Source organism: Ictidomys tridecemlineatus, chromosome 10 (assembly GCF_052094955.1).
Source record: "Ictidomys tridecemlineatus isolate mIctTri1 chromosome 10, mIctTri1.hap1, whole genome shotgun sequence".
NCBI lineage: Eukaryota > Metazoa > Chordata > Mammalia > Rodentia > Sciuridae > Ictidomys > Ictidomys tridecemlineatus.
The window spans coordinates 106,371,283-106,443,371 of NC_135486.1; the positions used below are offsets into that span (position 1 = coordinate 106,371,283).

Sequence of the window (72,089 nt, forward strand, 5' to 3'; positions counted from 1 at the left end):
TGAATCAGGAGGATCTGTGAGTTCAAAGCCAGCTTCAGCAAAAGCAAGGTATTAAGCAACTCAGTGAGACCCTGTCTCTAAATAAAATACAAAAAATAGGGCTGGGGGTGTAGCTCAGTGGTCGAGTGCCCCTGAGTTCAATTCCTGGTACTACCCCTCGCCAAAAGTAATTTGATACACCCAACGTCAGGCCCAGAGATCTGCTTTATAGTAAGGACTTGAGGTGATTCTGTAGGTGGAGTAGAGCACCCCACCGCAAATGGGATTTGGATTTAACTCACACTATGGTCCTTGCCAATTACTTCACACCTAACTAACATATCAACACCATGAACCAGGTACCCAATCCCTACCTAACCCATAATGTTTCCCCATAATGCCTGTTCCTAACTTGGCTGCTTATATATATTTTAAACAAATTCTTGCTTCATCCTCTGCCACAATCCATAACTCCAATGAGACAATTTAAAGAAGCTACCCTGAAGCTAGTTTTTGTTGTTGTTGTTGTTGTTTGGTATGAGGAATTGAACCCCATACCTCTGTGCCACATCATCCCTTTTTATGTTTTCTTATTAGTGAGACAGGGTCTCGAAAAGTTGCTGAGGCTGGCCTTGAACTTGTGATCCTCCTGTCTCAGCCTCCCAAGTCACTAGGATGTGTGCCACCATGCCCAGCCTGAAGTTAGTATTTTTTAAACTGTTATTGTGCTGACAAATTTCCTTGATCATGAAACTGAAGGAGAATGATATCTTTTTCAGAGAGGAGAGCTTCATGCAAAAGTGGTAAGTCGGTGGACAGCAGATATTCACAAGTGAGTTCTGGCCATAAGCCATTTGTTTGAAAGCAAAATGAGATGAAAAGTGAGTTAAGGATAATTATCTTTTATTGTCACATATATGAACTGTTGCATGGAACATCCTATTGTGACACATTTACTTTGGTTTAAATAGATCTTGATACTTGGTACCATTAAAGGATGCATGGACCAAAATTAATTAAAAGAAGAGGGTAAAAAGGCAATTAATTCATAGGGGGAGAAGGAAATTCATGGCTAAAGGATATTCACTTTGGACAGAGATCAACCTTTCATGAAAGCTGATATTTGAAAAAAAATAAAAGAAAAAAAAGAAAGCTGATATTTGGACCCAATTGTTTTGGGTTAAGGATTTTTAGCACATTTGTGTCTGCATGACAAACTCTTTTTCTAATATCTGAATGAACAAACGTATAGTACCAGTACATCTCTAAGAGGTCATCTGTGTGGTTTTGAGGCTGAGAAGCTGACTGGGAGATTCAGGCTGTGTGTGCAGGGCTATATTTCATAGTGTTCAGAGGGAGACTGTGGGTGAGAGGTGGACAGGAGTGGGTTCTCCAGTTGGGTCCTTTAATTCTCCTAAATAAACAATAAATGACCTTGTCTGCAGAATTGTGTATCTCCCCTCAGTCCATGACCTCGGGCCTCCATTGGTCACAGGACTTCCAGGGAATGAAAGTTTGATCTTGACTCCACACCCAGAGCTCCAAATTGTAAACTTGAATCTGGAGAGAAAAGGATCTCTTGCAAAAGCTAATGGCTGCCCAGGAAGACCCTCCCGCCTTGTGCAGCTCCAGCCTTCCCAGTCCCACCAGTAACCATGAACTTCCCCATGTCTCTCCAATCAGCCCATCCCTCTCCCCCCCACAAGCACACATGGTCCCACCCACTTCCCCACACTCCTCCCTGGAAACCAAGGGGTTCCAGCCCAGGGAACAGATGAATTGGTAGCGCAGTTTGTAGAACAAAGGACTCTTCCCATAGAGGAAACTAAAGATGCCTTGTTTAGGAGCCTGGTTGTCCTCCTCCATGTCATCGGCCAGGTAGCTGGGGAAATAAATCAGGTTGTTCCACAGGGGCTTCCCCAAAAGGAGGCCATAGCTGGGTGTGGTGGCACATGCCTGTAATCCCAGCAGCTCAGGAGGCTGAGGCAGGAGAATCGCATGTTCGAAGCCAGCCTCAGCAACTTAGCAAGACCCTGTCTCTAAATAAAATATAAAAAAGGGCTGGGGATGTGGCTCAGTGGTAAAGTGCCCCTGGGTTCAATCCTCAGTACAAAAAAAAGGCCAGGTGAAATATCTTCAGGGAGGACTTCACCAGCCCTATTAAGTGTTATGGGGGACTATCCCTTTGTCCAGAGGCCCCTGTTGAACAGACACAACCTGATGCTAAAGACAAACGCCTTTGGAATGCCTAAGGCTGCCTCCTGCCACCCTCTCCCACTGCAGTTGACATCACCGTTTCCCAAACTCCATCCTCACCCCTTTCCCTTCAGCTTCTTCCACGTGCTCACACTCTTCTGAGGGAGGGTATTTAGATCAGCTGTGTCAGGAGGGTCTTTGATGATCTGGAGCAAAGGGGGTTCCAGAGAGAGAGAGAGCTGAGAGAAGAGGAGCCCAGAACCTCGGGTGGTAACAAGCAAAGAGAGGATGGGCATGTAAGACTGTGGTCTTGGGCTTGGAGCCCAAAGCACCCCAAGCAGAGGCAATGCCTGCAAGAAGCTGCTGAGCCCTGAAGGGTGGTGTTTACAGGTCACTAAGAGGCCGGGACCTTGAGAGCATCCCTCTGGAGCTAAGCGGAGGCAAAGAGAAGGACTGTGGGGTTAGAAAGCCCTTGCTACTCCAGGCTGGGCTGGAGCAGGAACACAGCCGAGTGGAGAATGACCTCACCTTATCCAACAGCCTCGGATTCTTGTCCCAGGCCAGGAAACTTTTGACAACAGGATCCTCTGTGTACAGAGCCCCGGCATTAGGTTGTGTACCAGAGTGAGTTTCAATGGGAACTAGATAGCAGGGTAGAGAGCCAGATCTCCCTTAGAGAAGGTTCTGGATGGGAGTCCAGGGTAAGGCAGATGGAAAGAGGACAGAAACATTCACTGGGCAAGACTCCACTCTTTGACCTGAGACTTGACAGAGAAGTGACTGAAATAAATGAGAAGTTGGGTGGCAGCTGGAGATCTCTGTGATTATGAACTTTGAATAACCCATGAGTGCACAGCACTATGTACAAACGTACAGATCAGAATCAGAGACTTACTCAGGTTGTTTTCTCACTTGATAGTCACATCAGGGTGTGACTATGTCCAGGATGAGGACGTTTTGAGCCATATTATCTGCAAAAGCTCAGTTTTACAGGGGGACAGTTGGAACCAAGTTCTGTGATCCCAAGTGGGGACCTTTTTAAAGTATTGTGTAAGCCTCTGACATCTAAGAGTCTCTGAGGGGAGCTGGGTCCTGAGTTCTCCAGGCACCGGAGCTCAGAGCTAGCAGGGCATCTTTGCCATTGGAAAAGTGTAGGAATTGGAAGTTTCTTCTTTGTATATATATATAAAACGGGACTGGAGGGCATTAACTAGGGTCTCTCCCTACATGGTAGCCTGAGAAAGACCTCATGGTGCTCTGGTCACAACAAGTATAGGTACGGTCTCTTCTGCTTCATCTGAGCCCACACAGTGTCTCCACATCCCAGGGTGCTTAGGCTCAGGGTCCAGCTCCTCCAGCTCCTCCTCTGAATCAGATGAGCACTCCCTCTTCCTCTTTCAGCCAGAGGACTTAGTCTGGGGACTGAGTCCAAAAAAACAGACTTCCTCCAGCTCCTCCTTTGAACCTGATGACAACTCTCTCTTCTTTTTCTGCCTGGGGAATTGAGGTAGGAGGCTGGGGTCTACCCATGGGACTCAGTAAAGAAACTTGAGTAGAACCATCTAAGCTCAATTCACCTCCCAAACCCCAATTTGGGGTTTGTTCCATCTCCCTGTACCTCAAAACTCTTGCTCATTATGAACACTCACTTTCATGGGGGGAGTGACCCCGCTTACATCCCCTTTACCCCCTTTCTTCTGTGTGGTTCACATCTCCCAACCTAACTCCTTTCTTTGTAGGTTTTCCATCCATGTGGACTTCCTTATCCCACGTCCTGTCGCTCCTCTAAAACCAAGTTTCCTGAGTCCATCTTTCTGATTTTTCTACCCTTTTCTTTCTTTTTTTTTTTCTAGTCATCTCAAATCTCTTGTTGTTCCGGCTCCTTTGCCTGATGGTCCTGGGACTTTATCATCCACCACCACCTTCAGGCTGTACCTTGAGGTGCTAAGCTGGGAACTCTGGTCCTCAGACTGGGAGAATGATTGACAAGTAGCTATGAGTTCTCCCAAACTCTCTTCCTTTCCAAACAAAGTATACTCTGATCTGCCCAAACACTTTTTCCAGAATCTGGTTGAACTCAAACCCATTTGTGCTTCTCCAGACGGGGGGAGAAATCAGTGGTGGAGAACAACCCTGAGAAGAAACTGTTGACCACTGTGCTACCAAGGACCCATGGAGTCGGACCCTTTCAATCAGGAAGGTTGGAAGCCTCTGATGTCATTGCTCATTCCAACCTGGTACCCAGTTTGAAGGAAAACACCTGTAACTGACAGACTGGTGTGTGCACCTGTCTGGAATTCCAGGGCAGGAGGTATCTACTGCCACTGACCCTAAGTCTGTCCATCATGTCTAACTGTCCTCCAGGTCTTCAGCTCCCTCTTTCACTTCTCCCCAAAACATGCCTCCTTCTCTCAACTCTCCACTCAAAACATGCTCTATTCTCATTCTCCCGTGCACTCCCACTTCAGAATTCAGTCTGGTGTGAGAATAAAGAGAATGGCAAGGAAATGTAGGGAGAGAGGAAATGACAAGACATCTCAAGAGAGAAATGACTATGTAAGAAAGATCTCAGGTACACTGAATTTTCTGCTGAAAACATTAAATAAAATCACTTTATTTTTCAAGTTATTCTAAGTGTTCTGACCTTCATTCAATTTAGGAATCTGCACTGGTGATACATCCTAAAGCATCTTTAAGTTCAGGAGATATTTTGTGGACCTAAACCATTGAAATCTCTACATATGCTCACACACTCTTCAAACAGTGTCTAAAATTTCAGGGAGTCGATGGAACACCTCAAGCCTGCCTCTCTACTCCAATTAATCTCTAACCTACTTAGCAATTTGGGAGCACAGCTATTGCTCTTGACCTAGATAGTTCACTACCACTTAAGTACCCTAAGGAAAATGTCGCATGTACAAAAAAGAACAAATGGAAAAATCCACTATTCTAGAGAGATGATTTTTTTTCCCTAGGAAGGTGGAAAGCATGTGGCATGTGACACAGCACTCAATGGAAATGGGGATCTCATTTCAAACTTCCTTAGGCCTCTGCTGTCCACCTAAGTAGCTGAGTTGTGCTTTGTCTTTCTCAATAAAAGTTGTTGTTGAAAATACACAAAACTTAATATTTTAACCTTTGTAAAGTGTAGAGTTCAGTGGCATTAAGTACAACCATGTATCACTCAGAGTAGAAGGTACATTCCCAGAAATGTGTTGTTGGTCGGTTTCATTGCTGTGCAAACATTGTACAGTGCTCTTAGGCCAAACTGAGATCATTATGGCATCATTATAATAGGATATCAAATTTTGGAACCAATTCATAGATGTGGTGCATTGATTGGTCCATTATTTGCCAAAATGTCATCATGTGAAGCCTGACTTTACATTTTCCTTGTGCAACAATCATGATTCATCTCCAGAGCTTTTCATCACTCTAACCAGAGACTCTGCACCCAGAAACAGCAACTCCCCACTTCTCCTCCCACAGTGCCCACTGAGCACCATTCTACTTTCTGTCTCTATGAATTTAACAACCCTTGGTGCCTTATCTGTCTTGTGGACTCACACAAGTACTTATTTTTGTGTGTCTGGCTTATTTAATTTATGCATTGTCCTCAAGGTCCTATATTGTTGAGGATGTGTCAGATTTTTCTTTTTTTTTTTTTTGGTCCAAATTAATGGTTTTATTTACATCTTTAACACTAGTAGAGGAGTCCAAAACAGACTGATGTCCATTGATACAGTTTCAATGTAACAAAGAAAGAGCTGAACTATGTACAGTGAGGAAAGGGACTTTTCCCCCACACCAGTCTTTTCCTAATTAGCAGTTTCTCATTGGTAGAAACTAAAGACACTTTTTTCTGCAATTTAATTTAGGATGAAGTAATGCAACTTTTATAATTCATCATATAAGTTGTCTTGTAAGGATAAAATACTAAGAAAATTTTAAATGCGTGTTACCACCTCTATGGGTTGACAGCTTCGCAGTCACCTTGGCCCTTGAAGTCTGGTGTCATTACAATCTAACAAGAGCACTTCCGTGAGGCCCAGAGGGGACTTCATGGCCATGATGTCCAGCGGAAGGCAGGCATGCAGCACTATAATGAGCACAGAAGCTACCGTCCTCTTTCAACTCCATAAGGAAAATCCTGACTGTCATTCAGATTAACTGGAAGTGAGCCAGGCGGCAGAGAAGTCAGTGAAGAATGAAACCTTTCTTTCACACAGAAGAGGGGCACTCCTTCAGCCCTGTCTAAAGTGAACGCTGTGCGGAGTCCTGCTCCTTCAGGAGAGTGCACTGAAGGTCAGTTATTGCTAGCAAAGCCAGAAAGGCCCCTTTCCCACCAGGAAGGTATTTCACATGGAAAGGCTATTGGATTGGCTTGAAGGCCTCTGAAGGAGGGTGTGGCAGCAGAGGCTGGCCTGTAATGCACGGGAGGCCTCTCCCCTACTAGCCACCCCCAGTGTCTCAGGGGCAGTCTGGATCACCTTGTTGCCAAGGCTCCCATACACCTATGGAGCAGAGGTTGTCATCAGGCCCTTGCAGAGAAAGAGCCACCACCATGCTCTGCCAACAACCTTTAGAGCTGTCAAAAGCCCAAAGGGTCACAGCCTAGCTGGCCAGAAGAAGAGCTTCTGAAATGTTGACTGTGGGGGAAGGTGAGAAGCCAAGTCAGGGCCAGGTCCAGTGGGCCAATGTCTTTGAAATAAGGGTGCCAGCGATGTGGGCAAAAGCATGGAAGTGAGCAGCTGATAAGGCCCCAGTTACTGCCACCACCTCCTGGTATCTATACAGGGCAGACATAGGCAGTAGGCACTGAGGAACTGAGGACTGGAGAGCAGGTGGCCAACAGGACAGATTTTATCAGAAAAGAGAGGACACCCAAATACATACCTTCCCTATTGGCCTCGAATGTCCTGTGCCAGGTGGAGAACTTTGGAGCTCGGTGAGGTTCCTGAGAACACTTGATGAGCAGAGACAGGATGGGATGGGCACTGCTCCACAGGTGACATTAGGGCTCCTAGGAGGACACTAACAGTGCTACATCTCCTAGTCTGCTATAAAGTAGTAAAGAATGGGCTTTATTGCACTTTCGTACTTAGGAAACAGGGGATTGCCCTGCAGAGGTTCTTGATTTGCAGAAAACACTGCAGATAATGACAAGGTGCAGGCAGAATCATGGGTCACCTCTGACCCTCAAGGCAGGGATTGGAGGTTGAGAGGAGGGTACAGTAGTTGGGTTTTCCAGGGGTCCACTGCTGCACCTGGAACCCTTGTGTCTGGCTTGGTTACTGTGTGGTAGACAGACTGGTCAACTGACAGTTGCCCAGGAAGGTTGTGTGCGTGGGAGAGATAGGGCAAGCTTTCCAAACAGGGAAACTTCTTGGCAAAAGCAGGCCCAGAAAAGCTGGAACCACAATTTTCAACTCCAATGTCCTGACTCTTACTCCTACTCTGGGATAAAACTACCTCAGAGGAGCAAAGATAAGGAGCCAGATGGGGAGGGCCCCTGGTCCAGCTCCAGAGCATCAGATGAGATTACAAAAGGATCTAAGGGGGGTGGGTTAGAAACAAAACAGAAGTTTACATATCAGATGTTGGTTTTGAAACAGTATGTTGAGCTCAGGAAATTGAAGGCAGATACCATGTGAAGAGCCCAGCCCAGCCGGGCTGTTTGTCCATCAGTCTCTCCTGAGCAGCTCTGAAACTTCATATATAAATGGGGTGGCACCGTTTGTGGTTGATCTTTGTCCTACAAGTTGGGCAAGTATTAGCATTCTTTAGGGAATCAAGGAGGCACTGGCGACAGAAGACGTGGCCACACTCTGTAGAGACAATGAGACGTCCATTCTGCACCATCTCTGAGTATCCGTCCATGCCGATGGGACAACTGACGGTACCAGAGGGCCTGAGTCCTGTGGCCCCCTCGTCCCTGGCGTTTCTGGGAGTGTGGGTGGTCCCATACACATCTCTGTCTCTGGACAACTCCTCGTCATCACTGCCCACCTTGCAGATGTTGGCATGGTCTTGGCGTAGCCTCCTTGCGTTGCTCCTTGGCCTCCTCCTTTGGTCAACAATCTCAATGGAGTCATTGTGAGTCAGGTCCACCACCACAGGCTCTAAAGATTCACAAGTGAGGTCCATGATTTCATCTCCAGCAGTTTCCACGAATTCTATGGGTTCTGCTTCCAAGGAAATCTCAGGGATGGAGGCTGCCTCCCGAGTTCGCTTCTGGGCTTGTCTAGAACTTGCAGTTCCACCACGATGCTTTCTCTGAAGGTATTGTACTCATTATGATCCTTGGGTCCAACCTACAGAAAGGGAAGAGATCTCTACCCAGGTTTGCAGCAAAGCAGAATATTCAACCTCTCATGCCCACTGGTGACTCATCCTCTGGCTTAAAAGAATTTGGAGCCAGGCAGATTTCAGTATCTTCGAGTCCTGTCCCAGGGTTTGGCTGGTCTGGCAGGCGCTGCCGCCAACACTTTTCCTTCTTTCTTAAGGGTGATCGTCCAATTTGTAGATAGCCTACACCTTTTGTCCATCTATCCATCTATCTGCAGGCATTGGGTTGCTTCCACATTTGGGCTCTAAGTCTTTTTTTTTTAATCCACTGTTGGACCTTATTGATAAGAAGCACATCTGTTATTCATGTTGTGCTTGAGGTTTACTTTGTATTTGAATGTCTTCCACGATTCTAATGATACCACGCTAAGCAGGAGTGAAGTCAAGTTGGTTCATGCCACAAGCTGGGAGTGAGCATCCACCAGGTTAGGCAGTCATCGGTTCACAGTTGAATGAGGTCCCAAAGACCTTACAAGAGAACTGTGAGTTCCTCTGCATCTTCCACATAAGCCTGAGCTTCCCACTGAGTCTCTCCCTGATGGGACAGGAATGTCAAGAAGTAGGTCCTAGGGGCTGGGATTGTGGCTCAGCGGTAGAGCGTTCACCTAGCACGGGTGGGAATTAAGTGAATGATGCATTACATATGCATATGCCCAATAGGATTATATTGCTTAAGAAAATTAGAGCCATATTAGCTTGTGTAAGTTCAGTCTGATTTCCCACAATGATGAAATTTCCTAATGGCATGTTTGTTAGATTTTATCTTATCTTATCTCTTAAGTGCTGAATGACTATGTAATATAAATATTCTGGTCCCACTAAAGTTTATCTTCTGGACCATGAAAAGCCTCACTTATTTCAGCCACAATTCAAGTCCTATTTGGCATATTCCTATCTCTTCTGTCCATCTGGTCTAAACATACTACAATTCAGCAGTGCCCATCCTTTATTATTATTATTATTACATACCAGGGGTTGAACTCAGGGGCACTCAGCCACTGAGCCCCATCCCCAGCCCTATTTTGTATTTTATTTAGAGACAGGGTCTCACTGAGTTGCTTAATGTCTCACTTTTTCTGAGGCTGGCTTTGAACTCGCAATCCTCCTGTTTCAGCCACCTGAGCTGTTGGGATTATCGGCATGCACCACCGCACCCAGCTCAGCAGTGCCCATATGTTGGTACTTTGTCCAAAAATGGAGTAAACTCCCAGGTTTTTTCACCTCTCCACTTCTCTTTTCCTCCTATGGATGCAGTCTGATGCAATAATGATGAGAGTCATTCCAGAGTGATATCAGCATGAACAGAAATTCTTTGCAAATACCAGCCTTTCAGCATAAGGTCACATGGAGAATCACCACACTACAGGTACCTGGTCCTAGCCTCATAGACTCTAAATGAATGAGACTCACAATGTTTTCACAGTTGTACTTAAATTTGGAAGTCTCTGGTTGGAGAAGGCAACAGAGATCCTAAAGAAATTAAAATCACTATAGAGGGGCTGGGGATGTGGCTCAAGCGATAGCGCGCTCGCCTGGCATGGGTGCGGCCCGGGTTCAATCCTTAGCACCACATACCAACAAAGATGTTGTGTCCACCGAAAACTAAAATAAATAAATAAATATTAAAATAAAAAAATCACTATAGAAAGAAATAAATAGGAAACATTTTTGTAGGTAGATAAGGTATAATGGGCACCTGACAATTTAGGACTCTGACACGCCTTAAGTCTTCCACTGAGGGGGCCTTCTGAACCAGGCTGCAGTCCTCTTGGAGTTGTGACAGTCCCTGACTCAGCTTTAGGGTCCATATGAACAGGAGACTTACAAGGAAGCTCCAACCATCTCCTCCCTAGAAGGTTCTCCACGCCTTGCTGAGTCTGCTCCTCTCACCTTCCTGTCATCAAGCGAGTCAAGATCTCTGGACTTCAAAGAGAAGTTCCTCTCTGTGATACAGAGAACCAGTGAAACCCTTTGTAAAAAGAATGAGTGCCAAAGATAGTGCCAAAAGACTTTCGATGCTTTTGCCTAATATGAATTCAAGGGGTCCAGTTTACTGCCCCAAATGAAACAAGTTTTAAAAACAGGCAAAATATGTGGAATGTAATTTTTTAGGAATTTAGATTTCTGAAAGAAGAGGCCAGCCCAGAAAGAGCCCAGCTCATTGGCCAGATAGGGAGTATCCAATCTACAAAGCAGGAGGGTACATGGGGCCAACAGTGTCCCTGAGCAGAAAGGAGAGAGTATCTAAGGAGATATGGCAGCCAGAGGTCACATAGAACTAAAAAGGAGCAAGGTTCAGAGACTCTCAGTCTTGGGTTGCATGAGGTGGGAGCACAGTAAGAGGTGAGAACTGGGGTCCAGGCAGATTCATGCTCAACCCCTCTTTAACATATGGCTTCCTAGACATCCAAGCATGGCTTCTGTTCTCTTCTTGATGCAGAAAAGCACATAGAGAAATGTCCCTGGAAGTTGGACATGTGGTCTCTCTGTCACCATTGTCACTTTTAATCCCTCAACAAGGACTTAGACCAGGCCATGCTCAACAACAGCAAGGGCTGGTCAAGAGGTTCCCAGACCTCCCCCACAACTGCCTCCAGGTAGTAGCACTGGACAAGCTCACACTTGTGCAGGATGAGCTGAATTCCACAGCTGAGCTGGGGACACCAAGATATCAAGATGGGTTATGCATTCACTCACTGGGGATGAACCAGTACTTAGTACTGAGGAAATAGGATTTGGATGGCATGGCACACAGTGGCAGATGGCACAGCCTAATTATTATTGTGGTGGCCTGCAAAGGGATGGCTGTTTAATTCAAGACTTTGCTGAAAGTTATGGGAAGACTTGATAGCATCCTTTAAAGACATGAATATAGTGGAAAATCCCTAAATTCTCAATTCAAGCATGCTCTACAATTCTTTGTACTATAATAATATGTTTTTCCACTTGTAGATATGAACAAATTGACAGCCAATATCACAGTCTATTAAGCTGAAACTTGGTAAGAATTTGTACACAATTTGACACATTTATTAATAGCCAGAGTTATCATGGTAATCAAAGGGGAGAAGTTGAGAATGTCACAGGACCTTTTGTACCCAGCAAACACACCGTTGATTGACTACTACAAGCCAGGTACACCAGCCTCTGGCCTTTTTTTCTGATTGAGCTGGCCCTACTGTCAGGTTTCATACCTGCAGTCCTGAGGCTTATCTGCCCTGAACTATCATCTACACTCTACCCTTTACAAAGGCAACCAATCAGATCCCAGTATGGATTCAGGAGGAGAGAGTGAAGGAGTTAAGTATTCAGATATAAACTAAATAAAGTTTACCCATGGAAGGAACTGGAGACCTTCAGTCCTTCTTTGAATCTGGAAGCCTTGGTCCCCAGCATGATGCTTCAATGAATGAAGTGATGGGACATTTAGCAGTTCCTTCCTTAGTTGAAGGAAGTTGTTCATTGGGCTGAGCTCTAGAAGTAGGTAGTATAATCTCAGCCTCTTCCCCCCACCCCTGCTGTCCTATGAACTGAACCTAGGGCCTCATGCAAGGTTGGCAAGCATTTAGCACTGAGTCACATCCATGCCTCTTTCTCTCTTGCTTCCCGGCTGCCTTAAGATAAGGAGCTTTGCTCCTCTATATGCTGGCCACCAGGCCCTTCTCCTCACCAAGCTCCAGAGAAATTGTGCAACCCATCCACTTTTTTTTTTTTTTTTTTTTTTTAGTTTGAATCCTGGAATGCTTTACTGAGCTACATCCCTAGCTATTTATTTATTTTTTAAAAAAAAAAATAGGACTTTTTTTTTTAGTTTTTTAGGTGGACACAATATCTTTATTTTATTTTTATGAGGTGCTGAGGATCGAACCCAGTGTCTTACGCATGCCAGGCCAGTATGCTACCACTTGAGCCACATCCCAAGCCCCCCTAGCTATTTATTTCTTATTTTGTGAAAAGTTCTAAGTTGCCTAGGCTGGCTTTGAACTTGGGAACCTCCTGCCTCAGACTCCCAAGTTGTAGGGTCTCCCAATTACAGGTGTGTACCACCAGGCCAGGCAACCTGTCCTCTTTTTACATTGATTATTGAACATATTTTATTCCAGTAACAGAATGCTGACTAATACATTTATTGACTCAGTAATTAAAACATTGGGTTTTTTTCAGGGCATCTACATAGAGATAGATTCTGCAGACATTTGACCAAGAAGGGAAAACTCAACTTTAAGTGAGAGCACATATATGAATATGGGATGCTTGACTCAAGAGTCTGAATATAAAATGCTGCTTCCTAAGCTTTTGTTACTCAGCTTAGGAGAGGGGTTCTTACCATGTTTAGCTGATTGAGTCAAAGTTGGAGCAGAGAACTTTAGCCTTCTTAGCCTTCCAAGCCACTGGGATTACAGGTGTGCATCACCACTCTCAGCTCTACCACCTCCTAATAGCACACCAGGCTGTAGACCAAACCTTCAATACATGGGCCTTTGGGGACACTCTTGATCCATACTACTATACCTAGTGCATCCTCATTTAAAATTTACCAGAAATTAACTGAAGATTTTTAGATTAAAAATTGCTATTTTTAGAAGTGTTACCTGTCAATCAGCCTAAATTGTCTTATTGAGATTGGCTAAAGATATCTGCTCTCCAGGTCAAATACCTACCAAACAGTATTGTATAATGCAAGTAACCAAAATGAGGTGTATCAGCAGTGGTTCAGTTCCAGTTGGTATTACTAGTGGTGTGAGCTTCTGGAACTGCATCTGCAGTTGTGCAAGTGTGCAGTCTCCTTCAGGATGTTTTTTTCTAGCTATTGAAACACTTTTCTGTCCAATAAGCATATGTCATTTTTCTTGATTCCTGCTTTGCAAAGCATGTGGGTAGAGTGTTGGACTTACCTCGGGTGCTTCTCTGCAAAGTGGCGAGGTTTGTGGCAAAGCAGATGACTATAGGAAATAAGACTTTCTACAGAAGTAATAGATTATAGACAGTCTAATTCCCAATTGTTTGATCTTTAATTGAACCTGGTTAAATCCGTCACCTTTGCTCCATGAGGCAAGTCCAGGGAAGGTTTGAATCTGAGTTTAGGAGGTTGAATAACAGAAGCTTAGATATTTGGATCCATTTCACAAATCCATGCAAAATCAGTTAAACAAACATTGTTCAGCAGATACTAACTATAGCTTTATGGTCTTACCAGTGGGTTTCTTTGTAATTTGGCAAAGGTTATCTGAAATACAAGTGCTAAGCCTAAAAAATGGAGAAATTGTCAGAGATTTTTTGTGACATTTAATGCCAGATAACAAATTAAATAAAGCCAAGTATCATGAAGAATTATAATAATAGGTGGGGATATATGTTATGTCACAAGTCTATGAATAAAAGAGACTATTTGCCAATTTGTTTGGAAAATAGATTATATACTAGAAAAATTTAAAATTTAATAGAAGTTAATGCTAAAAATAATGAAATAAGTTGCTATCTCTGATGAGGCAAATCCTTTGCAAGCTGGAACCAAGATTGATTTAGGAATACAACCCAAAACCACCAAGAGAAACCACATCACAGCTGTAAGGATGGCTATGATAACCAAAATAAAAAATAACAAATGTTGGCAAAGAGAGAAACTAAAACTCCTTTAACATTTCCCATGGAAATATAAATGGTGGAAAACAGTTTGGTAGCTCCCCTACAAGTTAAACATAGACTCCCCCTGTGATCCAGCAATTCTACTACTGCATATATATCCCCAAAGAAATGAAAACAGGTATCCAAAGGATCTGTACACATACGTTCACAGCAGCATGATTCACGGTTGCCAAAGAGGGATAGCCACACCAATGTCCTCCAGTGGATGAATAGGTAAAAAAAATGTGTTTCATCCATATGAAAGAATATTTTCAGATAAAGACAAAATGAAAGGCTAGACGTGCTGACATATAAATGTAAATATACACCCATTATGCTTTCATAGTCCCTCAGTTGCAAATTCACCTTCTTTTGATTATTCTATTATCCTGGAGCTGGTCCTTGCAAATCTCTCTTTGTCAGCCAGAATAATGTTAAACCCTGTCTGGAAGGAATGCTGGGAGAGATAAGTTGTTCCACTCATTCTTTGTCCGTCTTTTGTTAGATAAGAGAACTGGGCTCAGAAAGTTGCCCTAGTCACATAGCATAAGTGACAGCTGGAGCTAGAGCTGAAGCTTGGGTCTGCTGCTGGAGCCCCCAAATTCACCTGCTCTGAAGCTTTTTTACAAAGGTAGCCCCTCTCCATCTCCTCTCCGCTGCAAGCAAACATCTGGAAACCCTCATTCCAGAGCTTGTTTCATTCCCATTGCTTACTCTGACCTGCTTTCCCATCTTGGTTCCCAGCTGCCTCATCCCATGTGGATCCCTATTCTATCTAGCTCCTGGACAAGGACCTATGTTTCTACACCATCTGACACACCTGCATTGGTGTGCAGAGTGCAGGGGTGCTTTGTTGGCTCAAGGAGGCACTGGAGTGGGGTCAAATGTTTGCCTTATTCATCCAGGTAGCTGGTGGCAGGTGCTGAGACTGAAGTGGTTGACACCAGTCATTACCTACTTAATGACCTACAACTACAGGTCAAGAAGGAAAGCTTACCAACACCACAGAGACAAAAACCTGCTGGAGAATGTGGGATTTGATTTTTGCCCTATCTTAAGTGCACATCATATTTTTTATATTGTAATTTTCCTTTTAAAAAACTTTTTTGGATGGGGCTGGGAGTGTAGCTCAAAGGTAGAGCGCTTGCCTAACACGGGTTAGGTCAGCACTGCATGAAAATAAATAAAAGTTTAAAAAGGGGGCGGGGCTAGCTCAGGGGTAGCGCACCCCTTCCAAGCATGTATAAGGCACTGAGTTCGATCCTCAGTACCATACAAATAAATAAAGATATTGTGTATCCAACTCCAACTTAAAAAAATTTTTTTAAAGGTTAAAAGAATTCTGGAGTACTTTGTAATTATCACATACATGGATTTATTATTTAAAATATTCTTGTGAAAGTGCATCTTTATGTTAAAATACATTGTGTTCATTATCCTGAATATATTATTTTTAGCCTTTACTTTTACCATATTCTTGGACATTGTTATTTGCATCTTATAGGTTTTTGTTTTGTTTTAAGATGGGACTGGGTGTGTGGCTCAGTGGAAGAGTGCTGGCTGAGCTGGGTTCCATCCTAAGCATTGTAAATTGAGAACTTAATAAATAATAAATAAAAGATTACATTTTGCTTGTTGACAAAAGGTAGAGACTGTCTCTCTTCCTTTTGCAGACGTTTTCCTTTAGAGAACTAGTCCTAGAAATATTTCCTGTCTCCCTTTGATTCACATCTAAATCTTTTAAAAAGTGGTATAAGCTGCTTGCCAGCATTCCAGCCAGGAATGCATTCCTAGGCCTGAGTCATCTCTCTAAGATGTAAACCTTGAGGAAGACAGCGTCCCTATGTCCCTGTCACCTTGGGAGTTTGGTGCAGGCACCCTACTCTGAGCTGTATCTACCTGCTTGTCATAGAGATGTGAGAAGTTTTGCTTTTCGTTGGGATAAAGGCAAGAGCTCGGACGACCACCTCGATTACCAGATGAACTCAGGATGAGTCCTGTGAGAACGGTGAGCCCACGGTGCGACAAGTGCTTTCACCCAGGACCAGCTGCAGTTTATCCTGAGCCCAGGTGCGCGGGCTGGAGGGTCCCTGCTTGGTATTAGAAAGGCGAGGCGTCCTCCTGCAGTCTCCTTAGTGGTTCGCCTAGGATGCGCATCACAGTCTGGCTCAGTGCTTCCTCAGGATTAAAACGGTTGTCTTCACTTTCTGCATTTGTGCAGAGGAATTCCTGGGTTAGCAGATTTTGTTTTTACTATTTCCCCCACCAGCTTTTAAGAACCAATTAGGCCAGAAAACTGTTACATTATTTCAGCCCGAATTAGTGAGAACCCATTGTGCTTATGGTCTCCTTTTCGAGGATGGACATTTGTACCTAACTCTAAACGTGATCTTCTCGGACAGGCACAGTCACAGGTGGTTCCTTTCAGTTGGTGTGCGCTGTCTTTTTGCAGTTTGGGCACATTACTTGTGCGATCTGGAAAAGCTACGGTTTCTGTCTTCTTTCCCTTCCTTGGACAGCATCGCTGGACATCTGCTGTAGCCTAGCCTTTGAGAAACTTCTGCAGGACACATCTTCTTCGGTTTGTCAGAACTTGGGTCCCTACCGAAGGCTCTGAGGAAGAGAGAACCTGGACTCCCGGGACCAACCACTCAACCCGCTGCTAGAAGCAGAAAGGGACCGGAGACAAATGCAAAACCGAGCGCGGGGTTCGCGGCGGCCAGGGCAACAGCAACTCTTAACCGCAGGACGAGGCAGAGACCTTTGCATCGTTCCCTAAATCCGGCGGCGCGCAGACTTTTGGGAAATAGAGTCCGAGTAGGGGTCCCGCGGGCTTCCGGCGGCGTCCTGCGCATGTGCGCTTCTCCCTGTGTGCGTGCTCACGCATGCGCCTCGCCGCGGCCTCGCCTGGCTTCCTGTCCATCCAGGTGACCGCCGCCCGGGTTCCCAGGCTGTGCCCTCGGGTGGGCGAGGATTTGGGAACCTGTGGGGTGCACGTCGACCGGACGGGCTGGCGTCAAGTGTGCGTGCCTGTGTGATCTAGTGTCCGGGCCGAGGCTCGAGCGCGACTGCCGAGCCCGCGGCGCGGGGCCTGATTGTTGGGCGGGCAGCGGTGGCGGCGAAGGGGCAGCGGAACCCGGGCGGGCGGTGGCTTCCTTGGCAGCCAGGCCGGTGCTCGCTGGACGGTGAGTCCTGAGGGGGCGGGTCTGGGCCCCGCAGGGAGGCGCGGTCTCAACTTGTGCTCTAGGCCCAGCTCTGGCCTTTCAGAAAACGAAAGGCCTGGCAAGGGGCAGCGCGACGGGCGGGGCGTAGCAGCGGCCAGCTGGAACCTCCCGGCGCTCTGTTGCCCTCGGGAAGTCGCGGGACCGAAGCTGCACAACCTCAGAAGAGGCAGTCTTGGTTTTGCTCGCCGCCATGAGCGGACCTTAGGTGCAGCCACTTCGTGGTGGACATTAGCGCCCGGGGCACGGAAGGGTTTAGCGGTTTCTCGGTTTGGGGCCCAGGCGGGTTGCACGGTCTTCCGCGCTCGGTGGGAAGATCTAGAAGGACACATGGACACCAGCCTCAACTGCGACTTATATCTGCACCCCATCTTCCCCTTCCTCCTCTCAACGCTTCTGTCTCAGTGTGTCAGTAAACCTCCATGGGCACCTCAGTTCTGTGTTGAGTTCCCCCTCGCCCTGGTAGAATCATAATGCAGCAAAGGAAAAATCTCTTACTTCTTTGGTTGGTAGAGGAAGGCTTTGTGCCTGACATGGTGGATGACTTGATCAAGGTCATGGGGTTTGTTGATAGGATTGCATTTAATAGTAGTCAAACTTTCAAGCCAACGTTCTGTCTACTGTAGTTTTCTTTTTTCTTTCTTTTTTTTTTTTTAAGTTAGTGCACGAAGCCAGGCATGGTGGCACATGCCTGCCAGCTGAGGCAGGAGGATTGCAAGTTCAAAGCCAGGCTCAGCAATAGCAAGGCGCTAAGCAACTCAGTGAGATCCTGTCTCTGAATAACATACAAAATAGGGCTGAGGATGTGGCTCAGTGGTCAAGTGCCCCTGAGTTCAATCCCTGGTACCCCCCCCAAAAGAAATAGTGCATCATATATATCATTGCGGAGTTTACTCTGACCTATAAGTAAATGAATATAACATAGTTTGCTCCGTTTCAATCCCAAGTACTACTCTATTCCCACTCCCCCATCCTCCCACACTTCCTCTACTCTCTTGGTCTTCCTTCTGCTTTTTTTTTTTTTAATTGGTGCATTAGAGATGTACATAAAAGTGGAATTCATTGTGTTATGTGCATACTCATAAGATAGTAATTCATGAATAAAGAGAGAGATACTGAATCTCAGAGGAAGTGCCCATAAACCGTCGAAATGCAGAAAGCATCCATAAATAATTGCAACTCCTGAACAACATCCTCTTAGCCCATGCTATTAATGCAGGGAAAACCTTCATGAAATTATGTAGCTTGATCTTATTTCTAGTCCAGACTCTAGCAACTATTCCTTTATAAATATAACAGCCCGTATCAACAAGTTGCTGTCTCCTCCTCTGGAAATAACCTGCATCCTCCCTTGCATGTATATTCCTTGCTTTATCCCAAAGGTGACTCTTAATTTTGCCCCCATTCTCCCTTAAATATGTATCCACTTTCCTAAATGAACTTCTGTTTATTCCTATGACTGCATGCTGTATGCAAAGAATCCCATTGGTCCTGAGTCAAATTCTCCCTTCATTCTGGGAACCCCTTGCACCCTTTTTGCAAGACATGTCTTCTCCCTGGCCACATGAACATAATGTAGTTTGTTTCATTCTACAATTCCTTCCCTCTCCTCTCCTTCCTTCCTCCCACTTGATTCCCTTCCTTTACTCCAGTGTTCTCCCTTCTGTTTTCATGAGATTCCCCCGACCTTTTTAAATTATTATTTAAGATTCCTTATTTCTCTGTAGCTTCCATTTATGAGGAAAGGTCAGATTCTCAATACCTGTGGCTTGTTTGCTTTTTAAAAAATTAAAGAGACAATATGACACATGAGTACTCTAAGGGGAATTTTTTTTTCCCCACCTGTGTCAGGCTGACAAAGGAGTCAATGTTTATGTTCACCATTGAGAATCTTTTATTTTTTTTTTTTATTTTTATTTTTTAAAGAGAAAGAGAGAAATTTTTTAATATTTATTTTTTAGTTCTCGGCGGACACAACATCTTTGTTTGTATGTGGTGCTGAGGATCGAACCCGGGCTGCACGCATGCCAGGCACGCTACTGCTTGAGCCACATCCCCAGCCCGAGAATCTTTGTTTTAAATATTTATTTTTTAGTTGTACACAATACCCTTATATTTTTTATTTATGTGTGGTGCTGAGGATTGAATCCAGGGCCTCGCATGTACTAAGCAAACACTCTACCACCAAGCCACAACCCCAGCCCCGTCATCATTGAGAATCTTAAGTCGTCTAATTACCACTTGATCACATTGGAATTCGAAAGGTACAAGTGTATGCTTCCTCCTTCTCACCCATTTTTTCTCTTCTGAAAGTTCAGGGATTAGATTTCATTGAGCTTAATTTCAAGGTTCTCATACAGGTAATTCCTACCTCTGCAGACCAGGTAACTGCTGTCTTGAATGACCTGCTTCTCCTCCCTTAGGTCCACCATCGACAATCTCTACACTTTTCCAAGAGCAGCAGAAAATGAACAAATTGCAGGTGAGTTTTCTGTGTATATTTTCTTTCACTTTCCTTTGTAATGCATCTTAGGTTTTTAAGAATTTGTACTTTAAAATGGAAATATAGAAATCAATAAAAGACAGCAGATCAGCACTGAGACTCTTCTGTCAGGGACTTAATGTGTAAGTAATGTGATACTTTAATGAAGGTAATGAAGCCACAGATGTTCTTGACAGCCATAGGGACAATATCCATTGCAGCATTTACATCAGTATAAGAATCCATTTTTGTTACTTGTGGCTTTTAACGATTTCTTATAGCTCAGAAAACATTTTCTTTGCTAAAGTTGATATGATTTTGGATAGCTTTCCTAATAACAACCATTAAATCATTGCAATGCTGACTTACTTGTTGGCTGTGTCAGCAGATGGCCAGCTGCCCACGGAGAACTGGGTTCATATAACTTCCCAGGGACCAAAGTATTGAGCTAAGTAGACACATTTCTGCTTTTACTCTTTTAAACTACAGATGAACTTAAATCATGGGGAATGAGCTGATCATTCTTGAAATATTTCTGTAAGTCCATTTTGGTTGCATAGCAAACAATATAAAAATAATTATCTTATAAAGATTTTTTTCACTTCCCATTCACATTTCCCTTTTGAGTGTTTTAGTTGCATCCTCACCACTTTCCTGAATCTGTGAGGAAGGAATGCTGGAGATTTAATTATGGTCAAATCCAGCAGCCTTTCCAGTCCTTATCCACTATGACTCTTTATCTGCTTTGATATTTGTTACTTCCAAACTGATTGATACTTTTTTAATGGTATTTCCCTTCTTTGGGCTTAAAAAAATCATCTGTAAGTATTTCTTTAAATTATAAGGAGTCTTTTTAACAAGGGTTAGAGACTACCTACAATGCCATTCTTTTTTAGTATATAATATCCAGTGTTCAGAATTTCAGTTTTCCCAACAATATTTTTGATTTGCTTGTTTTTTTCAGAATATAGGTAGATTCCATGCTGATTGATTGATAAGTCTTTTAAGTCTCTCAATAGTAGCTTTCTTAATATGTTTCTTGTGTTATCGTTTGCCATTTGTTTTTCTTAGAAAATGGGTTGTTTATCCTCAGTTTCCCAGTTGAGAATGTGTTGCCATCATTTTACTTTTAACACATTTTTAAAATTCTTTGTATGCCTTGTAAAAGTGTTGGTTTGATCTGGAAGTTCAATCAGATTTATGTTTAGTTCTTTGAGTATTTGTGTCCCTCTAGAGGCACATCCTGTCCTTCTATCCTTTTTGTAAGTTTAGCATCTACTGATTGATGTTGATTGTCATGATCCAGTAATTCACTAGGGAAGGCAGGATGGTAATCCATTAATTCTACCATTTCTTCATTTATCTGCTAGAATAATTTTCTGAAAGTAAACATTTCTCCATTTTAGTTAAGTGGTTGATACAGAAAAAAACGTTTTCAATATATTGGGTAGGCTCCTGAGCAGCATGCTTTTTTGTTTGGTTATCATGAACCAGTGTGTTCTTTTTTAAAATTTTTTTATTTGTTTTAATTAGTTATACATGACAGTAGAATGCATTTATGCACTTTGATATATCAAACATAGATGGGATATAATTCCTCATTTTTCCGAGTGTACATGTTGTAGAATCACATTGGTCATGCAGTCATATATATATATATATATATACATACATATATATATATATATATATATATATATATATATAAAATAACAATGTCTGTTTCGTTCTTCTTGCGCTTTAGAAGTCATATTAAGGAAGTCAGATCCTAGGCTGACATGGTGAAGATTTGGGCCTACTTTGTCTTCTGTTAGGTGCAGGGTCTCTGTTCTAGTGCCTAAGTCTTTGATCCACTTTGAGTTGATTTTTGTGCAGGGTGAGAGAGAGAGGTTTAATTTCATTTTGCTACATATATATTTCCAGCTTTGCCAGCACCATTTGTTGAATAGGCTATCTTTTCTCCAGTGAATGTTTTAGGTACCTTTGTCTAGTATAACAGAACTGTATTTATGTGGGTTTATTTCTGGTCCTCTAATCTGTACCATTGATCTACATGTCTATTTTGGTGCCAATACCATGCCATTATTTTTACTATAGCTCTGTAGTATAGTTTAAAGTCTGGTATTGTGATGCCTCCTGCTTCACTTTTCTTGCTAAGAAATGCTTTGGCTATTCTGGGTCTCTTCTTTTTCCAAATAAATTTTATCATTGTTTTTTTCTGTTTCTATGAAGAATGTCATTGGGATTTTAATAGGAATTGCACTAAATCTGTATAACGCTTTTGGTAATATAGCCATTTTGACAATATTAATTCTGCCTATCCAGGAGAATGGGAGATCTTTCCATATTCTGAGGTTTTCTTCAGTGTCTTTCTGTAGTGTTCTGTAGTTTTCACTGTAGAGGTCTTTCACTTCTTTTGTTAGATTGATTCCCAGGTATTTTATGTTTTTTGAGGCTATTGTGAATGAGGCATTTTTATCCTAACTGATTGTGCAAGGGGACATGATATCTCCTCCTGCAACTGTGGTTTGTCTATTTCTCTTTGCAGTTCTATCAGTTTTCACTTAATGTATTTTATTAGATATATACACCTTCAAGATTTTTATGTCCTTGATTAATTAACCTCTTTGATATTGTGAAATGGCCTTCCTTACCTCTGGCAATGTTTTGTGCTGTGAAATGTTATCTGTTATTTAAAAAGCCACTTTGGCTGGCTTTCTTTCTTTTAAAAAATATTTTTGTAGTTGTAGATTGACACAATATCTTTATTCATTTATTTTTATGTGGTGCTAAGGATCAAACCCAGTGCCTCACACTTGCAAGGCAAGTTCTCTGCCACTGAGCCCCAGCCCCAGCTCCACTTTGGCTTTCTTTATAGTAATGTTGGCATGGTATATCTTATCTATTGTTTTACTTTTAACCTGTTTGTCTTTATATTTAAAGTGTATTTCTATAGGTAACCTAGAGTTGGACCTTATTTCTTTTTATCCATTTTGACAATTCTTAATTGGGGGTGTTTAGACCATTTACATGTAATGTGATTATTGCTGTGTCTGGTTAAGTTATAGTCTATTGTCTGTTTTCTATTTGCCGTGTATTGTTTCCTTTTTCTTCTTAATCTTCCTTTTGACTGGGGTTTTGTTTTGTTTGCAGTGCTAGGGGTTGAACCCAAGGCCTTATGGGTGCTGGGCAAGTGATATGCAACTGAGTTACACTCCCAGCCCCTTGATTATATTTTACGATCCCATTTTATTTCTTTTGTTGGGTATTAACTATAATACTGCTTTGTTACTTTAATAAGTGTTTTAGAATTTATGGTGTGCAACTTTATCAATAGTTTATCTTATAGAAATACACCATTTTACTTAAAAATATAAGAAGCCTACAATAGTATACTTCCATTTTTCTCCTTTAGTAAATTCACTTATTTATTTTTTTTTTTTTTGGTATGGTTTGATTTTTTTTTTTTTAACACTTAGATCACTCGCCTGGTTGGTGTAAGGTATGAGTGCAGTTTAATCCATGTCAAAATGGTTATCACTTGTCTTTCATTTTATTGTCAACTTTAGAAATACTGGAGGTAACCAACTTATAAAGAGAAAAGTCATTTATTATTTAGCTCACAGTTTTGCAGGACCAAGGTGTGATGCTGGCACTAGCTCGTTTTTGGCTACATCACATCATGGTATAGGTGCTTGTGTGTAAGAGCTTATGCCACCAAATGGGAAATGTGTGAGACTGGAGTCCCACTGTGTCTTCTGATCTCCAGTGACCTAAGAACTCACTAGGTCCCACCTCTCAAAATTCAAGTACCTCCCAATAGTGTCACGATAATAGGACCAAGATTATAATCAAAATGGACTTTTGGGGGACCCAGGCCACACCCAGCCATAGCACCATTTATTAAAAATCAGTTCTGCTTCAGTGGTTTGAGATGTTCTCATTATCACGTAACCATGATTTTTTAATTTTTATATTTTTTTAAATTTTATTTTTTATTGATCTATCTCATGTACCAGTACCATACTTTTTTTGGTGCTGGTGATTGAACCCAGGGCCTCACATGTGTTGAGCACACACTCTGCCACTGTGCTACACCCCAGCCCTACCAAACTATTTTAATCATAGAGGCATTGTTTTAAATCCAGAAATCCAGTAGTGTTAGGCCCCCTTTGTAACTTTTTAAAATATTTTCATAGTTATTCTCAGTTTTTTCCTTCTTTATGTGAACCTTAGTATTTGCTTGTCTAGTTCCAAGAAAAGGCTTTTTTTTAGATATCCATATTTTTTTATTCATAAGCTATTTCTTTTTAAGAAAAGGCTTTTTGATATTTTTTGTTGAGATCTCATATTTATAAAATAACAGGGTAACAGAAATTTTGTATTATTAAATTTACTTACACCAAAGCAAGAAACATTTCATTTGTCCATGTCTACTTCACTGTCTTTCAGGAGTATTTTAAAGTTTTCATCAATGATTCCCTTGAGTTTTTATGTCATCTACAAATAGAATTAGTTTTTGTTTTAATCAGTTGTATTCCTCTAATTATTTTCTCTTCTCTAATTAGAGATAATGAGCATTTAACCTTGTTCCTGGTTTTACTGGGAGTGTGTATATGTTTTCCCATTAAATAATCCTTACTTTGGTACTGATAGGACTGAAGCATAAATGTGTATGTGTATTTATATATATGTGCGTGAACTTAGTAGTATATACATGTGCTTGTGTTTGATACATATGTGTGTATGTGTATATACTGTGCATATTAGGGTGTAAGAGTATGCTTGTGTCTTAATGTATGTGTATAAATGTTGATTTTAGTATCCATTGATTTCTATTTTCTTGAGTTTTTAAATCAGGTGTGCATTTTAAGTATTATCAGGCTTTTTCAGGAGATATAAAAGTTTTCTTAGTTGTATTATAATCCATATTCATAGTTTTTTTATATGCTTATCTAACCTATAGTCTTAAAATAAGTCCTCTTTGGTAATTATAATATTTTTTAAACCTGGTATTGGATTTTGTTTGTTAGCATTTTATTTTAGCTATATTGACAAATGATACTGGTATATAATTTTATGTTATCTGTTGATATCTATTGTAACCCCCACAGTACCACTGCCTTCTAAAATAACTTACTCCATAAGAATCTACTTTCTATGAGGGAATTTGTCAGCTAATTTCTTACCTGTGGATAAACTTGGATGCTCTGCTTGAGGTAGCAGCTCTACCTTTGCTGTCTTAGGGGGTCATTCTGGGGTCCTGTATAGTTGTGGCTGCACCGGTGGATGTCCTCTTGGGGTTAATGCATATTTTATAATAGAATGTAACATGTTCACTGAGTACTTGCCTTTTTATATGTTTGCAGTCCCCAGATCTGCTGCTTTTTTTTTTTTTTAGAGAGAATTTCAATATTTATTTTTTAGTTTTTTCAGTGGACACAACATCTTTGTTTGTATGTGGTGCTGAGGATCGAACCCGGGCCGCATGCATGCCAGGCAAGCGGGCTACTGCTTGAGCCACATCCCCAGCCCCCCAGATCTGCTTCTTACAACAACACTGAAAACCCTTGCTTGCTGATGTTTCACTAAGGTTTGAGTGTTCTAAAGAAATTATGTTCTTAGGTAATAAATTGTCTTGCTTTTCTGAAAGTATCTTTTAAAGTGCCCACAGGCTTAAATAATAGTTTGGCTTACTGTACAGTTCTAGGTTCCAAATCTTACATTTTTCTTTTAAATTTGTGGGCAGTTCTTCATTGTATTCTATCAGATGAGAAGTAGAATGTCAGTTACCAGGATTAATAGTGTGTTTTTTTCCTGATAACATTTTAGGAATTTTTTCATACTAGGATTTGAACCCAGGATGCTTTACCTCAGCCCCTTTTATGTTTTATTTGAGACAGGGTCTCACTAAGTTGCTGAAGCTAGCTTTGAACTTGCAGTTCTCTTGCCTCAACCTCCCAAGTCACTAGGATTTCAAGTGTGCACCACCATACTTGGCTTTTAGGACTTTTAAACTTTAGGTTTTTCGTTTTGTCTTAGAAGTGCTAGTGATCAAATTCAGGACTTTACCCATGTAAGGCAAGTGCTCTTCCACTGAGCTACATCCCTAGACCTCTATTTTAAGATATTTTATCAGGAAATTTCTGGATCTCTGTATTTTCCTCCCCAGTGTTCTTGTTTGTAAATTAGAGGCCCTTTTTGATGAGAAGGCTTACATGTTTCCTCAGCCTGGGTGTCATTTTCAATTTTGTCTTTAGTTATTTATTTTGTTTATCCTCTTTGTTCTTTATTTATGAAAATATTGAACCTGTTGGATCTCAGTTTTGTGTTGTAAATTATATATTTTGTGTCCCATTTGTTAATCAAGTTTCTTACATGATAGTTTTTAAAGCAGTTCAACAATCCAGTCTTTATGTACTAAGTAATTTGCTCAAGTTGCTTTGAGAACTTTGAGACTTGTTGCTTTGAGAATATATTTTTAGAGTCTGCCTTTAGGGAAAAAGAATCCATATCCAATATGGATAGAGTTGAATATGTATGTACTGGTTTACCTGGAACAATCTTGGATTGCCCTTATATTCCAAGTGTCCTATGTTTATCATTTGTCCCAGACAGAAGTTTTCTCTTTGGACAGTGCATTTATGGTTGTCCTAGTGATAGACGTCTGTTATTATATACCCTGCCATGTCTCTGTACTGCCATATCCAGAGGGTTTTTATCAGATCCACCATTCATCTAGCTGTTAAGTGTGCTTAAATCAGATCACCATGTGAGCTACTCAGCCAATCATTATGCTACCCACAGGAGCCCTAGGCCTGCCATGGATTTGGAGATTCTTAAGGGCTCTACTGGAGAACCTGCTGTTTGCTTTGGCTGCAGCCCATTAGCCTCTGTATAAAGTTGTGTCTCATGGCTCCAGGCTCTTTTTGTCTTTTACTCTTCTCTGGACCTCAAAGATGTCCTCGGAAAAATTCCTAATTTCCTAGCCTCTGTGTTCCACTGCTCTTAGGAGAATGAATCTCTTTTTTTCTGTTTGACTTGGGCTTTTTTGTTTCTTTTTGAGGCAGGAAAGTAATTGTGTACATTCACTTTACCCTCTTGAATTACAGTCGACCCTTATTGTCTCAAAAGCTGTCCTTAGGAAAGGACCTTCTTGGTGTCTTTTGGCCTGTTCTACACCAACCTTTTAAACATTGATGCTGCTTCAGTTTTTGCCATTGGTATTTAAGACTTCATCGTCATCTTTTCATCTCAATTTAGGTACATGGTTCATACTTAGGGGCTTCAAATTAACCAAATCTGTAAAGCCTAATCTGAGAGCATAAACTTAAAAATAGTTTGATTTCCTTTTGTTACACCACTTGCACACATCACTCTATAATACCTTTGGTTATTCATTCAAACAAAAAGTACATATTGCTGCAAGAATGAGATTTTGAAATAAGGTGAAAGAGGTAAACAACTTCATTTTGCAGATGGCCAAAAGTAGCTGGCTGTGCAGATGAAAGAGGCAAAAGATCAAAGAGTGGGAACTGGGCAAGAGCAGCAGAATAGTGATGGGAAGGAAAGAGACAGGGCCTGTGTCACGGTTGCTAAACCGTGAAGGGGTCCAGGAGAAGGGAAGGACAAGCCAGCAAAGGAAACAGAAGGAAGTGAGAAGGAGCAAAATGCATGTTTGTGTACAAGTCATCTCCTCATTAGGCTGTCATCCTTTTGAGAGCAGGAATGGTATTGTTGAAAACTCAGATAGTTCAGTGGTAAAATGGGAACTCGGTTGTACCTTGATTTTTAATTTTGCTTTTTTGTTTCTTATATATTCAAGAACTCAAAGGCAATGTGTTTCCAGTAAGTTTGTATTTCTTTCACAGTTCAAAATATAAAATAAGGTATACAGTGTTTGTAGTTAACTTTACCAGTGAGCTTGGGAAGATCTTGTCTCTGTGTTTCTGTTCCACATCATCCAGTTTTGATTTGGTGCCGCTGCAGGGGCCAGTGTCATTCAAAGATGTGGCTGTGGACTTCACTCAAGAGGAGTGGCAGCAGCTGGATCCTGAAGAGAAGATGACATACAGGGATGTGATGTTGGAGAACTACAGCAACCTTGTCTCTGTGGGTGAGGACAGCTTATGTTCTCAACACTTTCAATTTAAGGATTTTGTCTTTGAATTTGAATAAGATCTTTTATTTCCTTTTGGGCCTAAGTTGAATGTTTGTAACTTTATTTCTCCATTGAGAGGTAAAAAATTTTTATAAGGTAAAAAAGATGGGGCATTTTGTTACGCAGCTTGTGAGGCAAGTCATCCTACACTGCATAGATTCTAAAGACAGCCAGCTAGTCTGAGTCCTTCTTCACTTCTTATTAACAGGGTATGATGTAACCAAACCAAATGTGATCATTAAATTGGAGCAGGGAGAAGAGCCATGGACAATAGAAGATGACTTCCCCTCTCAAAGTCATTCAGGTCAGTAAATAGAGTATCCAGTTTTTTAAAATGGTCATCCCTGTTAATGTCCTAGGTGCAGCTTAGGAATTTGATAATTAAGGAAGTATTATGGTAGGGACATGATTGGTTTGAGGAGTTTATGCCAGTAAATTCAAATAATGTTAATGGTTAAACTTAATGAGCATTTGTTTTGTGTCATAGACTGTTCTAATCCCTGGTTATGGGACTATCTCCAAGCATGAGGAAACTGGTGCTTTTAGAGTGTTTGTATGGATGTATGTGCAGTGTAGAAAGACAAAGATTTGGGAAGGGTCTAGGTAAGTTGTAGTATTGGAATGAAGTGACAGCTTGCAATTTAACATAAATTATAATCTGTTTCTTCTTAACATAATCCAGACTTGAATATATTCTTCGCATTGTTCTTGTCTTCCACTGACCTCTTTTGCTCTAAGGCCTTTCATTTCTACCTAACTCCAGCACTTTTTCAATGATTTTGTTCTCGCTCATCATGTCTTGAGTTTCTTTCATCTTTATTACTGAAGTTTTACACATTATACTACATAGTAATAAAGTACTTATATTTAATGTGAATTAATTCCTTTTATTTTTAAATGCACTGAGTCCTATCCTGTCCTTTTCCTTCACCATGTCCTTCTACCCCACCCCTATGTGTATGTGCATTTTCTATCACAAAGAAAAAGAGACATATACACTCGGTTATTTTTATTTGTGGAGATTGACCCTAAAACCAGAATCAGCTCCCATTTTGTTGGTTGTTTGTTCAGATTCACATGGTTTGTTTAATCTTGTTCCTTTTCAGAAGTCTGGGAAATTGATGACATAGTTGAGAGAATCCAAGAAGATGAAAACCAACATTCAAGGCAAGCTGGTGATGTGCACAGCCAAACCCTGATGGACAACAGAGGAGATGCATTTGATGAAACTTATGTGGATACACACTGTGTTCTTTCAGACATAAATGCTCACAGTTGTGTTTCCTGTGGGGAGAATTTAGAATCTATTTCAGAATTAATTAGTAGTGATGGAAGCTATGCCAGAAAGAAAACTGATGAGTGTAATGAATGTGGGAAAAGTTGTCATGGAGAAAAATCCTATGAGTTCAGTCAAAATGGGGACACCTGTTGTCAAAGTGAAGAAAACATTCTGCAGAAACCCTTTGAATACGAGTGCATGGAAGCCTTAGACAGGGAAGCTGTTTTCATTGCTCATGAGAGAGCTTATATGGGGGAGAAGCCCTATGAATGGGATGATTCTGGACCAGATTTCATCCAGATGTCAAATTTTAATGCCTATCAGAGGTCACAGATGGAAATGAAGCCCTTTGAATGCACAGAATGTGGAAAGTCCTTTTGCAAAAAGTCAAAATTTATCATTCATCAGAGGGCTCATACAGGAGAGAAGCCCTATGAATGTAATGTATGCGGGAAGTCCTTTAGTCAAAAGGGAACCCTCACTGTACATAGGAGATCACACTTAGAGGAGAAGCCCTATAAGTGTACTGAATGTGGGAAAACCTTCTGTCAGAAGTTGCATCTCACACAGCATCTGAGAACCCATTCAGGCGAGAAGCCCTATGAATGTAATGAGTGTGGGAAAACCTTCTGTCAAAAGACACATCTCACCCTACACCAGAGAAACCATTCAGGGGAGAGGCCATATCCATGTAACGAATGTGGGAAGTCCTTTTCCCGTAAGTCAGCCCTCAGTGACCATCAGAGAACGCACACAGGAGAAAAACTTTATAAATGTAATGAGTGTGGGAAATCCTACTACCGAAAGTCTACTCTTATTACACATCAGAGAACACACACAGGAGAGAAACCCTATCAGTGTAGTGAATGTGGGAAATTCTTTTCTCGGGTATCATACCTCACCATACATTATAGGAGTCATTTAGAAGAGAAACCTTATGAGTGCACTGAATGTGGCAAAACTTTCAATTTAAATTCAGCCTTCATTAGGCACCGGAAAGTACACACAGAAGAGAAACTCCATGAGTGTAGTGAATGTGGAAAGTTCTCTCAGCTTCCATGTCTCAATGATCATCATACAACCCATTTAGAAGAGAAACCCTATGAATGTAATGAATGTGGGAAAACCTTCCTTGAAAATTCAGCCTTCGGTGAGCTCCAGTCACTTCCAAAAGGGGAGAAAACCTATGAATGTAATATATGTGGGAAATCATTCTCTGATTTGTCATACTACACCATACATTACAGAGGTCATGCAGAAGAGAAACCCTTTGGATGCAATGAATGTGGGAAAACCTTCTCCCATAACTCATCCCTTTTTAGACATCAAAGAGTACACACGGGTGAGAAGCCCTACGAATGTTACGAATGTGGAAAATTCTTTTCTCAGAAGTCATACCTGACTATTCATCATCGGATTCATTCAGGAGAGAAACCCTATGAATGTAGTAAATGTGGGAAAGTCTTCTCTCGAATGTCGAACCTCACTGTACACTACAGAAGCCATTCAGGAGAGAAACCCTATGAATGTAATGAGTGTGGGAAAGTCTTTTCTCAGAAGTCATACCTCACTGTACATTACAGAACTCATTCAGGAGAGAAACCTTATGAATGTAATGAATGTGGGAAAAAATTCCACCACAGATCAGCCTTCAATAGCCATCAGAGAATTCATAAAAGAGGGAATATGAATGTACTTGATGTGGAAAACCTCTGAAGTAAAATCTCAATTTTTAGAAAAATAAATATGGGAAATCCAATATTGTTCATCTGAGTGTTCATGCTCCTGAATGGGGAAATGCACTGAGTTGCTAGATCCATTTTAATCTGAATTTTCAAAGAAGAATCCCTAAAAGTGCAACAAAAGCAAATCCTTCAGCAAGACCATACAGCTCATGGGACACCAGATAACTTATACAGAGGAGGAATTTTACAAATATTTAATATTTATTTTGGATTTAAAGTGTATTTACATATCAGGGAATCATACTAAGGAGAAATATGTCAATATGATGAATGTGTAAAACATTATCTTGGAAGTTGTAATGCCAAAAGCCATATTTCTAATGTAGAAACAAGTGTTTATAGGAAAGATACCAGAAGCTCTCAGCTTTGAATTCATTGCATAAAATGAAGTTTAAAAATCCTTAAGAGTTAATTGATCATGAGGACAATAGCATTAAATAAATATATGGCATTTATTATCATGTTTTAAAATGCAGTTTAATGGTAGTTCTATGCAATTTTATGCAAGTTTGGATTTGCGTGATTTTATGAAAAGTCAGTATTTCTTGAGTATTAGAATGGCAAAATGTACTATTAAGACATATTGTCAGTGAGATAATATTTGATAGTTACAAAATAAAAAAGTACATAATTTTCTATTCTTTTTTTTTTAAGAGAGAGAGAGAGACAGACAGACAATTTTTCAATATTTATTTTCTAGTTTTCGGCGGACACAACATCTTTGTTTGTATGTGGTACTGAGGATCGAACCCAGGTCACACGCATGCCAGGCGAGCGCGCTACCGCTTGAGCTACATCCCCACCCCAAATTTTCTATTCTTTAGATGAATTTGCAAGTGGGATTTTAGTGAATGCTTGCCTCATCAGTACAGGGGAGAGTGATTTTTGTAGTTTTCAACTGTACTTGAGCAAAAAAAAAAAAGAAAAAGAAAATTTAAAAACACTTGATAAACTATGCATTCATTATTTGGAGTTGAAGTTTCAGTGAAAGAGAAACTGCACCGTTCGTATATACAAACTATCCCAACTCCCATATACCACTCTTGTTTTCTAATCCACAGATTTTGAGGTATGTCAAGTGCCAGTATTATGTAATTCAGAAATTTTGTCCACATTTTTATCTCATCAAAATATGGCATCATTTTGAGTTTTTACTCTTATTCCCAGTATTTCAGAACAAATCTCTGAGTTTTTAGCAGTCAATTTTTGGTTCATTAACTTAAGTGTTCTTTCCTCATTCCTGCTAGAAGTGTTTGGCTACCCACTATTTTTTTATATGGCATAGATAGTAAATCCTGATTATTCTAAGCCAATAGTGACAATTCCACTCTAATTGCCAGTATAGTAGTAGGGGACATGATCCTGAACAGATGCCTGAGACAGTGAATACTACCAAACCCTTATAGGTACTTTGATACTGCTAACAGTCTATGTGATTACCATGATGGCTGCAGGTAGCATATGCATTGTGGTTCACTGGACAAAGCAATGATTCACTTCCCAGGCATGATCGAGCAAGTTAATCACTGAGTGTTACACAGCTTAAAGCTTAGGAATTATTTCTAAAATTTTTCATTTAATGTTTTTGAACTGTAATTGATCCCAAAAACCTCAGGTGTGGAGGGATTTCTGTAACTTGTTTACAGAAATGGAGATGGATTTGTTCTGGAAAATGAATTTATTCCTAGCAATGTCATACTCCAAGAATGCAAGGTAGCTAAATATTCAAAAGTGAGGATCTGATGACTAGTAGTTTGCTTGCCTAGCAAGCATAAGGACCTGGTTTCAATACCTCAGCACCACCAAAAAAATAAAGAAGAAGAAATTTAAAAAAAACTGTGATCACATGAAGAAAAGTGGTCTGATATGTAGGAAATAAATGTGATAAAATTAATATCCACTATGATCTTGGCTAAATACAATTGAACTTCCTTAATTGGATAAAGAATAACTTAAACTACAACAAACAGCATACTTAGTGATAAAATGAAATTTTCTCCCAAGATGAAAATATAGATGAGGATATTCACTGTCTCCAATTTTTATTCAACATTATGTAGGACGACCTAGCCAGGAAAGTAAGGCAAGTACAGCAAAGGCATAAGGATTGGAAGGGAAGTAAAACCTCTTCAGATAATGGGATTTTGCACATAGAATATTCTGAGAGATAGAATTAATAAATTGAGGGCTGGGGAAGTAGCTCAGTGGCAGAGTGCATGCCTAGCATGCATCAGGCCCTGAGTTTGATCCCCAGCTCTGGGGAAAAAAAAAAAAAAAAAAAGCAAGGTCCCTGAACCTGAGGTCATATTGCAAAAATTCTCTTTCACTATACCAGCAAATAAAATTAAAAATTTAAAAGCAATACCACTTAAAAAATCCTCAAGTGCCTAAGGGAAAATTTAACATTTTCAAGAATTTTTATCTAGGAAAAAAATCATAGCACAGTGAGAGGGATGTATTTTGTTTGCAGATTTCAGGATAAAGTTTTCCCTAAATCATATTCAGTGCAATCTTAAAATCCTAGAAAGTTCTTTAATGGAAATTAGCAAGCTAATTTGAAAGTTTGTATGAACAGTCAAGAGGGCCAATAGTAGTCAAGGCTGTCTTGGAAAACAGAACTGGAGAATTTTTATTCCCTTGTACCAATGCCTGCTATAAAGCCATTGAATTATGATAGTGTGATACTGGCACAAAGGAAACACCAACTGAACAGAATATAGGGGTTCTAGAAATAGACCCATACATACACAGTTGTGCAAAAATGATGGAGAAGTGCACTGGGGAAAAGGTTATTCTTTCCAATAAATGGGTTTTTTCCCATCAAGTTGCATAATTTTAACAAAACGGAGAAATCAGTTTTGGATAGTTTATAGATCTAAATATGAAATGTATGTTTTATTAATAAGACCTCAGAATCTTAAAGCCTTAGATTAAGCAAAGTTTTCTTAGGATCCAAAAGCATTAAACTATAAAAGTTTTGTTAATTTGAATATACTAACTTTAAGAACTTGTTATCAGACACCATTACGAAGGTGAATAGGAAACTAAAATGTACAAGATATATGTGTCTTCATATATGTGACAATTGAGTAGAAAAAGCGTGGGTACTTTTTTAAAAATGAGGAATCAGTAAATATTTTGGGCTTTGTCATACCTGCCCAACTATTTGTTAGTTGCTATTTAGTATGAAAGCAGCCAAATATACTTCATAATTAAACGTGCACAGCTGTTTCCCAGTAAAGCTTTATTCACAAGCACAGGGGACAGGATTTGCCCTGCATCCTGTGGCTTTCTTGTGTTTTCTCTGGAATATAAAGGAACAAAGGGGAACATGGGCAAAAGATCTGGTTGTCCGCTTCTCAAAAAACAACATCCAGAGATGACCAGTAACCCTGAAAAGATTTTAGCTTTGTTAGTAATCAGGGAAATGGAAATTTTAAATAATATTACTACTACCACCCTCTGAGATGGTTAAAATTGAAGGCATGAGAAAGCACGAGGTTTAGTAAGCACGTAAGCAACAGGAACTCTACTGTACTAGTGAAATTGCTCTCTGATAAAAACTGTTTTGGAAAGTTGGCACTTAACAGCTAAACATGGGTATAGCCCTTACCCAGGTCAGGCAGATATGCACATGTGTGTCCACCAAAGGACATATGCTTGAATATGCATACTATGAAACTGCAAGAAACCCCAGAATTATCTTAAGATGTAATTAAGTTGAATAAAGTGGTATTTTTTCACAGCAAGATACTGTAGGGCATTGAGAATGATTGAACTTTTAAGTCCACAGAGCAATGTTGCTGAATTTCACAATTCTGAATAAAAAGTCCAGACATGCAAGTAGACTACATGATGCTACATAAAGTATGAGGACAGGCAAAATTTGTCTATGCAGTTGGAAATCCATAGCCTCAGCCAGTGTTTAATAGGGGTGTTTATCTGGTGCTGATAATTGTTTCTCAATCTGGGTGCTGAATGTCTGTTCTGAGCTATTTACTTAAGATGTGTATTTTTCTGCATGTATATTACACTTTGATAAAAAGTTTTTTTGTAAACCAAATGGCTAGTTCACTCTTTCAAGATATTTTTCTAAATGTATGTGAATATGCTACATAACAGGAATTAAATGGTAGATTTTGCATAATTCTGTGTAGGAAATACTCTATAGTAGTTTTAAAGGTGTCTACTAAGATTTCCTACACGGTGTCCTTAAAGCTTACCTTGATGTATATTTTAAGGAAAAGGTTAAATGGTCATTACATATTTTGTCATTCCACACTTTTGCATATATAATATGAATCTGAGCTGCCTCTTCAATAAAGAAGCTAATGTGTACCATTTCATATTTTGTCAAATTGTTTTTCAAATTTCTGAATTTGAGATATATCTTAACCATTACCAAAAAAAGTTGAGCTTTTGGTGGGTGGGGGGGTAAATATAAATAATGGTCAGTTTGATTTGATGAAATGTTTAAAAGGTTTTCTGTTAACCTTTTTGGTAAATTGATATTATTAACAGCACAAACAGAAGTGAAAGAAACGAGCAATTTTTAAGAGTTTGTGCCCATTTTTTAAAAATCACTTGCCTAAGCTTATGAAGAGCACGAGCAAAATGACATTTGATGTAGTTTTTATTTTGCATTTTTCATAGTGGATCAAGTTTGAAGTGTGAGATTATAATGCATTACTTGCTAGAGGAAGAGAAAAGGGGTCGAGTGGATCTTGGGGGTATGACTTCCCAACAGTGGCTAACTTTGTTCTCATTCCATGGGTCATAACCACTAAGCATCTGGTCAAGCCAGGCTCTCCCCCTTCCCCACCACGAAAATCCTGTTCATTTCATTGTGAGATTGTCCCCATCCATTCCCATCTTTACAGCCACTTGGGGTCAGTTGAAGTCAGTTTTGTCTCTACAAATATGCAAATGACATGAATGGAAGATGACATGTCTGAGACCAAAAACTCACCCACTCTTCCTTAATCCATCTCAAATTATATTGATAGATGGGGAAAACAAGCTCTTCAGAAAGGGGAAGTATATGGCAGCCCAGTGGTGTTGCAATATTCCCCAAATTCAATCCTGTGGAGGCCACCAAAAAAAAAAAAAAAAATGTAGCCACATTCTTGGTCAAGAAGCAATCATAACAAAAAAGATTTCCCTTTCATATTATGGAAATTAAACTCCTGTGATTTCTGTCAATTTGGCAATCTCCCTTAGAACTGCCAATTTGTGAACAAAGAGCATGGAGTGAAAATAATGTCAAAAGTCCTCTGGGAGGCAGATGGGACAGTGATGGTCTCTGTAGAGGAAGATGTGGCCTCTAGGTCACATGTTGCCCAACCTGATGAACAGTGGAAAAGAAATCCAAGCACTTAGCTTGGCTTCCAGGATGACCTGAGCCTGGCAGGAGTAAGAATCGGATAAAGCAAATGCAGGTAGAGTGGTCAGCCTGAAGCAGCTTCCCTGCACTGCAGGAGCAAAGCTTTCAGGCAACAGAAGGAAGGGCTGGGGTTTCCTCTGGCAGCATGGTTGTCAGAAGCAGTGAACAGGTAATCAGACTGATGCTGTTTGGAGCCATATGTGTCCTGCATAAACTCATTCTAAGAGGCAGAAACACGATTGGCCTTCTTCCACCCCAGGCAAAAGAAAAGGGCTGGGCTCTTCCAGTCAAGATTGCAGAGCTCCCGATAAAGAATGTGTTCTGGCAAGAATAACCAAAATTCTGAGGAATTTAGTCATAAAAGAACAAACTGAACCCCCTAGGCTAAACATTCTCAAAAAAAAAATAATGACATTGGTAATGTGGTGTAGAAATAAGTGGTTAAAAAGTAAAATGTCTAACCAATAAAAACTCAGTAGATCAGCCTATGGTTAATGAGCTGGAAATACTGTAGATAGCAAAGAGTTTTATCAGAGGGCTTCGGAAATGTGACGTGAAAAGGTTAAAGGTAATGATTTCAACGAGGAAGTCTCTAAAGGGAGAAGTCTCCAAATTCAAAAGTAAAGGGAAGGAAATAGTGATAATTTCATAGGAGGGGTTGGGGAGGCCTCAGATTGAAAAGGAGTTGGTGCTCCAAACAGGAGACATGTCCGCACCTAATCATATAGTGAAATTTTAAAATACCTAAGGTATAATCCACTATAAAGATATAGTCTGCCTAAAAGATAAAAATTGGACCTTTTGTCTTTCATTCAAGCCATTATGGAATAACAGGAACCAGTTGTATACTCCTGCTGTATGCAACTATAAAACTGGACAAAAATCTTGGCTTTCAGGCATTAAACAATAGGAACAGAATAGTGATCCCTGACCAAACAGCTAGGTGGTCTCCCCGAGTTCAGTTCCAGTTGGGAACTCAAGAAGTGGGCAGGGTATGCAACCAGACAGAGCTGCATTGAGCCTCAGAGATTTGCTCTGAATTCCATAACTTACCTGATATGGAGAAACTTCCCAGAAAGGGCAGAAAGAAATCTCTGGAGCTCACACAAGGCTAGAAACCCTTCATCTTCCAACATCAGGAACACATAATCTCATCAGCTACAGCTTTAAGACTCAGAAGGATTTGATTGGGTTCCATTAGTTCTGAAAAGTATTCTGGCCCTGCCTAAAAAGTTAAAGGTAGGCTGGGCTGGAGCCCAGCAGCAGAGCGCTTACCTAGCATATGTGAGGCACTGGGTTTGATCCTTAGCACCACAAAAAAATAAATAAAATAAAGGCATACATTCATCTACAACTACCAAAAAAAAAAAAGTTAAAGGCAAGCCAGATTAAACTGTTTCCAAGTAAACTAAATGCATTCCAAATTCAAAACATTTAAATTAATACCAAAAAAAATTCTGGCTCCTAAAAGCATAAAATTCAAAATACCTAGTTTTCAATTTTTAAAAAAAAGCATTTCTGCCAGGCAGGCAAAAGATGCAGAAAAATACCACCTGTAATGAGGAGAAAAATTAATAGAGACCCAACAATGACAAAATGATATCAGAAGACAAGAACATTAAGGGCCTGGGATGGTGGCTACTTGCCTAGCATGTGTGAAGCACTGGGTTCAATTTCCAGCACCACATAAAAAAATAAATCAAATAGAGGTATTGTGTTCATCTACAACTAAAAATGTTTTTTTTTAAAGACAAGGACATTCAAACAGCTAGTATAAATATACTCCATACACGCAAAAAGAATGGAGAATGAACTGAAGTGAGGGACTCAGAGGACTGCTGGGGACGCCGGCCCAATGCTGGGGGAGGTTCAGTTTAAGCTGTTGCCATGGGGTCAGGGTAGGGTAAGGACATGGTGAGTTTCCAGATGAGTCTCCAGGGTGGGCTCAGCGAATAGAGTCAGAAGACCTGCTGTGGGCAGGGACAGATTTCTCTCTTCCTGGACTTTGGTACCTCTCCGGGAACTGTCACAACACGGAGCATGCAGAGTCCTGGCTGGAGAACTGCATCTCTTGTGGTCAGCAACAGGAAACCCAGCTTGTCCCTCTTCACCAGGAGCCCAAGCTGGAGGAGACAGAGGCATGTCAGTGGACCCAAACCTGCTCGTGGACTTTGGCTGTCCTCTGTGCTAATGCGACGATGCCTCCTAGAAGCTGAGAAGACCCTTGATTGGGTGAAAGGCATTGAGAGCCACAGGACCCCTTAAGAAGACCTGCCAGGCAGGGGTCCTGGGGCTTCCCCGCCCACTCCCAAGACCCACTTCTTGTCCCTTCCTGGCTGCATACGCTGCTGTAGGGGATAGAGGTGGACACACATGCCCTGGCAGGGGACAGACATATGCCCTCACCAGAACACTACCAGCACCATTTAGAAATAAATTTATTTCTTCCATCTAACAGTGTTGTTTTCTTTTAGGATCAGCTTCCAGGGCCTGGCCAACCAGACTGTCTCCTCTCAATTCCTGGCCTGACCCCACCAGCCCCAGATTCTGACCTCCCGGACTCCATCATGTCTAGGTGCTGTCTCCTGTGATGCTCCCTACCCCCATTATAGGAAAATCCCTGAACTTGCAGGAGTCAGCACAGCTGAAGTATCAAAATAAACACACAGACTTCATTAGAAAGTAGCTTCCCTGGGCTGGGGTTGTGGCTTGGTGGTAGAGCACTTGCCTAGCACATGTGAGGCACTGGGTTCCATCCGAAGGTGAAACCACAACAGCCCCTCCCACTGCTGAGCTGCCAGAGATAAAGGTGTCCTCACACATTACTCCCAAGCAGATAATGGAGTTTCTCTGTACAGAAAAGTGACCAACCCAGGGGAAAAGAAGACTTCCATTCACCTGTGGGTGCCCACCATGGTCCCATGAGTGTGGGGTGATCCTGCCCTCTGGTGGCAGCATGCAGAACTGCACCATTGACACCTGTTCATTCCTTGCAGAAACATCCTCTGAGCTGGCTAGGACTCCAGCCAGTCCATTTAAGAGCTCTGTAGGTTTGCAATCAAAGGAGGACAGGCACACATTTTATTAAAGGCAATTACTTCTGAGAGGAGAACAAAGGGATGCGGGAGGTAATGATGAGGGACTACCTGAAGACCCGAATCAGGACAGTCCCTATGAGATATTTGACAGATTCGAAGGGTGGCTTCTTGGCTGGAGGGACCAAGCTCACATAGCTGGGTTTTGTCCTTGGTGGCTCTACAGGCTGTAGAGCTGGGCTCCTGAGGTCCTGGATCCTCATTCTAGGCTGAGTGGCAGGCTGTGTCCTTCTCTGTGTGTTCCCGGAGCTCTGGGCTGGCTGTGCTCTGTAGCCTAGGTTTGCCTCTCCTTGGGTGCAGGGGTCTGGGTTGGGGTCTTGGGATCTGTGCTCTCTGGCTCCGATGCTGAAGTTAGGCTCAGAGATGAGTACCCTGGCAGGCAGGGATGGGAATAAGATAGAAGCTTGGGGACAAAACCATGGGAGATGCTGGGATGGCTAGGGCAGCAACCCTGTCCATCCTGACATCAACCTCCCACCAATGTGCTGGGCTACATCTGCAGAGTCCATGGTTAGTGAGGACAGAGGGTTCCCTGAGGCCACATGGGGAGGACCCATGAGGGCTGTTCCTGAGTACCTGCCCCTTAGGAGCTGGAGGCATGGAGAAAGCAGAAGATGATGAAGGTCTCCCCCTTCGCACTGATGCCACAGTCAAGTCCCCAAATAGACTTGAAGACAATGATTTTCAGAGATGGGACCTATGTCAAGGAGATTCCTGTGCCACCCCTACATGGGGCTGTCCTGGAGAGAGGCCCAGAGCCCTTGGAGGAGATGGACTGGGACAGGGAGTGAGGTTGGCTGGTGCTCCCTACTCTATGCAGACAAGGCTTTGGGAAGCCTGGAGGGGGACTGGGAGTCCAAGGACTCTGGAGAACACTCACAGATCGGAAGCGAGACAGTGCATCTAGAGCTATGTCCCTCTGGCTGCTAGAGCAAAGTACCATCAGCTTGGTGACTTTATAAACATTTATTTTTCACAACTCCGGAGGCTGGGAGGCTGAGATCAGGACTCTGAGGAGGACCCTCTTCAGGTTGCCCTTTGCCAACTTTCCAGTGTGTCGTCACATTGTAGCATGTGGTGAGGGAGTTCTCTGGACTTGTGCTTATAAAAATGCCTATCTCATTCATGGGGACCCCATCTTATCAAAAGACCCCCCTTTTAATGCCATCACATTGCAGGTAGGTTTGAATTTGGGATTCGTTGCAAATGTTCATTTAGTTCTTTTCAGCAAAAGAAACAATCTGTGAGGTGAACAGAGAGCCCATATCCTGGGAGTAAATTTTTACCCCTCACACATCAGATAGAGCACTAATCTCTAGGGTATATAAAGAACTCAACAAGCTAAGCAACAAAAAAACAAATAACCCAATCAACCAATGAGCCAAGGACCTGAACAGACATTTCTCAGAAGAGGATATATACTCAATCAACAAATATATGAAAAAATGTTCATCATCTCTAGCAATTAGAGAAATGCAAATCAAAAGTACTTAAGATATCATCTCACTCCAGTCAGAATGACAGCTATTATGAAGACAAACAACAATAAGTGTTGGAGAGGATGTGGGGAAAAAGATACACTCATATATAGCTGATGGGACTGCAAATTGGAGCAGCCAATATGGAAAACAGTATAGAGATTCCTTGGAAATCTGGGAATGGAACCACCATTTGACCCAGTTATCCCTCTCCTCGGTCTATACTCAAAGGACTTAAAAACAGCATACTCCAGGGACACAGCCACATCAATGTTTATAGCAGCACAATTCACAATAGCTAAACTGTGGAGCCAACCTAGATGCCCTTCAGTGGGTGAATGGATTAAAAAAATATAGCATATCTACACAACGGAATTTTACTCAGCATTAAAAAAGAACAAAATCATGGCATTTGCAGGTAAATGGATGGCGTTGGAGAAGATTATGCTAAGTGAAGTTAGCCAATCTCAAAAAACAAATGCGAAATATTTTCTCTGATAAAAGGACGCTGACTTATAGTGAGGTAGGGAGGGGGAGCATGGGAGGAATAGATGAATTCTAGATAGAGCAGAGGGGTGGGAGGGGAAAGGTAGGGCGCAGGGGGTTAGCAAGGATGGTGGAATGTGATGGACATCATTATCCAAAGTTCATGTATGAAGACATGAATTGGTGTCAACATACTTTATATACAACCAGAGATATGAAAAATTGTGCTGTATACTTGTAATAAGAATTGTAATGCATTCTGTTGTCATTTATTTTAAAAATCAATAAAAAACAAAAAAAGATTCTTCTGAATGCAAAAATAAAAATACAGAACAAAAAAAAAAAAAAAAAAAAGAATGACACAGAGCCTAGAAGACATAAAAGAAAATGTGGATAAATCTGACTACACTGAGATTTTAAAAACCAATGTGGCAGGTCTGGGCCTGCTTCTCTGCCTGGTAGAGTTCTGGCCCCTGGACGCTGGTCCTGTCAACTAGTCCACGGAGATATCTTTTCCTGTGAGCTTCAGGCCCCAGGCGGTGGCCACCTCCAAGATTGCTGTGGGGCTATAGGAAGCCCTCCACCCTCCCTACCAGCATTCCGATTTCCATGGTAACATCCGGGAGGGAAATGGTCGTGTTTTCGGTGCCCACTGAAGTCACTGTGATCTTGTTAGATATCGAAGGTACCACAACCCCGATTGCTTTCGTGAAGGACATTTTATTTCTTTACATCAAAGAAAATGTTAAAGAGTATCTGCAGACACATTGGGAAGAAGAGGAGCGCCAGCAGGATGTCAATCTTTAGAGGCTGAAGAAGAGGCCCACCTGGATGGGGCTCTTCCCATCCCTGCAGCATCTGGAAATGGGGACGAAGAACTACAACAGGTAATCCAGGCTGTCATAGATTGCCGCAGTCTGGCTGGGCACAATTCAGGAGCCACTTGTCAAAAGAAACAAACTTTATTTTTAGAACCACACAGGCCAAACAAAACAGCTCCTCAGGAAAAACCCTCAGAGCCCAACTGCCACCACCGGCTTCCCACAAGCCTCTCACACAAACACACAAGCCTCTTCCACTCCCACAATCCTCCTGCTCTTGAGGCCGATTGGCTGGGTCGCATGGGCGGAGCCAAAGAAGTCTCCCAATGAGCAGCACCATGGTCTGAAAGGGCAGGGAAACAGCCCAATGAGTATCACTGCAGAGGAGCCAATCAGCTAGATGTTGCTGGGGCGCTGTGAGCCAATCATCAGGCAGCTGGAAGTTTGCTGGGGCCCCTTGGCTGTGGCTCTCAACAGTAGATAATGTGTGCTGGCAGATGTCTCTGGACCCAAAGACTACAGCACTCAAACTGTTGAGAGCCACAGCCAAAGGGGCCCCAGCAAACTTCCAGCTGCCGGCTGATGATCCAGCTGCCAGCAAACTTCCAGTTGCCGGCTGATGATTGGCTCACAGTGGCCCCAGCAACATCTAGCTGATTGGCTCCTCTGTGGTGATGTTCATTGGGCTGTTTCCCTGCCCTTCAGACTACCAGCTGATGATTGGCTCACAGCGGCCCCAGCAACATCTAGCTGATTGGCTCCTCCACGGAGCTGCTCATTGGGTGACTTCTTTGGCTCTGCCCACGCAACCCAGCCAATCGGCCTCAAGAGCAGGAGGAGTGTGGGAGGTTGAGAGGCTGGTGTGGGGGTGAGAGGCTTGTGGGAAGCCGGTGGTGGCAGTTGGGCTCTGAGGGTTTTTCCCTGGAGCTGTTTTGTTTGGCTGTGTGTGGTTCTAAAAATAAAGTTAGTTTCTTTTGACAAGTGGCTCCTGAATTGTGCCAAGCCAGACTTCGGCACAAACAACTGCAGGGCCACATGTGGAGGGCAGCACTCACACTGGACAATGAAAGCAGAGTTCTTTTGAAGATGCAGTTCCAGCCGTCAGGAAGTGGAGAGAAGATGGAAGGAAGGTGTATGTCTATTCTTCTGGAAGTGTAGAGGCTCAGAAACTATTATTTGGGCATTCTGCAGAGGGAAATATTCTTGAGCTTTTTGATGGTCACTTTGATACCAAAATTGGACACAGTGGAGAGTGAGAGTTACAGAGAGATTGCAAACAGCATTGGAGGCTCAACCAACAACATCTTGTTTCTAACAGTTGTTCCTCTAGAGGCCAGTGCTACTGAGGAAGCAGGTGTGCATGTAGCTGTGGTGGCGAGACCTGGCAATGCAGGATTGACAGATGATGAGAAAACTTCCTACAGCCTCATCACATCCTTCATTGAACTCTACCTGCCTTCCTCAGCATAGAGGAAGACTTCCACAGAAGACCAACTGTTTCTCAGAGTTGTCCCCCTAATGTCTAGTTTTATTCTAATGGCAAAGTAACTTACTTCTATACGTACATATGTATGCAAGTATATGTATGTGTATGCTCATTAATTTTCATGGGCACATAAGTGAGGAAAAAAAGTCTTAAGTTCAGTGAAGAAACTTATTTAAAGATGCTTTCTATATAGAAATAGTTTGAGACCCTAACACTAACCCACAATGAGGGCAAAGTGTAGTTGATAGAAGAATACAGATCAAATGTGTTATGACTATCAAATCCTATACCAAAATGGGAACTTAGTTTTGAAAATTATTCAGTCCTATTATTTTAAATACTGGAAATACTTCAGAGACATTCTTAACAATTCATTGCCCTTGTTTAATGGTAAGTTAGAAAAGTTACAATAGCTGTATTTCATATAATAAAGATATAAGATAAAGATATTTGTTTCTGCTCCAAAAGAGCAAAATAAGGAAAGAAAATTCACCTGAATCTTGATCAGACAAGTATTTGTTACTGAAGAAGAAACTTACTAATCATGTGGCACCCATAGCCGGCATTTGCCTTATCAATGAAAAAAACGTATGCAGATATAACAGCTAAAAACGAAATGTGGTTCTTAATGTCCAACAAAATGATTATAATTCTGCTGGTTGTTACCAGTTGCCTTTCTAATTTTATCTTCACACAGTATTAGGGCTGGGGATGTGGCTCAAGCGGTAGCACGCTCGCCTGGCATGCGTGCGGCCCGGGTTCGATCCTCAGCACCACATACCAACAAAGATGTTGTGTCCGCCGAGAACTAACAAATAAATATTAAAAATTCTCTCTCTCTCTCTCTCTCTCTCTCTCTCTCCTCCCCTCTCACTCTCTCTCTCTTTAAAAAAAAAGAATATATATTAATTGCTACTTTCTATTTTTTAAAATAAAGTTTTGCTGAAATTAGTTCATAACACCCAGAAGCGCCCTAATATGTAATATTTTCCTCTTAAATGTGAGAAATGTAAATTTTATAACAGCATTATTTATCCTGGCTCAATTCTTAGGATTCTAAGGCAGTTTTAGGTTGTGATTAATAAAAGCATTCTCTTCTTTCAGTTTAAAAAAAAACATGGAAAAAAATCCATAAACACCAACATACAATTAGAAAAAAAGATTTATAATGCCTAATACAGATTAGGTTGAATTTACTTAATGTGCCAATTAAGTGACTTATCAATAAGACTCCAAAATAAATAGGAAAAGTGAGCAGAGAATATGAATAAATGGTGCAAAATATGCAAATGGGCATATACAAATGAAAGAAAGTTCAACTTTAGTCATTAGGGTTGTAGCTCAGTGGTAGAGCACTTGCCTAGCATATGTGAGGCCTGGGTTCAATCCTCAATACCACATATAAATAAATAAAAATAAAAGTATAAAAAGAAGTTATTGATTAAAAATGGATATCACTTTTCTACTTGATTATCAATATGTTGGTGAAGGTGGAGAAATAAATATTTTCATGTGTTCCTTGTGGAATAATCAATTGGTACAATAACTATGAAGAGCTACATGCTAATAACTCACAAAATAACAATTTCCAATGCATACACCCTTGACCTAATAATTGTACATATGCCTGATAATCTATGGGCAAGGGTTTTTATTACAGTGTTGGTAAAACAGGTTAAGATTATAAACAATTTAAAAGCCCTTACTAGGGGACTTATTAAATAATTATGGCATCTACATAAAAAGGCATGTGAAAGGAGGTTTTCTCCATAGTAAAAAGGCAGAGTAGCACAGTCTGCAGGCTGCACAACATAATGGTTTAAAACATGGACTTAGAATCCACATTATCTCAGTCTAAGTCCTGTTCCTACTTAGTGGCTATATGATTGTGGGCAATTAGCCAATGTCTTTGTGCCTTCATGGTGATAATAGTACCTATGCAGTAAGGTTATTATATTGAATGAATTAAGATTTCTTTACTGCCATGAAACGGTTTTGGGTAGATAATAAATGCTAAGGGTTTGTTGAAAGACTAAAATACAGTGATGTAAAATGATTTCCAGCATACATTGCTAAATGGAAGAAAACATAAGCATAATTGTTTGGGGACACTGCTGGTATTTTGTGAATGAAAAATCATAACATGTACACGTGCATGATATTTTGCATACAGTTGGATATCTTTTTTATAATTTCTTAGTTGTAAATGGACACAATACCTTTATTTAATTTATTTCTTTAATGTGGTGCTGAGGATCAAACGTGATAGGCGAGCGCTCTACCACTGGACCACTACCCCAGCCCCAGTTGGATACCTTTGTAAGAGTAAGTATGGTCCTCATAAAAGCCATTACCTCAGACTGGAGTTGTGGCTCAGTGGTAGAGCGCTTACCTAGCGTGTGTGAGACACTGGGTTCATTTCTCAGCACCACATTTATACAAACAAATCAATAAAGGTCCATCAAGAGTGAATTTTAAAATGTGGCATATATACACAATGGAATATTACTCAGCAATAAAAGAGAATAAAATCATGGCATTTGTAGGTAAATGGGTGGAGTTAGAGAAGATAATGTTAAGTGAAGTTAGCCAATACCAAAAAAAAAAAATGCCAAGTGTTTTCTTTGATATAAAGAGGCTGATTCATAGTGGGATAGGGAGACCATGGGAGGATTAGACGAACTCTAGATAGGGCAGAGGGGTTGGAGGGGAAGGGAGGGGAGGGGGCATGGGGTAATTAATGATGGTTGAATGTGATGATTATTATCGTCCAAAGTACATGTATGAAGACACGAATTAGTGTGAATATACTATGTATACAACCAGAGATATGAAAAACTTTGCTTTATATATGTAATAAGAATTGTAATGCATTCTGCTGTTATATATAAATTTTAAAAAGAACAAAAATAAAAGTCCATCAATAACTTTTTAAAAAAGCTATCGCCTCTAGGTCTTTGTTGTCCTCCCACCCTGGTATTGGGGATCAAACACAGGACTTAGCACATGCTAGGTCAGTGCTGTACCCCTGAAGTACATCCCAAGCCTGTCCCTGGGTAAGTTTTGAGGTGGAGGGGCATAGTACATTTCTATATACTTTGTATTTTGAGCCAGGTATTTCATATTTTTTAAAGTGAACACTTAAAATAATTAAGAGTATGACAATATGGAATATTTGTATAATTCTATATTAAATGAGACCAGCAATATATAAAACCATAGATTCCCCAATAATATAGTTTCTTCAGCAAATTGGCAAAGATTTGAACATAGAAAGACTCTTTGGGGTTTTTGTTTTTTTCTTTCTTTTGAGTATTTTCCAGGGATAATAACAATAACGAGGATGATGTCCACTCTTCTTAACTAAACAAATCTAGACACTCTTTTTAAAAACGGCTTCATGGCGGTATACTTGACACGATGGTATATATTTCAGGTGTACAAATTGATGTAGTAGTAGTAGTTACATGCCTCAAGGTTTTGGTCAACCTCAGATCACAGATACACTGGTGGTCCCATAAGTAGACATCACCTAGTGACGTTGGAGCCTTCTTAGTCTGTGTAAGTACCCTCTACTGTGTACGCCCTGGACACATTTATCAGCAATGTCCCTTTCATTAAGCAACACGTGACTGTACACATACTCCTTTTGTGTAACTACAGTGAAGTTAATTAGTATATTCAGCACCTCACAAAGTTACCATTTTCTTTATTCTTTTTCTTAAATATTTTTTAGTTGTAGATGGACATGATACCCTTATTTAATTTATTTTTATGTGGTGCTGAAGATCAAACCCAGTGCTTCACACATGCGAGGTGAGCGCTCTACCACTGAGCCATAACCCCAGCCCTTCTTTATTCTTTTTTATTGTTTATCCCTCTTGGCAGATTTCAAGGATCCAATACAGTAAATACAGTATTGTGTATTATAGCATCTTACAGTTCAGCTTTCAGGCCTCCTTCATCTTGCAGATCTGAAACTTTTACTCTTTGACCAACAAATTCCATTCCCTTCCCTTGGATCCTGGCACCCACAGTTCTGTCTCTTTTTCTATGGGATTAACTAGTTTAGATTCCACACATAAGTGAGATCCTGCCGTATTCATTTTTCTGTGTCTGGCTTATTTTTACGCAGCATAACTTACAGTTTCCGTTACAGACTTCCAGTTTCATCCATTGTATGCTTGTGCACATGCTTATGTATACATATGTGCATAAATATGTGTATATATATATATATATAACATCCATTCATCCATCAACATTTAGTTTGTCTTCATATCTTGATTATTATTCATAATGTTGCAATAAACATGGGAGTGCAGACACTACCTCTTCGAGATCCTGATTCCAATTTTTTTTATTTTTAATAATATAGGTTGAGCTCCCTAATTTAAAAAGCTGAAATCTGAAATGCTCCAAATCCAAAAACTTTTTGAGCAATGACGTGATGGCACAGTGGAAATCCCACCCATCACTTCATAGTTGTAGTCAAAAGGCAGGCACACCGAATATTGTCTAAAATTGCCTTTAGTCGACATGTATAAGGTATGTATGAAATGTAAATGAATTTCATGTTTAAATTGGGAACCATCACCAACATATCACATTACATCTATGCAAATAACCAAAAATCTGAGAAAAATCTGAAACACTTCTAATCCCCAGCATTTTGGATAAAGAATATTCAGTCTGTACCCAGAAATGAGTTTACTGGATCATATGGTAGTTCTATTTTTAATTTTTTGAGGACCTTCCATACTATTTTCCATAATAGCTGTACCAATTTATATTCTCACAGACAGTATGCAAGATTTCCCTTTCTCCACATCCTTGCCAACACTTACCTTTTTTATAATGGCCATCATAACAGGTGTGAGGTGATGTCTCCTTATGGTTTAGATTTGCATTTCCCTGATGATTAGTAAGGTGGAACACTTTTTCATGTATTCATTAGCCATTTGTATGTCTTCTTAGGAAAAATGTCGATTGAGATTCTTTGCCCGGGGTTTAAGTGGATTTTTTTGCTGTTGAGTTATACTTTTGTATCAATCTCTTATCTAATATATAGTTGGCCAATATTTCCTCCCATTCCATGTATTGAGTAAAAATTCTTAGGTTCCTTGGCTCTACAGAAGTTTCTAGTTTAATCCCACTTGCCTATTTTTTGCTTTTGTTGCCTATGTTTTGGGAATTAAAAAAAAATCATTGCCAATACCAGTGTCTATATCTGTTTTCACCTAGTAGTGTTTTGGTTTCAGATCTTAACATACAAATGTTTAATCCACTTTGAGTTGAATATTTTTTACATGATGTAGAAGAGGGTCCAAGTTCATTCTTATTCATGTGAATATTTTCCTAGCACCATTTATTGAAGAGAGACTATGCATGTTCTTGACACTGTTATCAAAGACTAATTGACCTTGAATGCAGATTTATTTCTGATCTCTTGATTTCATTCCATTGCCCTACTTGTCTGTTTTAATGCTAGTACAATATGGTTTTGATTACTGTAGGTGTAAAATACATTTTGAAATAAGGGATGATAATGTCTCACACTCTGTTTGCTCAAAATTATATTGTCTATTCTGAGTCTTTCATGCTTCTATATGAATTTTAGAAATGTTTTTCCTATTTCTGCAAAAAAAAGGGCAGGTACACTGAAAATATTGTCTAAAATTGCCTTTAGTCGACATGTATAAGGTATATATGAAATTGGATCCTGGCATCTGCCGCAGTCTGGCTGGGCACAAAATCACGAGCCACTCAAGCAGGAACAAACTTTATTTTTTGAAACTGCCGCCAATGCCCGGTACGCGCCAGGGAAGATCACATTCGGCGTTTCCTCCCCCCCCCCAGTTCTCCCGGAACCTCAGAGCAAGTTCCTCCCCCAGAATTCCCTCCTACTGCACTTCCCCAACCAATGGGAACTCTCCAGGAGTCCCGCAGCAGGCCGAGGTGAACAGCAGGAGTCCAATATCCATATGAATGTAAATTTTAACATAATCATATCATCTCAATGGCTAGCTGGCATCACCTTTCAACCAAAAATGCCATGCATCATATTACTTGGCTGTGGCTCTTAGCATCTCCCCCCTTCTGTTTAATTAAGCAACAAGCAAAGTGGCTAGGGACCGTGCCTGTTAGGTTTGTCCAATTCAACATATGGTTCTTACCCGTCATCGGAAAACTGACCTCTAGGCGTCAGCCTCCTGTCTTAGGTTGATACCACTGCAATTGGATCATACCTGTCACTGACTACCCGTCCAGCATATAGCCATACTTGTAGATAGGCCTATGCACCAGTGGGGGGGTGAGGTTCTTTGCCTCACCTCTGTTGGCCCCCAGATTTGGCCTTGGTGCCGGTGGGGGGGTGAGGTTCTTTGCCTCACCTCTGTTGGCCCCCCAAATTAGACCATCACTAGTAGAAGAGAGGAGGTTACAGAAATGCCACAACACCAAGTCAATTGACGGCTCCTTAGGAAAAATTGCATCACTGGTGACACCATCAGCAAAGATACTACCATAATTCGCTGCATCAACAGATAGATCACAGTGCATACAAGTGATACATAGTCCAGGCAAGTTTTGTAAGCAGTTCAAAGCGGAGGAATCTATCAATATGTCCATTTCCTCCCAAAATAAATCAACTCATTGATTGAGCATTACTTGTTGAGTTATTATTCATTGATGTATCAGTTTATACAGTTTGTTGTGATAATTATCAAAGAAGTTGTAGTTTGGTTTCATCTTTGTCTTCACTGGCACTGGGATGAAAATAGAAATTCTGACAATGATGTTAAAAAAAATATATGCAACATTTCAACAGGTACTAAGAAAACAATTTTTAGAACAATTTACATTATCCTGAACAGAATTATTAAATATAATGAAAAGGAAAGGTGAAAGTAAACAAACAGATCTGTTAACCTGCTTATTTGTACACATATTAAAACAATCTTCAACAGCTGTTTACCCAATTTAAATTAAACCATTAAAATCACGTGAATAATAAAAAAAATTTGGATCCATTTATTCATGAGGGCTCCTCATTTATGATATATGGACATACGCACATACAGACATACAACACAAAACAGAAGTGTGCACATGTAACATATAACACATAAGACAATAGTAAAGGCCTTGTAGCTTTACCTAGGTCAAATCTCCATTGTAATGTTCAAAAACTCCACAGTCAAAAAATAAAACTTATCAGAAAAACATTAACCTAGGTCTGTATGAGCTCAAAAATAAAATAGAACTTTATGATGTGGGAAAAAGCAATAATAAAATAGATATTGAAAAAAAGCATCCTGGTTTGTTAGAGTCTGTAAACAAGTCAAAATAACACCTGGTATTTTGCCAGGGGAATGTTAGAGTTCGTAAACAAGTCTGGATGGTGCCTGGCAAAATGCCAGAGGGAGTGGTTTGAGAAGTAACAAAAGCGAGCCATTAAGTGTGGAGATTCCTTATTGGTTGACTGATTATCTAGTTTATGCTAATTAAGATAAGCTGTGTAAAATGTATAAATACCTCTGTTGTCCTAGAATAAACGGCTCCTACTCCTGCTGTATCAACCTGCACAAGTTATTTGTCACCCCCCGGTTATTTTGTTGCAGCTGGACTGCTGCACTGGTTAATCACTGTTGCAGATGTAAGAATAGCCAAGCTGGAGTTCTGGATATCAGCTGTTATGGATTTGAGTCAAATCATCTTCTTTTTGATCTGTAGAAATTGTTTTGGTTAATCTCTCTGGAATCCAAATCGGCTGCTGTTCTCCCTGTGGAAACACACAGAGCCCTGACTCCAGACAATCACTGGGTCAGACCTTTCCATTGTCCTGTTAGAATATCCTTCCAAAGTACCTTAGGCTTATGTACATTTTTTGGATACAAATGTCTTTCCACAGCACTAAGCCCTGATGAATCCAAATTTGAAAAGTTTAGAGTAAAAAGGGTTATTTTAAGTTTATCTTTGGGGGATATATACCCCTTTCCAATTCCCTCCTTTTGTTTTAATAAGTACATTTTAATAGTTTGATGAGCTCTTTCAACTATGCCTTGTCCCTGTGGATTGTATGGAATTCCTGTTATGTGAGTAATGCCAAATGATGAGCAAAATTGTTTAAAAGAGTTAGAAGGCATAACCAGGACCATTATCTGTTTTTAACTGTTTTGGAATGCCCACAGTGGCAAAATTTTGTAAGCAATGAGCTATAACATCTTTAGTTTTTTCTCTGGCATGAAGGGAGCCCATCAAAAATCCAGAAGTATCAACTGTAACATGCAAATATTTTAATTTTCCAAATTCTGGCAAGTGTGTTGCGTCCATCTGCCAAATATGGTTAGGTATCAGTCCTCTAGGATTGACTCCAAGATTAACTTGTGGTAAAAAGGTCACACAATTTTGACATTGTTTTATTATAGGTCTGGCTTGTTCTTTAGTTATTTTAAAATGCTTTTGTAAAGTATTAGCATTGACATGGAACATTTTATGAAAATTTATAGCTTCTTCGATTGTGGAGAAAATATGTATGTCATGTGTAGATTGGTCTGCTAATTCATTGCCCAAACTAAGGGCTCCAGGAAATCCTGTATGTGCCCTCATATGTCCTATAAAGAATGGATCTTTTCTGTCCCAGATTAGACTTTGTATAGTGGAAAACAAAGAGAAAACAGTAGAAGAAGGGGAAATCCTACCAGCATCTTCAAGGGATACTATGGCATTAACTACATACTGACTATCAGAAAATAAATTAAATACAGAATCTTTAATCATCACAAAAGCTTGTAATACTGCATCAAGCTCTACCTTTTGAGCTGATTGCTTGGGTACTAAAAATGTAAAAGTTTGATCAGGGGTAACTACTGCTGCTGTACCATTATTTGACCCATCAGTGAATATATTTGGAGCATTCATGATAGGGGTTTTTCCTGTCATTTTTGGAAAAACTACAGGATTCTTAGACCAAAAAGACAACAAAGGATTAGATGGTTAAGTGATTATCAAATGAAACATTAGATTTACACATGATTATTGCCTAAGTATTTAACTCATTAGCTAACTCATCAATTTGATCCATAGTAAATGGAGTAATAATTTTATTGGGATAAATCCCAAACACTCCCTTTGCTACTCTTATTCCTTTGAGTATTAATTGTCCTACAGCCTCAGGATATCTAGTAAGAATAGTGTTAGGAGAATAAGATAAATGTATCCACAATAATGGACCTTCTTGCCAAAATACTCCTGTAGGAATATTTTTTGTTGGTAGTACAATAAATAATAAAGGCAAACATATCAATTCTATCCAAATGCATATTTTCCATATATGTTTCAATGAGTTTTAATGCCTTTCTTGCTTCAGGTGTTAACATGCGGGGTGAATTTGGATCTGATGGACCTTTTAGAATATCAAATAAAGGTCCCAACTCTCCTGTTGGTATGCCTAGATAAGGCCTTATCCAATTTATGTCTCCCAATAACTTTTGAAAGTCGTTAAGTGATTTGAGTTGATCTACTCATATTTGAATTTTTGGTGGACGGAAAATGGTTGAGGATAATAGAACTCCTAGATAATTAATTGGAAAATTTAATTGTACTTTATCTATTGCTATTCTAGATTATAATTTTTTAATAAATTTGTAAGTGTGGCATAACATTCTAGCAATGTGTTTTTATCTTTATGTGCCAATAACATATCATCCATATAGTGAAATATTTGTAGTTCAGGATTTTGATTTCTAAGTGGCTGGATTGCTTTGTTAACATAAATTTGACACATAGTTGGACTATTAGGCATCCCTTGAGGGAGTACTTTCCATTCATATCTCTGATCAGGACCTTCATGATTTAGTGCAGGGATAGTAAATGCAAAATGTGGACTATCCTCGGGATGAATTGGAATTGAAAAAAAAAACAATCTTTAATATCTATAGCTAAAACATACCAGGTTTTTGGTAAAGCAGACAATTGGGGAATCCCTGATTGAGCAGGTCCCATAATAACCATCTCATTATTAATGGCTCTTAAATCTTGCAATAATCTCCATTTACCAGATTTATTTTTAATGACAAAAATGGGAGTATTATGGGGAGATACAGAAGGTTGTATATGTCCTTCCGCTAATGGTTGTTTGACCAGGTCATGAGCTATTTGTATCTTTTCTTTAGTCAGGGGCCACTGAGGAACCCACACTGGTCTTTCTGATTTCCAAGTAATTTTGATTGTCTCGGTGGCCCTTTCTGAAAACCCAATCCATGTTTATTTATTTCTTGATCTATTTGAATTGGTGCTGTCATAACTTGTTCTTGTTCTCTTAATCTTTTTTCTTTCCTAAAGCCTTGTCTAGCCCTAGTAGTGGGCACGTTAGGATTGATGTTATTTGTTAATGTCAATCCTAATTGATCTAGGACATCTTGTCCCCATAAATTTATGGGAAGATGATCCAATACATAGGGCTGTATAGTTCCTTCACATCCTTCAGGATTCTTCCAATCTAATACCATTGCACTTCTATGGGGATTAGTCGCCACTCCTAGGCCTCGAAGCATTTGAGTGGCTTGTTGTAATGGCCAATGTTTTGGCCATTCTTGATGAGATATGATGCTAAGGTCAGCACCTGTGTCCAGTAGCCCATTAAAGTCATGTCCTTGAATATTTAGTTTTAGCATGGGGCGAGAATCTAAATTTAAAGACAGCATAGCCCAATCTACACCTGTGGAGCCTAATCCCCTGGAACCTCTCTCTACAGTATGACTGGAAAATTTATCATGCAGACTGGATATTATTAATAACTGTGCTATTCTATCTTCTGGTGAAATTACTGATATACCTCTTGGAGAACTAGCTATAATTTTTATTTCACCCTCATAATCGGGATCAATTACCCCAGGACTTATCATAAGTCCTTTTAGAGTAGAAGAGCTGCGTCCCATTAATAAGCCTACTGTTCCTTGGGGAAGAGGTCCTTTTACTCCTGTGGGAATGGTTTGAACTCCCATCTCTGGAGTTAATACTGCTCTGGCAGAGGTACAGATATCCAACCCTGCGCTCCCTCTAGTTTGTCTGATGAGGGATTTAATGGATAATGTATCCTGGGCATTACCTTGATGATGCTGCTGGGTTTCTCCATTGCCGCATATATTTGTGATTTTGGGCCCCGGAGCATTGGGCCCTCTAGTCCGTTTTTTGGCAATGGAGCCTGATGCTTTTCTCCACGATATCGTGGGTAAACACCTGATCCTTGTCCGTTTTTTGATAACGGAATACCCTCTATGGTGGTTTGAGAATGGCATTCATTAGCCCAATGTCTCCCTCTATGGCATCGTGGGCAAATATTTGGAATTCTATTCCTTTGATACCTAGCTTTGTTAAACCCTCCTCCTATGGGGCAACTCCTTTTAAAATGTCCTGTTTGATCACAATTATAGCATGTTTTTGGCCTAGCATCTAAAACCTGTTGTACTGTTGCTAAGACTTGCCCTTGTTCATTAATTTCTCTACATAATTTAATATATATGTTTAAATCTTCATGTCTCCATGGTCTAATGACCTCTCTGCAGCAACAATTTGCTTGGTCGTAAGCCAGTTGTTTTATAAATGGCATTGCCTGTTCTGTATCTCCAAATATTCTAGAAGCTGTTTGAATAAGCCTATCTACAAATTCAGCATAAGGTTCACTAGTTCCTTGTATTACCTTAGATAATTGTCCTTGTAAATCTCCATGCCCCTGTAAAGTTTTCCATGCCCTAACCGCATCTACAGCAATTTGTGCGTATACACCAGGATTATATTCAATTTGTTGTCGTTGACCCTCATAAGGTCCCTTTCCTAACAACATTTCTAGATTTCTTTGAGGGTAACCGGCTGCTGCATTTCACCTAGCTGTCTCTGTGCAAAATTCCTCATTGGCAACCTTCCATAATAAATATTGTCTCCATTTAGCATAGATCGACACATGTTAGCCCAATCTGCTGGTGTCATGTCCAAGTTGGTAATAGATTCGACCATACTTATGATGAAGTGTGCTTGTGGGCCGTAGGTTGTTACAGCCTCCTTTAATTGCTTCACTATTTTAAAATCTAAAGCATGGTGAATTCGTTGCCCTCCTGCCTGCTCAAGTACAGGGCAATCTTTGGGGTCCTGCCTCAAGATTCCATCCATCAACTATGGGAGTTGAGGGCCGCTCAGCTGTAGATGGAGCTGTTGGTTGAATTACACCCTCTGGTGATAGAATGGAGTTAGTAGCAGCCTCCTGTTGTAATTCCCCGCCTGATGATTGTTTTTCCTCTAAGCTTTCTTTCTTCAAATTTTCCTCTGTCTGACTAGCTCGAGAGACCTCTTTTGCTTGACCTAACATGTTTTCTACCATAGTCTGGACCTCTAACAATTTACTTAACAGTCTTTCGGTTTGTTTTTTACTAGTTTCTAATCTACTATAAAGGTAACGCAACCCAATAAGATAGCATAAAACAAAACCAAAACAGAATGAAACAAAAATGGAACAAAGAATAGTTGTATCAATTTTCTCTTTCTCAGGGCCGAACAACTTCAAACCTTGAGCCAACCATTTTTCCCAGTTTGCCTGAGAAAATTCTAGGGATAGGCAGCTTGAAACAAAAACAAAATAAATCAAAACAAGAACACATTGTTTTTTGAAATGGTCACCCATTTTCTCGCCTTCCCTCAGGGGCAAGCAATTTTACTCACCTATAAGCTTCAGGCATCCCCATACGGGCCACCAATTGCCGCAGTCTGGCTGGGCACAAAATCATGAGCCACTCAAGCAGGAACAAACTTTATTTTTTGAAACTGCCGCCAATGCCCGGTACGCGCCCAGGAAGATCACATGTGGCGTTCTCCCCCGAGTTCTCCTGGAACCCCAGAGCAAGTTCCTCCCTTGGAATTCCCTCCTACTGCACTTCCCCAACCAATGGGAACTCTCCAGGAGTCCCGCAGCAGGCTGAGGTGAAAGCAGGAGTCCAATATCCATATGAATGTAAATTTTAGCATAATCATATCATCTCAGTGGCTAGCTGGCGTCACCTTTCAACCAAAAATGCCATGCATCATATTACTTGGCTGTGGCTCTTAGCAGGCATCCAATTGGGATTTTGATAGGATTGCATTTGAATCTATAGATTACTTTGGATTGTATGGACCTTTTAATAATACATGTTCTTCCAATTTGTGGATAAGGATTTCTTTCCATTTGTTTGTGTTGTCTTTAATTACCTTCTTCTTTAATTACCTATTTTATACTTTCCAGTGTACAGATCACTCAACTTTCCAGCAAAGTTTGTTTCTGAATTTTTTTTCATTTTGTGGTTATTATAAATGGATTTTTTCCCTTTCATTTCCTTTGCTAGTAATTTGGTGTACAGAAATGTCATAGACGAATGTATGTTGACTATGCATCCTGCAAATTTACTATTTATTAGTTTTAATAATTTTATTATTGTGATTGTTGAGAGTTTAGGGCTTTCTAGATATTTCCTTTAGGGCTTCAAGTATGATGATGTTAGCTGCAAACAGATCATTTTATTTTTTCTTTCTAATTTGGATGTCTCTTCATCCCTTGTTTGATTGCTCTGACTAGAATTCCAGTGTTATGTTGAACAGAAGTGGTGGAGAGTGGGCATTCTTGCTTTATATTAGATCTTAGAAGAAAAGATTTTGAGTATGATGTTAACTGTGGAATTAATTGGATTGAGGTGTTTTATTCTGTTTTTTGTTTGTTTGTTTGTTTGTTTTTGGTTTTTATTTTATTTTTTATTTATTTTTTTATTTTTTTGCTGCTGTAAGTGCCCTCTCTCTCACAAGGGACAAAATATATATCCCAAAGGCATGTCCCCATTGACCCATCTCCTCCAACCACACTCTACCTGCCTATAGTTACCACCCAGTCAATCCCAGATAAATATACTGGTGAAGTTAAGGCACTGGGAACCCAGTCATTTCACCTCGAAACTCCCTTGCATTGTCTCACCTATGAGCTTTTGTGAGATAACTCATGTCTAACTCATAGTATGAAGTGAGTTTATACCTACTTTATGAATGGATATTGTTTTGTTGATTCTTTTCCTGTATCTACTGGGGGTGATCATGTCGTCCTGATCTTTAATTTTTAATTATGTGGTCTTTCATGTTGATTGATATTCATATGTTGACACAAACTCATATTCCAGGGATTAATCTCTCTGAATCACGGTGTGTGATCCTTTCAGTGTCGTGTGGAATTTGATTTACCAGCATTTTATTGAGGATCTTTGCATCTAGGTTCATGAGGAATATTGGCCATAGCTTTCCTTTCTTGTGCTGTCTTTACCTTTAATGTCAGGGTGCATCTAGGCTCAGAAAGAGTTTGAAAATATTCTTCTATTTTTTAGAAATGTTTAAGAGATAAGTATTTCTTTTTGAATGTTTGGTAGAATTTACAGAATCCATCTATTCCTGGACTTTCCTTTGTTGAGAGGTTTGTTTTATATATATATATATATATATATATATATATATATATATATATATATATATATATATATATATATATTAGTTGTCAATGGACCTTTATTTTTATTTATTTATATGCGGTGCTGAGATTCGAACCCAGTGCTAGGCAAGCACTGAGCCACAATCCCAGACCCTTTGTTGGGAGCCTTTTGATTACTGATTCAATTTCCTGATTTGTTTTTCTGTTCAGGCTATTTCTTCTTAACTCATCCATCTTTTCTTTTGGTTACCATATGCATGAAATGTATTTTCTATTCCTTTACTTTCACCTTATGTGAATCTTTAAATTTAAATATATTGTGGAAATCTGATCACTGGTTGTTGTTTTAAGTCAATTCAGCCATTCTATGCTTTCTGATCTGGGGAAATTAATATATTCATATTTAAAGATGATTTTATTTTTGTAATCATTTGATTTTTGGAATCATTTACTCTCATTGTTTGATTTTTGTAATCACTTACTCTGTTTGATTTTTGTAATCACTTACTTTCATTGTTTTCTCATTATTTTCATTATTTTGGTTGTATCTACTCTACATTTTGTCTTTGTGGCTACCATGAGACTTGCATAAAATAGTTAAGCCATCTCCTTTAAATTGATAAAACTTAATTTCTTTTTTTTATTGGTTGTTCAAAACATTACATAGCTCATGACATATCATCTTTCATACATTTGATTCAAGTGGGTTATAAACTCCCATTTTTACCCTAAATACAAGTTGCAGAATCACATCAGTTACACATCCACATTTTTACATAATGCCATATTAGTGACTGTTGTATTCTGCTACCTTTCCTATCCTCTACTATCCCCCCTCCCCGTCCCTCCCATCTTCCCTCTCCACCCCATCAGCTGTTGTTCATTTCTCTCCCTTGTTTTTTCCCCTTTCCCCTCACCATCTCTTATATGTAATTCTGTGTAACAATGAGGGTCTCCTTTCATTTCCATACAGTTTCCCTTCTCTCTCCCTTTCCCTCCCACCACTCGTCTCTGTTTAATGTTAGTCTTTTCCTCATGCTCTTCCTCCCTGCTCTGTTCTTGGTTGCTCTCCTTATATCAAAGAAGACATTTGGCATTTGTTTTTTAAGGATTGGCTAGCTTCACTTAGCATAATCTGCTCTAATGCCATCCATTTCCCTGCAAATTCCATGATTTTGTCGTTTTTTAGTGTGTGTGATACTCCATTGTGTATAAATGCCACATTTTTTTTATCCATTCATCTATTGAAGGGCATCTAGGTTGATTCCAGAGTCTAGCTATTGTGAATTGTGCTGCTATGATTATTGATGTGGCAGTATCCCTATAATATGCTCTTTTAAGGTCCTCAAGGAATAGTCCGAGAAGGGCGATAGCTGGGTCAAATGGTGGTTCCATTCCCAGCTTTCCCATGAATCTCTATACTGCTTTCCATATTGGCCACACCAATTTGCAGTCCCACCAGCAATGTGCAAGTGTACCCTTTTCCCCACATCCTCGCCAGCACTTATTGTTGTTTGACTTCATAATGGCTGCCAATCTTACTGGAGTGAGATGGTATCTTAGGGTGGTTTTGATTTGCATTTCTCTGACTGCTAGAGATGGTGAGCATTTTTTCATGTACTTGTTGATTGATTGTATGTCCTCCTCTGAGAAGTGTCTGTTCAGGTCCTTGGCCCATTTGTTGATTGGGTTATTTGTTGTCTTATTGTCTAATTTTTTGAGTTCTTTGTATACTCTGGATATTAGGGCTCTATCTGAAGTGTGAGGAATAAAAATTTGTTCCTATGATGTAGGCTCCCTATTTACCTCTCTTATTGTTTCTCTTGCTGAGAAAAAACTTCAGTTTAAGTAAGTCCCATTTGTTGATTCTTGTATTTAACTCTTGGGCTATGGGTGTCCTGTTAAGGAATTTGGAGCCCGACCCCACATTATGTAGATCGGAGCCAACTTTTTCTTCTATCAGGCACAAAGTCTCTGATTTGATATCAAGCTCTTTGATACATTTTGAGTTAAATTTTGTGCATGGCGAGAGAAAGGGGTTCAGCTTCATTTTGTTGCATATGGATTTCCAGTTTTCCCAGCACCATTTGTTGAAGATGCTATCCTTCCTCCATTGCATGCTTTTAGCCCCTTTATCAAATATAAGATAGTTGTAGTTTTGTGGATTGGTCTCTGTGTCCTCTATTCTGTACCATTGGTCCACCTGCCTGTTTTTGTACCAGTACCACGCTGTTTTTGTTATTATTGCTTTGTAGTACAGTTTGAACTCTGGTATCGCTATACCTCCAGATTCACACTTCCTGCTTAGAATTGCTTTTGCTATTCTGGGTCTTTTGTTTTTCCATATGAATTTCATGATTGCTTTATCTATTTCTACAAGAAATGCCATTGGGATTTTGATTGACATTGCGTTGAACCTGTAGAGAACTTTGGGTAATATCGCCATTTTGATGATGTTGGCTCTGCCTATCCATGAAGAGGGTACATTTTTCCATCTTCTAAGATCTTCTTCTATCTCTCTCTTTAGGGTTCTGTAGTTTTCATTGTATAAATCTTTCACCTCTTTTGTTAGGTTAATTCCCAAATATTTTATTTTTTTGAGGCTATTGTGAATGGGGTGGTTTTCCTCATTTCCATTTCAGAAGTTTTGTTGCTGCTATACAGGAATGCCTTTGATTTATGTGTGTTGATTTTATATCCTGCCACTCTGCTGAATTCATTTATTAGTTCTAGTAGTTTCTTTGCAGACCCTTTTGGGTCTTCTAGGTATAGGATCATGTCGTCCGCAAATAGTGATATTTTAAGTTCTTCTTTTCCTATTTTTATGCCTTTAATTTCTTTTGTCTGTCTAATTGCTCTGGCTAGTATTTCAAGGACTAAATTGAATAGAAGTGGTGAGAGAGGGCATCCTTGTCTTGTTCCAGATTTTAGAGGGAATGCCTTCAGTTTTTCTCCATTTAGAATGATGCTAGCCTGAGGCTTAGCATAGATAGCTTTTACAGTGTTGAGGTAAGTTCCTGTTATCCCTAGTTTTTCTAGTGTTTTGAACATAAAGGGATGCTGTACTTTGTCGAATGCTTTTTCTGCATCTATTGAGATGATCATATGGTTCTTATCTTTAAGTCTATTGATGTGGTGAATAATATTTATTGATTTCCGTATATTGAACCAGCCTTGTATCCCAGGGATGAATCCTACTTGATTATGATGCACAATTTTTTTGATATGCTTTTGTATTCGATTCGCCAGGATTTTATTGAGAATTTTTGCATCTATGTTCATTAGAGATATTGGTCTGTAGTTTTCTTTCTTTGCAGTGTCATTGTCTGGTTTCGGGATCAGGGTGATGTTGGCCTCATAGAATGAGTTTGGAAGATCTCCTTCTTTTTCTATTTCTTGAAATAGCTTGAAAAGCATTGGTATTAATTCTTCTTTGATGGTTTTCTAAAACTCCGCTGTATACCCATCTGGTCCAGGGCTTTTCTTGGTTGGTAGTCTTTTGATGGCTTCTTCTATTTCTTCCATTGTTATTGGTCTGTTTAAATTGTATGTGTCTTCCTGACTCAATCTGGGAAGATCATATGACTTAAGAAATTTATCGATATCTTCACTGTCTTCTATTTTATTAGAATATAGGGTTTCAAAATACTTTCTAATTATCTTCTGTATTTCTGTAGTGTCTGTTGTGATATTGCCTTTTTCATCCCGTATGTTAGTAATTTGAGTTTTCTCTCTTCTCTTCATTAGCATGGCTAAGGGTTTGTTGATCTTATTTATTTTTTCAAAGAACCAACTTTTAGTTTTATCAATTTTTTCAATGGTTTTTTTGGTTTCAATTTCATTGATTTCCGCTCTGATTTTAATTATTTCTTATCTTCTGTTATATTTGCTGTTGTTTTGCTCTCCCTTTTCTAGGGTTTTGAGATGTAGTGTGAGTTCATTTATTTGTTGGTTTTTTTCTTTTTTTGAGGAATGAACTCCAGGAAATGAATTTCCCTCTTAAAACTGCTTTCATTGTGTCCCATAGATTCTAGTATGTTGTGTCTGTATTGTCGTTTATCTCTAAGAATTTTTTGATTTCCTCCTTTATGTCTTCTGTAACCCATTGATCAATCAGTAACATATTGTTTATTTTCCATGTGATGCAGGATTTTTCCTTCCTTCTTTTATCATTGATTTCCAGTTTCATTCCATTATGATCAGATATGGTGCATGGTATTATCTCCACACCTTTATATTTACTAAGAGTTGCCCTATGGCATAATATATGATCTATCTTTGAGTAAGATCCATGTGCTGCTGAGAAGAACATGTATCCACTTGATGATGGTTCATATACTCTATATATGTCAGTTAAGTCTAGGTTATTGATTGTGTTATTGAGTTCTCTAGTTTCTTTATTCAGCTTTTGTCTGGAGGATCTGTCTAATGGCGAGAGCATTGTGTTGAAGTCACCCATAATTATTGTGTTGTGGTCTATTTGACTCTTGAACTTGAGGAGAGTTTGTTTTATGAACGTTACCACACCATTGTTTGGTGCATACAAATTGATAATTGTTATGTCTTTTTGGTGGATGGTTCCTTTTAACAGTATATAGTGTCCTTCTTTATCCCTTTTGATTAATTTAGGTTTGAAGTTGTTTTTATTCGATATGAGTATGGCCACTCCTGCTTGCTTCCGAGGGCCATGTGAGTGGTATGATTTTTCCCAACCTTTCACCTTCAGCCTGTGTATGTCTTTTCCTATCATATGAGTCTCCTGAAGACAGCATATTGTTGAATTTGGTTTTTTTGATCCAGGTTACTAGCTTATGTCTCTTGATTGGTGAGTTTAGGCCATTAACATTTAATGTTACAATTGAAATATGATTTGTACTTCCAGTCATGTTTATTTATTTATTTATTTATTTTAGTTTGGCTAGTTTTACTTTTTGGTTATTTTCCTCCCCCTTTACTGAGATACCTCCCGCTGTTAGTTTGGGGCACTATTTTTCAATTCCTCTTCTTGTAGTATTTTGCTCAAAATGCTTTGTAGTGCTGGTTTTTTGGCTGCAAATTCTTTTAGCTTTTGTTTATCATGAAAGATTTTAATTTCATTGTCAAATCTGAAGCTTAATTTTGCTGGATACAGTATTCTTGGTTGGAATCCATTATTTTTCAGCGTTTGAAATACATTGTTCCAGGATCTTCTGGCTTTCAAAGTCTGTGATGAAAAATCGGTCGTTAACCTAATTGGTTTACCCCTGAATGTAATCTGCCTCCTTTCTCTCATAGCTTTTAATATTCTCTCCTTGTTTTGTAAGGAGAGAATATTATGGCCATCTTCATAATTATATGTCTTGGAGTTGGTCTATTATGGTTTTGAATGTTTGGGGTCCTGTAGGCTTCCAGGATTTGGCAATCCATTCCATCTTTCATCTCTGGGAAGTTTTCTAGAATTATTTCATTTAATATGTTGTCCATTCCTTTGGTTTGAATCTCAATGCCTTCTTCTATCCTGATTACTCTCAAATTTGGTTTTTTATGACATCCCATATCTCTTGAATAGATTGGTCGTGGGATTTAAGCATCTTTTCTGTGTTGACTATATTCTTTTCAAGGTGATAAACTTTGTCTTCATTATCTGATGTTCTGACTTCTACTTGATCTAGTCTATTTTTAAAATTCTCATTTGAATTTTTAATTTGGTTTATAGTTTCCTGCATTTCTAGGATTACTGTTTGATTTTTTTAAGATCTCTATCTCCTGGTATAGCTCGTTCTTTTCCATTTGAATTTGTTTAATTCATTTTCAAAATATACTTTTATTGCTTAGACTTGCTGTCTCATGTCTTCTCTAATATTCCTTTCCATATGAGTTAGGAATGCCTTGAGTTCTTTCCCTATCCATGCTTCTGATGCTTCTAAGTCCTCCTGTAGACTTAAGTTGTCCTGTATTTTTTGTACTCCTTTTTTCCCTTGTTTTTTCAAGCTCTTTTTGACTGCTGTGTTTTTGCTTTCTCCTATAAATTTGTTTTGGCTTTGTATATCTCTGTTGTCTCTCCTTTGTGGTGGGAGATTATGCCTAGAGATGTTGGGCTTTATTGTACTTTAAAGCTGATTTATTCAATTTATAAAGGGCTTCCGGATTCTGTATGCATATAGTGATTTGTTGTTTGTTCTTAGGACTTAATGATTAGGGTTAAGTGCTATGAAGGTATAAGGGTTAGTATATCTTGGCTACTTTAGAAGGTTGCTCTACTGAAGGGGAATACTAACCGTCGATTGGATCAGGGTGTTGGTAGTAGTTAGGTATTTAGGAGCCCTATAGACAGCCTGGAAGCATTCACCTATTTGCATTTAGACAATTATACGTAATGGAGGACGTAGTGCTTGGGATGAAAGTTGGGGGGAAGGGGAAGGAAGGTGCTCTTAAAAAGAAAGAAGGAGAGGGAGATAGATAGAATAGAGGAGAATGGAAAGAAAAATAAAACTTGAAAGGGGAAAGAAAGAAGGAAAAGGGGAGAGAAAAAATAGAATAAAATAAAATAAGAAATTAAATTAGGTCTTAGAGATCCATTTTCTTCTCTTCCCATAGGCAGAGCTGTGCCCTCTGAGCTGAGTTTTGCCCTCTATGTGTCGACAGCAATCCCTGTAAGGCGGCTCCTGGGAGTCTCTCAATCCTGTTAGTCCAGAGTCGTTTCACTTCTCCGGCCCCTCCTCCCCTTCCTCCTGCCAGCCAGCCAGGTCCTGCTCACCAGAGGCGGTTCCCCAAGGATCTGGTAACACTTTCAGCCCCACTGTGTGCCCTATTTCCCAAACGACTGAGCACTCTCTCTATCATTCATCTAAGCCCCATTGCTGTGGAGCTGTGGTCTGGGAGTCAATAGTTTAATTTTTCTGGACCCCTTTGGTGGGCACGCCCTGGGATCCTGGCGGCTAAGACCTTGGGTGTCACCATTGGTGGTAATGTGAGTTGGAGGTCGAGAATCCCCTCTGCTACCCTCAGCCCCTACAATCACGATCACTCCGCTGGCGGTAGGAGGAGTTGGGGGTCAAGAGTGCCCTCTGTTTCCCTCTGCCCCTACCGTCACGCCCTCTCCGTTGGCGGTAGGGGGAGTTGGGGGTCGGGAGTCCCTTGGCCCTTATGGTCATGCCCATGGAGAGATTTTTGAAGTTTCCCGGTTGTTTGTATCTGGTGTTGGTGGGAGTCACACACCTGCTAAAGTAGATTCCGCTGGGAAGGAATCTCGTTGGCAGAACTCTGGTGACTTCCCCTCTCTGCTATGGCTGGCCCCTGGCTCCTTGCCGGAGTATCCAAAGGGAGGGGTGGGACTGGCTTGTCTCTGGTCTGACTCAATCTCTGGTTTTAGCTCCCAGTTTGCTATTTCATAAAGGCTTGGTTAGAGTCCCTTCACGTTGCCTCCTGAGCCGGGTGGGCAGGGCCGTTTGCAGAGCCGGGCAGGCAGGAGTAATTCCTGGCAGGTCTCCTTTCAGCGGAATTTTGCTAGAAGTTTCTCAGCAGGTAGCATGTAGGTGTACTAATGGGTCTCTCTGATCCCGTTACTGTGGAGGTATTGAAAGTGCTGCTTCCTCGCCGGCCGCCATGTTGGGTCCCTAAAACTTAATCTCAATTACACATAAAAACTCTGTATTTTTACTCACCCTCCACACTTTTGTGACTTGTTCCAAAGTCAATTTATTTAATTTGTATGGTGTATCCATTAACAAAAATTTTATTAGTGTCTTTATTTTACAGAATGATGGGTCTCATTGGGGCACATCTGTACATGCGCATTTCCACCTGACCATTATTCCTCTGGCCACCTCTGAACCTTCTCCTTCCCCCCTTCCTTTTCTTTAATAGTTTCCCTTATACTTTTATGTCATATTTTTGCCCCTAGATTCCCCATATGAGAGAAAATATATAAGACTTTTCTGAGTCTGCTTTATTTCACTCAACCTGCTGATCTCTAGTTCCATCCATTTTTCTTCAAATGACATGATTTTGTTCTTTATGACTGGATAATATGCCATTGTGTGAATATTCCACATTTTCTCTATCCATGAATCAGCTGACAGGCATCTAGGCTGATTCCATAATGCGGCTATTAATTGTGCACTGGTAAAATTAGCATGCCGGTTGGGAAAAACGGAGGAACTTCGGGCAAATGAGGGCAGGAGATGGTGGAATGAGATGGACATCACTACCCTAGGTACATGCACATAGGGTGTGAAACTCTATCGTGTACAACCAGAGAAGTGAAAAGTTGTGTTGCAATTGTGCACAGTGAATCAAAGTGCATTTTGCTGTCATACATACCTAATTTAAAAAAAAAAAACTAATAAATAGCTTTTGGCCTCGACCCTGCCCCGGAGATGTCACTGCTGCGACCCCACCGGCATGGCTCTAGAGCGGAGCAGCCGGCGGGCTCAGTCCCAAGCTGCAGAGATGGGGAGCCCAGCAGCCTCTGCTCTCATTTCTTGTTCTGCTTTTGACAGCTCAGTTCTGTTCCACTTTGCAAGAGAGAGAGGAAGTCGGATGTCCTTTTTAAACTCGCTCTTCAAAACTCATCTCCTGAATTACTGTCTTACAGAGTTAATATAAGAATGAAGGCAACTTTGCTGAAGATGAAGATTATATCCTATTAGAAGAGGTGTGTTTTTTTTTTCTTTCAAAAGTTTTGATTGTTTGAAGGCTTGTCTCCAGTTACTGCTTAAAGGGAATTTGATAACATGATTAATGTAGTAATAAGCAGGTAGGTGAGCTTGTATAAATCTTTTGTGTTTGAGCTGAAACAAAAACACTAAAGACATATTCATTTCTATAAAATATTTATTTACGGATATAACTATTTTTTTCAGACAAGTGGAGAATATTGTTATTGAATCATTCTGTCACTTGTTTTCAGTAGATGTAACTGTTTGACTAAGCCTATTAAAAAACATGCTTTACTTCTAGGACTAATTTATGTTATTAAGATTATTAAGAGCAGAAAAAAGGAAATACAATGTTGAAAATGTTTTAAAATCATGACCCAAAGAATGTCTTCATTTGCACTATCCTTCAAAATAACTGAAGGTTAATTATTGTATTTTTAAAAAATTATATTTGTGAGAGTATCGTCTTGAAATGGGTAGCAGCCACTGTCCATAAGCTACTCTTAACATTGGGGACAATTTAATAACAACTTTAAAATAGTATTCTTTAAAATTTTCTTACATATATTCTAAAGAATAAGAGATATTTTTATGATGAAATTAAAAGTAACTAAAGTATTCATGATTTTTCACCTGCATGAGTGTTGCTTTAAAAGTTCAACCCCTTAGCTGGGTCTGGTATGAGTATCATGCTTTATGAAACCTTTTTGATTAGGTTTTCATTTAATATAATGACCAAAAAAACAATTAAGCCCAATAACTGCAGTCCCAGCTGCTTGGGGGGCTGAGGCTGGAGGATCAAGAGTACAAGGCCAGGCTGGGCAACATAATGAGACCCTGTCTAAACAAACAAACAAACAAAAAACCCCAACATTTAACCCCTTGAGTATTTATGTGACCTGAATACACATTATTTCCACGTTTGGGTGAGTTTGCTTTTGTTGTGTTGGTGGAGAGCAGGATACTCTTAAGGATTTTAACCAGATGTGTATAATGAAGGTGTTTGTGCTGCATAACATTGCTTAGAAAATGTTAATATTACTTGATTTTATATGAGTATCATGCTTTATGAAACCTTTTTGATTAGGTTTTTATTTAATATAATGACCACTTAAAACAATTAAGCACAGTTAAGATATATTTAAATTATAAAGATTAGCTATTCTTTCAGATACGGTATACAGCACAAGAAATACCAATCTTGGGTAATTTTAGTACAGAAAGAAATACACCTTTATTTAAATTTCCCTTGTAGCAAATCTAATTGCTATATGGTATCATAGTATTTATTCTCTATAATACCTGCTGAAGTGCAGCTAGCTTCTAGTTGAATTTAGTTTTAGATATTGTATTCATTATTACAATATGCTACCACAAATAGTGGCAATAATTATGATATTTTGTTTAAATAAGTGTGAGAAAATACTGTTTCAGGAAAGATGATTTCCAAACTGTCTTTTCTGTACCTTTATGTGGAGAAATTAATTATATACCATGGCCAGGTGAAATTTAGAATAATTGGTAAATGAGATGTGGACATTTTTGTTTCTTGTTTTTATTTTCAGGGATGAAATAAAATATATTATTTGTACTAAAATAAATAAATAAATAAATAAATAAATAAATAAATAAATAAATAAATAATAGCATACACGTATCTCTATAGTATGATCACTTTAATTCCTTTGGGCATACATTGAGGAGTGGTACAGATAGATCATATGGTAGTTGGTTTTTAGTGTTTTTGAGGAAACCACACTGATTTCCATAGTAGCTGTACTAATTTACATTTCCACCAGTAGTGTACAAGGGTTCCTTTCCCCCTACATCCTCATCAGCGTTTATTGGCTTTTGTATTCTTTGTGATAATCATTCTGACTGAGGAGAGATGGAATCTTAATGTAGTGTTGATTTGCATTTTCCATATGTCTACAGCTATTGAACATTTTTTCATTTAATTATCGACCATTTGTACTACTTTTGTGAAGTGTCTGTTCAGTCCGTTTGCCTATTTTTTGATGGGGTTGTTTCATTTTGGTTTTGGTGTTACATTTTCTGAGTCCTTTATACATTCTGGATATAAATCCTCTGTTGGAGGAGTAACTGACAGACTTTTCCTCCCATTCTGTAGACTGTCTCTTTATTCTGTTAATTTTTTTCCTTTGCTCTATAGAGTTTTTTGATTCACTGCAATCTCATTTGTCAATTGTTGCTATTTTCTGAGCTATTTGAGACCTATTCCAAAAGTCATTGCTTATAACTATACCTTGAAGTATTTCCCATTTTCTTCTAGCAGTTTCAGACTTTCAGGTCTTATGCTTTGATCTTTGATCCACTTTGAATTAATTTTTGTACAGACTAAGAGAGAGAGGGATATAGTTTCAATCTTCTACATATGGATAACCAATTTCTCCAGCACCCTTTGTTTAAAAGGCTGTCTTTTATCCAACCTTTGTTTTTGACACCTTTATCAAGAATTAGATGGCTGTAACTATGTGGGCTTATTTTTGTCCTCTGTTCTAAGCCATTGAGCTATGTATCTGTTTTATTCCATTACCATCTAGCTTTGTTGTTGTTAATTCAGCTTTGAAGTTTATTTTGAGACTGGATTTTGTTTATTTTGAAACCAATTTCAAATATCTCCAGCATTACTCTTTTTGCTCAGGATTTCTATGGATACTCTGTAACTTTTGTGATTCCCTAGGAATTTTAGGGCTCTTTTTAAAATAGGTCTTTTAAAAGTGTCATTGGTATTTTGATGGAGGTTGCATTGAATCTGTAGGTCACTTTCAGTAATATGGCCATTTTGACAATATTCTGCTGATCCATGAATATGGGAGGTCTTTCCATCTTCGAGTGTCATCTTTAATTTCATTCTTCAGTGTTCTGTAATTCATTGTAGAGGTCTTTGCCTCTTTGGTTAGGTTTATTCCTAGGTATATTATTTCATTTTTGTTGCTATTATTAAAGGAATTATTTTCCCAATTTATTTCTCAGTGAGTTCTTTATTAGTATACTGAAAAGTTATTCATATGTTGATTTTGTATCCTACTACTTCGCTTTTCTGTGTATAGAATTCCTTTAAGTATCTTCTATAAAGCTGGTTTAATGGCCATGAATTTACTTAATTTACACCTACCTTGGAAGGTAGATAGTTATTCTTTAATCAAAAAGGACAGCCTGGGCTGGGGATGTAGTTCAATGGCAAAGTGCTTGCCTAGCATGTGTGAGGCACTGGGTTCGATCCTCAGCACCATATAAAAATCAACAAATAAAATAAAAGGCATTCTGTCCATCTACAACTATAAAATTTTTTTTTTAAAAAAAGGACAGCTTTCCTGCGTATGGTAATCCAGATTTGTATTTATTTTCTTTTAGGGCTTGAAATATTTCATGCCCAACTAGTAAGGGCCATCTGTGGGATAATCTCTGCCCCACCTTGTCCACCAAGTGACAAAGCAAAATTGCTATGGTAGTAGCTTGTCCTCAGAGACAGGGATACTGACACAGCAGGAGCTGCCCACTGCCCACTAACCTGCCGAGTTCACTAACAGATCCAAACTGTGTACTCTTGGTCTCAAGACCCTCAGTGCGCTCAAAGGTTGGCAGGTGTTCAAGCCATGGCAGATTTCTCGAAATGCCTCAGAGCATGGAGGACATAACTGAGGAGATGGGATTGGGGTGGGGAACCTCGGGCACTTAGCCTTCTGCCACTCCAGATCCAGCACTCTCCCCTGCTGTGAATCCATACACAGCTGGTCTCACTCCCTGTCACCAAGTACAAACCACCATTTTTAAATGAAAGTGCCCTCCATCAGGCATATTGTACTTCCTGTTACATAGAGATCCCAGTGGATCTGCATCACAGTCACTTTCTTGGGTTCAAACTGACCCTTGGAGTGGGTACCTACTAAGCCAGTGAGGAAAGTGTCTGTTGGGTCCCAGAGGCACACACAAAAATAATGCAGAGGATTCTGACCTCCCCCAGAGTAAACTCAACAACAGGGCCCTTTCCCAGGGTAGCACCCCATTCTGGCACTGTCTGAATCTGATGGGAAGTGCAGAGAACCTCTTCTGCACAGCTGTCTGTGCAGATCCCAGGTCTCCAACATGCTCAGACTGCAAATTTGTCTGGTTCTGGAATCTGCACGCACTGAGAATGCTGGGACTTTTATCCTCCAGCCTGCTGAAGGGGTGCTTCCCGTTCCCTGTTGAGTCACTGCCCCCTCAGTGCTGGGGTGTTCCATCACTTTTATTCTGAAAACCAATGCTTCTGGGTTTCACAAGGTTGCTGACATTTTTGAGTTGCACTCCAGCTCTTTGTTGTTGTTGTAGTACTAGGGATTGAATCCAGGGGAACTCTACCGCTGAGCTACCTCCATATCCTTTTTATTTTATTTTTTTAAATTTTGAGATAGGGTCTTGCTAAGTTAACCTGGCTATCCTCAAACCTGTGATCCTCTTGCCTTGGACGTCTGCATTTCTGGGATTACAGGCATGGCCACCACACCTTTCTTGTACTCCATCTCTTTCCTAGGGCCTTCCTATCTCATCATGCAGCAAGACACCTGTTCATCTTGCTCAGTCTCCTGGAGCAGCTGGGGAATGCCGAAACTCTCTAGTCTGCCATCTGCCAATCTCCCATTAACAAAATTTTTTGTGGGTATAGTTATTTATATTTTTTATTTGAACTTTTAGGGTTAAAAGTCATTTACACAGAACCATTACAGTGTTACATTATTGTATTTTTATATATATTTATTTTTACCAGTGATATTTTTGCTTCCATATGCCATTGCTACTAAGTATGGTTGTTTTTTAAATGTTTTTTGTAGTTGTAGATGGACAGCATGCCTTTATTTTATTTGTTTATTATTATGTGGTGCTGAGGATCAAACTCAGTGTCTCACACATGCTAGGCAAGTGCTCTACCTGAGCTACAGCCCCAGCCTGCTACTAAGTATGTGTTTTATTTAAATTTTAAGAATTCCCCTAAGATGAAGGATACAAGCTATATCCCTCATATAGTGACTAATATAAATAGTTTTCTCTGTTCAAAAAAAAAAAAAAGAATTCCCTTAAGCATTTTTTCCTAAAGCATATCTAGTGGTGATAAACTCTTTCTTAATATTTATATTTTTTAGTTGTAGTTGGACACAATACCTTTATTT

The 72,089-nt window shown here is 39.9% G+C and overlaps 2 protein-coding genes and 1 pseudogene across 3 annotated transcripts; 2 read left to right on the plus strand and 1 right to left on the minus strand.

The window, feature by feature from the left end:
- Positions 1 to 5,823: 5,823 nt before the first annotated feature.
- On the minus strand, positions 5,824 to 19,801 carry LOC101963379 (E3 ubiquitin-protein ligase RNF4). The gene is made up of 2 exons (XM_078024706.1): positions 19,741 to 19,801; positions 5,824 to 8,465 (listed from the first exon to the last, which is right to left on the minus strand). Exons 1-2 carry the CDS (start codon positions 19,799 to 19,801, stop codon positions 7,888 to 7,890), a joined length of 639 nt encoding a protein of 212 aa, XP_077880832.1. The 3' UTR covers positions 5,824 to 7,887.
- Positions 17,031 to 35,382, plus strand: Rbak (RB associated KRAB zinc finger). 2 transcript variants are annotated; one of them, XM_005340033.5, is made up of 5 exons: positions 17,031 to 17,333; positions 19,793 to 19,851; positions 27,841 to 27,967; positions 28,221 to 28,316; positions 29,119 to 35,382. In XM_005340033.5, exons 2-5 carry the CDS (start codon positions 19,837 to 19,839, stop codon positions 31,005 to 31,007), a joined length of 2,127 nt encoding a protein of 708 aa, XP_005340090.2. In that variant the 5' UTR covers positions 17,031 to 17,333; positions 19,793 to 19,836; the 3' UTR covers positions 31,008 to 35,382. The 2 variants fall into 2 exon arrangements, with proteins under 2 accessions (XP_005340090.2, XP_077879760.1); XM_078023634.1 differs by lacking the exons at positions 17,031 to 17,333; positions 19,793 to 19,851 and having other exon boundaries at positions 27,823 to 27,967; positions 28,265 to 28,316.
- A 6,678-nt stretch (positions 35,383 to 42,060) lies between these two features.
- Positions 42,061 to 43,918, plus strand: LOC101963666 (enolase-phosphatase E1-like; annotated as a pseudogene).
- The last annotated feature ends 28,171 nt before the right edge of the window (positions 43,919 to 72,089 follow it).

Coding starts and splice junctions, on each gene's coding strand:
- LOC101963379 (XM_078024706.1), bottom strand. CDS start 19,801: ATGGTGGACCTAAGGGAGGAGAAGCAGGTCATTCAAGACAGCAGTTAC. Junction 8,466..19,740: donor CAGTTACCTGGTCTGCAGAG/GTAGGAATTACC, acceptor GATCATAATGAG/TACAATACCTTCAGAGAAAG.
- Rbak (XM_005340033.5), top strand. Junction 27,968..28,220: donor CAGCAACCTTGTCTCTGTGG/GTGAGGACAGCT, acceptor TCTTATTAACAG/GGTATGATGTAACCAAACCA. Junction 28,317..29,118: donor CCCCTCTCAAAGTCATTCAG/GTCAGTAAATAG, acceptor GTTCCTTTTCAG/AAGTCTGGGAAATTGATGAC.